Source organism: Strongylocentrotus purpuratus, unplaced genomic scaffold (assembly GCF_000002235.5).
Source record: "Strongylocentrotus purpuratus isolate Spur 01 unplaced genomic scaffold, Spur_5.0 spur5_scaffold_3, whole genome shotgun sequence".
NCBI classification, from domain to species: domain Eukaryota; kingdom Metazoa; phylum Echinodermata; class Echinoidea; order Camarodonta; family Strongylocentrotidae; genus Strongylocentrotus; species Strongylocentrotus purpuratus.
The window spans coordinates 2106379-2178467 of record NW_022145609.1 but is presented as its reverse complement, the minus strand read 5'-3'; the positions used below and the strand labels follow the sequence as shown (position 1 = coordinate 2178467).

Below are 72089 nucleotides of genomic sequence, written 5' to 3'. Positions count from 1 at the left end.
ACAAATAATAAGTTCCGCCATAGACATCGACAAGAGTTATCGTCAAACAAAGTTGCATTTTCAACCACATTATTATTACAACTCCATACTCGTACATATATTACTACATTTATTACAACTACTCATTTATAACACATGAATCGTATAATTTTAGCATGGCTTTCACATAGCCAAGATACCTAACCAAACCGCCCCTTCAGTATGCCTTGCCAAACAGGTGAAGAAAGTAAAATGGTGTGCTTACATAAGCCTTACAATATCCTGTGGCTACTTTTGAGAAAGCAATATAATTTCAAAATTTGTTAATAACCCAAAGAATTATTCGACACCACATTTCGCCTTTGAAAGAAACTTAAAAATACAAGACTACACTTTGATTAAACTGATAATTGAACTGAACTAAGTCAAACATTTCTCAGTTGTGTCATTAATGTTTTAATGTAAAAATGATTCTTCTCTAAATCCCGAGGATTTTAGGGCTGCATGGGCAAAAGGCTTTGGTGTTCGTTTGTCTGTCTGTCTGTTTCCAAGGGAGTGTCAAATCTTTTGGATGAACTGGAGTGACCCTTTGAAGACGGGCTCCTGGCCAGCCTATAATTATTGATTCTTGCTCATACATTGTAGACAAATTATCTTTAAGATTGGAGAAAGTAATGCTTCCTCCAGTCAAGACCTTCCCTTGGTTTCTTACTGACTCGCATTAAAAGATTCTGGGAGAAATACCTAGGCTTTCTCGATACAATAGTGATTGCTTTATAAAGTGTCATGTATAAGTCCTTTACTACATACGACGCAAATCTGTACAGTTTTCTGGTTATACATGTACATGTATATGAAAACAATCGTATACTTCAAAATCCCCTATAGCGCCATCTCAGTTAAGTTGCAGCAGTATTATGAGCCCGTAATTCGCTGCTTCCCTAGCTACACTGTTTTCGCGTCGAGTCATGTGTCTGCGAATGGGAAATTAGGTATTGGGTTTCGCACTGTTGGCAAGTTGACCATGAGATGACGCTGTGCAATGAACAGTACCAGAGCCATCTATATACAAAGTTTAGCCAACTTGGTTTCCCTGGGTCACAACATGGCGTATATTCTTTTGTTTTGTGCTTGCCCAATAAAGCAGTAGTCGCCATATTGTGTACAACTCGAAAGGATTGGCCAAACTCTGTGTATAGATGGCTCTGAACAGTATGCTAGGGCAGAAAGTTCATCACTTCAGTCAAGTTCAGTGTCGCTTTAAGACGATCTTCCCTTGTGTATAGAATAACCAATGATGTCGAGAACCTCGCAGAGGGTAAGAATACTCCCTCCTATCCACATACCAAGAGAGCCACCGATGTCACCTAATTAGGGTCAGGTAAGGGATGGAAAGGGGGGCAAACAAAGATTTGGTAATCAAGCAAAAATAAAAGTGGAACAATTCAAACAAAGTTTGAAGGCATAACTGATCTGATAGCATACGCAACCACTGAACTCAGATTGAAAGTCGCTGCTCACGGTAACTTGAAAATCTTTTAACTCAAAGCTTTACTCGATTAGGAATGACATCTAAAATGCTTTGTATCTGATGGAGGGTTTAAAAAGCTTTAAAAAAAGGGAGACAGCGACCCTTATTTCAGAGGTAACAGTAAAACACTATTTGTCATGGATGTATGTACTTGCCCCTTACTCAGGAAGCAACGTTTGAGAAGTTTGTGTATAATTCATGCAGTCCTGAGTGAAATGAATATGTCCTTAATATATTATATCAAATGAAATTCAATATAATAGTGCAATTGATGCATTGATTACAGTATTTTCATTGTGAAATATACGTTTTGATTTAACCTATATCAAGTTTAAAGGGGGCCAAAATCTTCATACTCAGTTACTTTTATTGTCAAGTTTAAGATATTTGAATAAAAATCAGTGAAAATTGAACAAAATCGGGCAAGGAATAAGGAAGGTTAAAGCTTTTTGAAATGACTAGTCACTAAGAGGGCGAAATTCAACTTGATGACATCATTTGTGGACAACTCTCCATGGGTGGTATTCCGGTAGCGCGTACTAAGTTAGCGCATACTTAGTTAATTCACACTTGTATGGAGTGCCTGTTGCAAACTAATTTACCCTGTACAGATTATTTTAATCCTTCAATGAAGAGTTTTCAAAAAATTAATTTTGCGATGAAATGGGAAGAAAAAGATAATATGAGTATGAACTGAATTTCAACAAAGTTTTTGGTAGATTATCTTTGTCATGAATATTGAAGGAGAAAGATGAAACCTAGCATTCCATAGAAGTGTGAACTAAAATTCTTGTTTAGTCTGGACTTAGTCCCGGCTTAACTTATGAGAATACCACCCCATGCCTTTTGTACATCAAATTTCACAATTCCTTCGTTTTCTTCGTATTTATTTGTGTTCTTGATCCGACTTCATAACATGTGAAGTGGAATATCATTTTGCATTCTATACCTTGCTTTTAGGGGAGTAGATTATCTCAATCACAAGAAAGAAGTAAAACATGAAATTTGAAGTACAAAAGGCATGGAGAGTTGTCCACAAAATGATGTCATCAAATTGAATATCGCCCTCTAGTGACTACTGACTAGTCATTTCAAAATGCTTTAACTTCCTTATTCCTTGCCCGATTTTGTTCAAATTTTCAATGATTTTATTCAAATATCTTAAACTTTATAATAAAAGTAACTTAATATGAAGGTTTTGGTTCCCTTTAATAGCAGAATTTATTATAAAAATAATAATAAACAAATCAAACAACCTGATTATATCTTTAAAAGCTATTTTAAGCTGAGTGTTACAGACTAACAAAGAAGACTATAAAACCCATAAGCTTCTTGTTGAGTGTTTGTTTGCCGACTCAGTTCATTAAAGAATATGTTGATGAGACACATACTGTTGCTGTAATAAAGAATAGAGGTAATACAAAACGGAAAGATTTTAATTCGTAATAATAAAAACAAACGGTTATTGTATAGTGCATTACCTTTCAGTCGCGATGCACTATGGAGAATAAGGAAGAGGTAGAATTAGGCAATAATTTCAAGATACCATTCAAATGAGATACCAACTAAATTTAGATCTAAGGAAAACTGCTGGTGAACGGATGAGTCATCAGTCTTATTCAGTCTGTATTTGAATTGATCAACTGTGACTGCCTCACCACAATACCAGGTATTCTGTTCCATAATTCAGCTGCTGCTACCTAGAATGAACGAGCTCCATATTACTTAAACATATAAGGCCATGTAAAAAAAATATTCATGTTTGGCGTCCCCGCCCGCTTCCTTTTTTTGGGGTCGCCTTCTTTTTTTTCTTCTTTTTTAAGAAAAAAAACATGACCTGCTAAAATGATCTATTTCTGATTTTTTTTTTTAAATGCCGGCGGCCATCTTGAAAAATAGCCAACTGTCAGGGAAAATGTACCGAGCGGCCATTTTGAGAAAAAAAAGGGCCTCCTCCTTCCTATTTTTTAAAAAGGCAGGACGCTAAACATTTTTTTTTAAATTTTAACTCTGAGCGTAGATTTCTGGTTGGGGTAAACTTTCTATTGCTCGATTTCCGGAAGAGGCCGAGTTTCGTAAACAATTGCTAGATACAAATGTTTTTTCTAGTAGTCATTAGTCTGCCGGTTGGGGTAAGAGGATAAAATGTTACGTTAGAATAGAAGAATACATTTAAAAACATGATTATAGACCTATATATTTGTTATCAAACTATTAATGGATCTCCTTCCTATAGGACTTCATTGTTTGGATAAATATTAAGAATAAAGATAGAAATAAGATATTCATAATAATAATAATAATACCAATAATTATAATAATAATAATAATTACAATAAGTATAACAAATTATTGTTATAGTAACAATAATAATAATAATAATGCTACTAAAAGTAGCAGTAGTGGTAGTAGTAGTAGCAGTAGAAGTGATATATGAATGTTTTTATAACAACAATGCGAAATTTATGGGCTTCATGGCAGTTAACGTAAGGTTCTCGAGAGAAGAAAAGTGTGAACAAATTAGATAAAACACATTTTCCTGAATCTTCAAAATATGTCAAAACTTCGGTCCAGTGGGCATTTCCTCAACTAGGACGTCTGGAATAGACCATTTTCGTAATGTAACCTAATACATACGTCTGTGTGAAGCGCCTCGATAGGAATCATTTCATTCACCTGTTACGAATAACTGCATTTCAATAGTCAACATGCGAACTGCTTACTTTACTAGTAGTTGGTGCCAGGTAGGTGCCAGGAGGCACCTCACAAAGACATATGCATTGAAATACGAAAACGGTCTATTGGATATCGATCTTCTTTTTTGTTTGTTGCATTATTTTGTGTGTTTCACAGACGAAAAATTGGTCCTATAAGTACTGACTCCGGTCTCAAACTACAAGCAGTAGCAATCCTTACCTGAAATAGGCAGCATTAAGAGATCTATTCCGCCGTTCAGTCAGTGTTTCTGCAAGAAATTTACTGTAAAAGTCTGACGGAAACTTGGCTTGTGATACCGTGGTAGCATACGTAACAACGTCACATGGTCGGGGGCATGGGCAAGCAGCAGTGGCCTTCGAATTGAAGTCCTCTATAGCACAGAAACAAAAATGACAGGTTTTGGAGAAAGAATGAGCTGTGAATAGAATATGGTTTCTTTCAGGTCATTACGTCATCAATGCTCATTTAGATGATCTTCATATTTCGTTCTGTCCTCTGCACCCCAACAGTGGAATGATCCTGTCACGACATTTTCGTCATTCTTCTTCATTGGGTGCCTTTGATCTCAAAGTGTTCTTTAAACAAATCTTTGTTTTTGTCTTCTTTGAAATGCTTTCAAAATTCTTCTTAGATCATTGATTGTTATGCCTATAATAACACTATAATAACACTAATAATATGCTAATTAGTTTGAACACTTCAAAGTACTGTGAGACCTTACATGTAAAAGGGCTTTACAAAATAATGATTATATTATAAATAAGTGTATTTATATAAATGGATATGCTTAATATTTTTTTTTTCTTAATCTCCTCTTGGTTTGGGTCTGGGTTTTTTCCGTATAAAAATATATAATTACATACAAAACGTGTATGAACATAAACACTTATGATAGTTACTTGAACAATAGCATGGATTGATCGCTCTATTCAGATATTCAGAGCCATTGAATAGGTGAGGGGTGGTCATTTCATCCCATCATAATATTTCCCGGGGACTATTTCGAGATCATGCAACAGTCATGCATTACATCTTCGATAAACAGAATATACATCCGGGGTTTTATTTTTTTTTTAAATTGCCGCCATCACATCCCCAGCATAGGCATGAAGAATTCGGTTTATACAAGAATGGCTCATTTACTATAATTTCAAAATAACGTTTGTATAGTATAAGGGTATTCAAGTAAAGCTTCGTGGCTGAATCGCAAATTTATTTCATTAAACACAGCTAGTGGTCAGACCACTGTCTTTAAGGAAATACATTTGCTTTTTTTATTGGAACTTGTAAGATATCCGTTACTATATTTTCTGCAATTTTCAGCATTTGTATACCTGGATCCTCTTTTTATAGATCGTTATTAATTACATGGCAATTAAGCATGTTGAGCAACCTGTTCATATGATGATACCCTTTAAAAAAAATCACCATTACAGCTCGGTGGGAGGAGGGAAGTTGAACACGCCAGGATGTACTTACCCATTGCATTATTCATGCACACTATCTCTAGTGGATTGCATTCTCTGTCAGGACCTGGGTAATATTCAAATAGATTACAGCTGTTATTTCTATGTATGCTAATGCCATAAGTTGTCTTCATAAACAAAGCTTTTTATACTATAAACTGTATATATATTGTGTAACTTAATCAAGCATTCTTAATTCCGTCGTCAATACGTTATATGATTATGATAACCTTTGACATTCGTACCGTGTCCCAAGGGGCGGATTCAGCCGACGACAAGAGGGGGAATATTACTACCCTCCTCCAATCTTTGTATTTGGTATGACTCGGCCGGGGTTCGAACCCACGACCTCCCGTTCATGAGACGGGCGCTCTAACCACTGAGTCACCACACCCGCTACTGGGTTCTTTTACAACGGTTCTAACCCTATTTGACAATAGCGCATCATAAGTAGAAGGACAAATGATTTTTTATTAAGCCTTTACACAAGTAATAAGCCCCAAAGCTGAACAATAATACGAGTATGTATTCACTGTTGTTGTACCATCAGTTATATAGGGTTCAGAATATTTCATACATCCCATAATGTGTTCAGTTCCTCACTTGTTCAGTACTTGTATAAGCAAGCGTAGCCGGACACCTACCCCCTGATCATTCAACCTCCCGGATAACCCCTAGTCAACTATCCCCTAGGACAACTACCCCTAGGACAACCACCATCTAAGACGACTACCCCCAGGACAACCCCCCGGACAACTATCCCCCAGACAACTATACCCCGGACAACTACCCACCAGACAACTACCCCATAGGATAGTTGTCCGGTGTATTTGTCCTAAAGGATCGTCGGGGTAGTTGACTAGGGGTGGTTATCCGGGGGTGGACGTCCAGGGGTTAGGTGTCCTAGAATCATCAGCAAGGTACTATACATCTTTGTTTAATTACAATCGGATTGTGCGATGACTATCGGTACCAGACAAATCCGTACCAGGGGATTAGTAGTCCTGTGCAATATCCATTAGAATCTAGACTAAATACCACTCTTCTGTACATAATTTATATAGAAACGTCGCATCGGATGATTATCCATTCAGTTTGTATACCTCTGTCCAATCCCTCTTGAACATGTTCAATAATATCGTAAAAGATGACGATGTATCACGTAGAACCATAACATTTGGTGTTTTTGTTATTAAACTCAAAACGTTTAAATAAACTAAAGGCTTCATCTCTGGTGATGATTTTCATGTCTTTTCATGAAATTCGAATCAATTTTGGTCCGCTTTTATAAAGAAAAGCTACCTGTAAGCATTGTAGTTGCAGAGAACGACTGATGGACAGTCTAGCAGATCAACATATTCCACATCCAAAAGGGTGTTAACAGGTTTCTTTGAATACCTGACGCATTGGTTTCCTATTTGAGATACCATCACAAAAAATATATGGCACGTAAAAAGCATGTATGAAGATACACAGTAAATAATTTAAATCAACACTGTAATAAATATCAAACATCTGTTTATCATCAATTTCATTTTTAAATCGTTTCATCGACATATTTTTAGTTAGGATTCTTCTGATGGAAAAGATATTTTCCATTTGATAAAGTGGGTACGTGCTTTACCAGTATTACAGGATACCATGAACATACATGAATAACAATAATAATGAAAATATAAATCAATAATAATGATATAGATGATGATAATTATGACAGTAATAATGATAATGATAATAATAATAACATTAATAATAATAATAATAATGATATTAAAAATGATAACAATAATAATATTAATAATAATGATAATGATAATAATAAATAAAACAATAAATGAAAAATATATCTGAATTCAAACACGAAACTTCTGTATTCATTTCAAAATCTAAACTAATAATGATCATGGATAGTATCCCTTAGCATAAATTAGAATTCATGTTTTTTCGACTTGTCATTTGCATCTAAGTTTGGACATGTGTCCTTTATTGACTAAACTATAGCAACATTATACTGCATTCTTCTAGGTACTAGTTCAAAAATGTTGGGGTACCCCCTACCTCATTCCTAGTTCCGTGTAAATCACACCACACTTTTAATGTGAGAACAATGCCTTTAGTTATTTGAGGACTGTTTAGGGGGATTATATGTTAAATAATTGTTACAAGGTCTAAATTAGTGCGACTTACCTCCTTATTTTTATTTTATCGCCATTGAATATAAACTTGATCCCTGCCACCCCTATGGCATGATGTAACGATGAAGATAGCAGGTACCATCTGGACTTCTTGATCTCAGGTGATTCCACCTGGTGAGCATTCTCAGCCAATGAAGCACCTGCCAAGCCAAAATCAACTGACTGCGCAACCGATGCGCCGATGTTCGGTGGAAACGGTTTATTTAATCCTTCCGCCATCACCTTTGAAGATCGAGTTCATTTAAATATGGCAATACTATTTTTGGCGTTTGGCTCTTGCTCTTTACGTTTTTATATGCATTCTATCCAATCCAATCCAAAAGATATTTGATGTAGCGCCTTTTCCTTGCAGTTACAAAGCGCTGCTTACACGCTCCACAATAGTTGGGCCACTTAAAAAAAACAAAAGTTAGACACTTCGCAGAGATCAGTCAAGTATATATAGGCTGGTAATAAAGTAATTTTTATCAACCTGAATTTCCCAGTTTCACTTTTCGAAGGCTTTCCGATGCTCTTTGAGTTCATATACGTGAATAAAGAGGAAGAGTAACTCCTATGTAGATGCGTATTATCGGAAAAGAGTTATGTGACACCTTCAAAATTATTTACCTATGTGACAGTTTCGATGTCTAAATCTAGACACCTCTCTCAGATGTGTTCATTAATTTGAATGAAACATACGTAGATTCTAACAAAAATTCCATAGATTTGAAAACTAGAAAAGGGAATATAAACCAGAGATATACCTGACTGCACTAAAACCGTCGAATTTGAACGCAAGACAAATTAATTTGAATGTCAAACTCGCGAATTTGGCCGGGAAATCCTATAATTTTATTAAATCTGCGTTTTCATGAAAAGAAAATTAAATGCCAGACATTCAACCAACCATTTGACAATGATAAACTGAGTTTCTTATTCATGGTTTTAAATCTATCAGTGCGCGACATTTTTTCAGTTCACGGTTAAGTGGTTTAAAAGAGGGATATCGCCAATGGATGCCTTGTTTTCGTTCAAGTACACCCCTTTATTTCTCTAGATGTTCTGTTCCTCATACCTGGGAGTCCCTCTTCACAGGATACATTGCATCGGATTCCGTATCCCGAGCTATTTGGGACCTGCTATGGCAAACCTAACACTTTAAGGGGTAATGGAAAACCAAAGTTTTATTATCACTGGATAAAGTAAGAAATCACCTTCAGTATGATACCTTATAGAAAGGAAGTGATTGCAATTATTGCGTTTTTCGTGCTTTTAATCACCGACAGTTAATTACGAGGTATTAAAGTTTAAAGTTAAGAATTCGGTTTCATTTTCACACCAAAACCCATGTACACGTTCACTACATTTTTATTTAAGACCGCCATATATAGCCATATTTGACATCTTCGTGCTTTTCTCTTTTTTTCGGTACCAATACCAAATATGCCAGGGATCAACAAATAATTGGTAAAATTAAGCGGGAAAACAAAAGGAAACTTTATTTCTTTTTGACCGCATTATTTCAACTAATTTCGTCCAACGAGGGGGTGTATTCATAGATTTAAATTATGAGACCATTAATAAATCTTATGTTGGTCCCTGAAGTAAAAAAATCCCTGTTCGGAGACTCCTACAGCACAATGATTTTTGCAGTAGCGGATCACAATAGGGACTTTTAGATTTGCACGTCGACATAGTGGACTGCTACGTATGACGTCCTTATACGGCAGTCCCTTTTAGTGTACATCGTGAAACCATTATCGTTTCATCTAGCTTGGGGTTGCCAGTCATGCCAGTTGCCAGGAGTCATGAGCAAACGAAAGCAAGAAAATATTTTCCCCCCCCCCAAAAAAAAAAAAAAAAAAAAAAAATTGACAAAAGATCTGGAGACCTAGACAACGATCAAGTAAATAAACATAGCTGTGACTAGCAGGATTATCAGTTTGTGCTCCATTTCTCAAAAGAATTATGATGAATGATATACAAAAGATATCACGCATGATAAACATGTATAACAATAGGCATTAAAATCGAGATTTTAAAGAAATTATTTGTACAAGAATTCCGCAATATACCCACTGATTTCACGGGCACGTAGGACACGCAGTAATATGCATTATTCTGTTTACCTTAAGGCTTCCCGTGCAGTGAAGATTTTTTTCTTCTTCTATGTATAGTGAAAGCATCGATTTGTTAAATGTACGCTTATAAATTATTAACAACCTCACAATAATCGCGGGCGCAAGATGGACGCCCCTTCCCTTTCTCCTCCGGGAACTATTGGCTACTAGCTCGCGGTTGCATGTCATTTTTTCGCGACTTTACCCATCTTTTAACATCCAAAAATGATTTGTGGCATTTTATGTCACATGACCCTTTATGACATTTGTCTTCCTGAAAAAGTAGAATTAGTGGATTTTACGGAATATATATAGTTTCTGCCTAGATCAATTGCATACGTAAGGAATACGAAAATGATTTCAGTCGTAGTATCCAAAAAGTAACTTACGAGATTTTTGCCCCAAAACTGCTTTTCATTCGTTTCCTTTCTTCTATCTCTTAGAAATATGTTATATTTTCCATTGCGATCTACATTTTTTACCATTTTGACATTAAATCCGAATTTGTTGCATATTAGTCGCCAGAATGCCGTATATGCTGAATGAATGAACATACATTACACAAGTACAACTTACTATAGGCATGATAGGGAATCTTTTGCCATAGCTCTGATTACGGTTGAAAGGTTGAACATTTTGAAAGGTTGACAAAGTTTAAAGGTTTATTTTATCTCGTAAACGGCCCAACATGGGGCATAGAAGTTATACAGATAAACTATACGAGAATATTTTACAACTGAGACAGGGAAGAAAAACAAAAACATATATGTCTCTTACTAAAGAGAGGTTCTTTGGTAGCAAACTAAACGCATAATAAATTGAAGGCAAGGTTTCAACGAATGAACAACGACCCCAAAAATAGACTTAAGTAAAACTATAAACCTTATATAACACATATTGTCAGCGCTAACAGCACGTATACTAATGCTATAACAAATTTAAAATATATACAACCTATTATATATATATATATATAGAGAGAGAGAGAGAGAGAGAGAGAGAGAGAGAAAGAGATATACATGTGCATATAGAAACCAAGGGTCTAATGCTTTGGAATTTTTTTTTTTTTTAATTCTAAAATTCGACGTATTGATTTTACAAGAATTTAAAAAGATTCTTTAACTGTTTAACACAAGTTATATTGAACAACTGGTGAAATTTGATGTTAGGTCTACTGTGATAATATTTCTTAACATAAATGTACTACTTATTACGAATGTTATCAAATGCTGGATAAAAGAGAAAATAATGGAATTCATCACCTTATACGTAACTTCGGGATCACATAAGGAACACAATTCTAGAGGCTGACTGACTAGGCAAATAACGACATTGAGTGATGGGCAGCTTACTATTACAACATCGATTTTTACAAAAATAGATGTTCTATCACTAAAATCCAACTTTAACAGATATTTTTCCATACCAAATTCCTGTTTAAAAATCCTGTAACTGAAACATAAACATTTTATACTAACTTCTTCATTCCTGTTTTGCAAATCAATGTCATTTAATCTACGATCCATAGATGATTTAACACACTCTATGTTTAAGGAGGTATTTCTACCCATAAATTAGAGATTCTGCTCACTTTTAATTTTATAATTCGATTCAAAATCACAATTATCGTATAGTTTGCGTAACAAATTGTAAATAGTACACGAGAGTTTAGATTTTCCATGAGTAACTCGTGCCGAAAGATTTATCATACGCCTCTCCACTTTATAAGCCAAAGCAAATCTATCAACTTCGTCATATACATATACAACTTTCAGTGCCACGGCTCAATTTATGAAGGGTTTTGAGCAATTTCCTACAAAATACTTCAATACCGTTTACAGAAAGTAATTTCCAAAGCTCATAGTTCTGATGATATGCAGCAGCTAAGGCAGACTACAACTCTTCAGCGGATTCAGCCATTATCATGATGTCATCAGCGGTCAGTGACACATAGGGCCTGAGCAGGCGCGGATACAGGATTTCTTAGGGGAGGGGGCCCAACTTTTTTTTTTTTTTGCTCCCGAAAATTAGAAAATCGTGCCGGCCAAAAAGTCGCTCTGTGGGGGTGGGGGGGGGTGTGGGTAGTGAGCACAATAAAAAAAAATTAGTCCTCGAAAATTTATAAATTTGCCCCACTTGAGCGCCAGGGGGGGGGGGGGCAACCCCCCGAAAAAGGTTAAGTTCACGTGTTTTTACATGATTTTTTTTTCTCAAGGGGGGGGGGGGGGGGCCGGGCCCCCCGGCCCCCCGGCCCCCCTCCCCCCCCCCCCCCCTGGATCCGCCACTGGGTCAGAGAAACACTTCAATATCATCGTCACTTATCTCATAATATGTCATTAAAAAGCATTTCCTATAAACGATACTTTCAGGCTCTTATTCCTTGACAGTTTTTGTGTTTTCCTTAGAATGACCATCATTACATTCCCTGCCATACTTTTTCTTTCATAACAAAAGCCAATAATTCCCATGGGCTAATTAAATTGATTCCTACGACAATCCGATGTTTGTTTTAATAAGGAGGAGGGATTCATTTTTCCTTTACATACACATGTCGTTGGGCCGATTTTGCACACATTTTGTTCCTTCATTCTCATTTTCTTTTGCACTAATGTACGCAGGAACAAAACAAGGTAAAATTGCAATTTATACATATATCTTTTTTTCTTCAGAATCTCATTGTCTAGGTATCAGATTCTTAATCATTTCATTTCAAATTCCATATCAAATTCCATATCAAATAATAAGAAAAATAGTAATAATAGATTGATGCGGACCGAACGAGGGGAGGCTGGAGAGACGAGAAACTAGAAATTAAGTTGATTTGGCCTAGCCTTACCCTAAACCCCCATCCCTCACATTGCCATATGTTGTACCAAACTTCCAAACTTCCACAAATAACATATATATATATATATATAATGGACACCTAGAACAGTCAAACACGCATGCCCAACATGCCTTGCATGGGAAGTATATTATTGATACAAATTGAAATGCACGAAAATATTAGCATACAATGCTTATACACCGTCCTGCTTAACTCATACCCATATGACCTTTCAAACCAATATACTTCCGGTATGCTATCATTTATGACAAGTTACACTATATATGAATAAAAACTATGGTTGACTGTAGTGGAACCATGAACTTTAGGAGAATGTACTGAATGAGAAATAACAAGAATTAAAACATAATGAATAGTACAAATGGGTAATCATATTTGAAATCTCCCCAATTAGCAATTCGGCCATATAGGCCTTTAAGTAACCTACATAATTTATGTCTGCAAATATAGCGCCGTGGCTAGGATTCGGATTTTAGACCTTAATTATCCTAGCCGGTAACTTTTCCACAAGACCACGATACTTCCTAACAAGAACAGTCGCATGATCACTGATGATTAGACTTCAAGAGGACACAAAATGTTACATAACGTTTGCTTAAATTCCCCAATAAATTGGAAATGGCAAGTAGCGATTCCACATAGCCTTTCAAACGCAATACTATAATATTTTGACAAAAAACAAGTTGTCAAAGACTTTGGAGAAATCATCTCAAAGGTAATTTCGATACGTTTTCTTTTTTTCCAATGAATTACATGGTGGGAATATGTAATTCGTAGTTGTAATGTTTGTGCATTGTGATAGGTGATGGGCAAGGCTTTTGAAATCACTTAATTTTGTTTTCTCGAAAGTCTTTGCTATCGTGTTTTACTAAGATTCTTGTATACATGAAATAATTGTTTAGTGATACAAAGATAAAATGGATTAGTCGATGGTCATATATAAAATTATGACTCTTCCCATGGAGGAAATAGATTGAAAACATGCTCATGTCATATCGGACATATTTCTTTTGATAATAGTGTTCGCATGGTTATAATATGGTAAATATTCATTGTCTGATTTACCTTATTTTCCTTCTTTAATATTCTTCTTTTCTTTCTTTGTATCCCTTTCTTACCTTTTCTCCCTTTCTTCTTTCAAACCTTGTATTTGTGTTTGTTTTTCATTTTGTTTGACTATAATTTTTTCAATTTCGCGTTAATTGTATGTATACATCTTCTATTTGGAGCGGCAAAGGCGCGACATGGAACTAATGCCCTTGTGACCCGAAACAGACGTCATGCTAAACGTGTTCGTTAATATATTTTCACGTATTCCATCATGAATAATATGAAGTATTAGCCCTGTATTGTTAATAATAAAACATGACCTTGTATTTCCACTAATCTACTTTTATATACTTATTTGTAATTAATACACAATTTCCTATACTCCTATTTCCTTTATTAATAATCGTGATTGTTAATAAAGTTATATTGAAACTAGTTTTCTGTGATTGTTGATCAATGTTGATACAGGGCATCTTGGTCGAGCTGTTTGTTTAGCCTTACAATTAGATTTAATTTTGAATAACAAAAACGTACTATGGCACATACAAAATTATCGACCTGTGTGATAGTTTCGCTGTCTAAGTCTAAAGTTGTGTGTAGCTGACTAAAGTTTGCAGCCAGTTCTTCGATCGCCAAAAATGACGTTTTGGCGATAGCCAATGGGTAGGCCTATCATAATATGCATGCCCCCTGGTAGCTTATTACAGTCTACAAGTACTCGTGTGAGAAAGGTGTCTGAACTTAAACATCGAAATTGTCAAACAAATAGATAATTTCGGATGTGACATAAGATCATTTCTAAACCATCCCCATTAATATTTGCAGAAAAAACGTGGGGTAAACAGATGACAGTCACAGTGACTTCACACCAGAAAGACAGCCAGGAGTGCAGGGATGAGAAGCAGAGTGTCATGAAGAGTAGATGAGACGGCATTCCCTGTATCGTCACCTACAAAACGGAGATAAAAATATATAATAACTCGTGTGAGTATTTTTTATATACTTCAGGTAAATAACACATATTTTTTAAGTCAAAGATATGATAATAATAAGACATTATAATGCAAACATTGTATTGGAAAATGAACCTAAATTTACATGTCAGTTTTGTTATTATTATTATTTGTTATTATTGTTGTGTTTTCTTTGCATCCTTGAATGTATATATTGTTTATGCTGCTTGTCAGTGGCGTAATTAGCAAATCTGCATCCACCACTCTTACATGCAGGCCCCGCTGAACGTTTTTCAAAGTGGGGACAGGGGGCGGAGCCCCCGAAGCTCAAGGTGCATTTTCAGCAACAGATGGCAGTATACGTAAATCTGAAGTATCGTCAGGGGCGGCGATCCCGGAAAAATCAGTCTATTGGTACTTACTGGCTCTATAGCTCTTAAGTCAATTCGACAACTAATAAACGTTATTTTCCCACTTTAAGACATTTTCAAGCCGCCCTTTTTTTAGGGAAGTTCTAAATTAGTATTATCTTTGAAATGCCGTTGGAATTTGACCTTTTCATTTTTGTTGGCCTACAAATAGGACATAGTACCTTTAAAGCTAATTTTAAGAGGAGGTTCCTTATGCAACTGACAAGCCGGGAGTGACATCACCACTCTGAATAGTGGGAGAATCAACGTTTTTAAAAGCTCCTTAAATTATATAGGTGGGATGCATTTTCACTAAAATAAGAATACATCTCTGGTGCGGTTCGCTCGAAACCTCGTTAATTCGTGTAGGTCAATTTTCAAATTTGCTTACCAGTTCGACCGTACACTGTCGGGTTATCATCTTGACCACTCCTCTGCAATCCGAAGGAATCCATGGCGTTCATTACAGATCCAACTCCAAATGAATAGTTGGTAGCAGGAGAGAGACCAGTCAACGTCACCTCGTTATCACTGACGTCACCACGCTGTTTAGTTGTAGTGGGTAATCTCTCATTGGTTGAATTATTAATGACGTAGAACTCGTATGCGTCATGTGGGCTGGTCGGAGGGGTCCAGGAGAGGGTCGCTTCAGTCGTACCAGTTTGTTTAAGAGAAACGTTAACTGGACTCTCGGGTGCTACAAAACGAAAATAAATTCATTTGAAAATCGTAGAGTGAGATTTGCTTCGGTCGTATTCGTTACTTTAAAGTTGGGGTGAAATCCAAATAGAAAAATGATTTCTGTTGATGTGCAGGGCTGTATTACAACTCATATTTTGTTATTCAAACATTTAAATATATTTCATAGAGACGTTGGAACGTAGCTTCGCCCCCCCCCCCCCCCCCCCTCGACCCCACTCAGTGTTATTCAGGGTACGCATAATGCATGTGTCCCTCCTTTTGAAAACGGAGCTTAGCAGGTCTGAGAAAATTATTTTCTATGAAATATATTTAGATGTTTGAATAACAAAATATGAGTTGTATGCAGCCCTGCACATCAACAGGAACCAATTTATATTTGGATTTCACCCGACCATTAAGCATAATACTCACTGGACTCACGGGTGTTGAACCAAAATAAAATTATTTTTTTGTAATGAGATAACGGGTGGTGGCCTGTGGGTAACCATACAATTTGACGAGTAATGTTACTTATAATACGACATAAAATGGTTTTGTTCAAAACTGCGGATGAGAATGAGGATGGACAATTCTAAACAATTGATAAATGCTTTGAAAGGAAATGATAAATACTATATGTAAAAAAGAATTGTTGGCAATTCTCATATATCTAGGAGAAAAAAAGTTTAACCCGGCGTTTATGTTTCAACTCACTTTTAAAAATTGATTTTATAATTGAATGTTAATGTTAAGATAAAAACGTGTCAAGTTATTGTCGTTTACCGCTTCTTATTTGCGTTGATGCCACGTCCATGACTGGACTACCACCTCTTATAGTCGCATTAAACACTGTTCCTGGAAGTAGAATGGTCAGTCCGACCTCAGCTTCAAAGATACCCCCTGTATTCTCAATGGCATCACTTGGTTCAGCCTCGATGTCATAGAAGAAGACTCCAGCGACAGGTTTCCATTGGATAAAAGCCGATGATGACGTAACATCTGACACAAATATGTCTCCTTCAGCAATGGCCTCTGGGGAGTAACCAAGAATATACAGCATGTATACTAACTGACTATCTTTTTACATACTGTACATATATCTAACATTTTGCTGTTACACATTGTGTGTTCGGATAAGATTGTAAACACGATTTCACTACGAACATGATGAATGGCAGAAGGGGAAAAATACGAAGGACATTGACATGAAGAAATAAAAACAACAGGATTCTTATCAAATTATGAAGTAAATATATATAAATATTTATTAAAGGTAAAGACCAGTATTGGAAACGCCCCAATTTCAAAAAATGAAATGGAAGCTCTCATTACCAATCATGTGAAAGAATATGTTTTGACTAATACATGATGATAAAAAATTTGCCTGGAAACCGCCTACTAATTCATATATTTGGTAAATTTATTTCTCTCATGGTCTGTGAGAGATATAGGATAGTCCCATATACATCTTTCTGTGTATAGTGCTTGTAACTTTACGAAGAATGGGCCAAATTTCTTATCATTTTGATGATTCCAGAACCTTGCAGATGCTAGATGCTAGATGATCAACCTTTTCTGATCGATTCCACAACGTTTCTTTCACAATGCAATCGTATGACCATAACTGGTCTTTACCTTTAATGTTTTAGTTTTAGTGTTTTTTTGTTTGGTTTTGGGTCTTTGTGCGGGGTTTGGGACTTTCCTTCGGGGGGACCGGATGTTATCTTATTAAAATTACTTGCTTCAAAAGTGCACAATTGTGTTACCTGTAGTAACGGTTTTATTCAATGAACGTCCAGCGCCCTCAGTAGTCCATGGTATGACAACTATTGTGTATTGTTCTTCAGGTCTGAGTCCGGTTATCAGATGTGTCGTGTCGATGGTGTTGGTTGGATATCCACCCACGCTTCTTTGGGATGATTTGATAACATCCACGGTGTAGTAGTCCCATGATGACCCTGCTGCTGTCGCCCAAGAAATGTTGATGTAGGACGGACTATTCTGAACAGTGATAGATTCTATTCCTGATCCATGCTGTGAAATTATGATAATCAGTTGAAGAAAAGAAAATTAATTACATTAATACCCCCCCCCCCCCCACTCAGTGTTATTTAGGGTACGCATATGTGTGTTCCCTCCTCATGATTATAACGTATCATTTTTCCATGTCGAATGGATATCCACGCTCAAACATGAACATAGTAGGGATATCCTCTCAAAATAGTAATACAGATAACTCGTTTAGAATGATTTCACTATAGTTTAAAATGAATTCCACTCCAAAACATTTGGATCCGCTCCTAATAGAGTGGATTTCCACTATTCTACATTAGGAAAGTGCTCGTTTTCAAAGAAGATGGTTTGGCAAATAAAACTTAGTTTTGCTGGAAATAAAGAGTACTGTAAGTCTGGGTTTTTCTGTGTACTTTTACTTTCCATTAGCTAGAACTGAAAGCATGTAACCTATATTCAAATTAAAGTTTTATCTTCGTTTGCTGTCCAACATGGCTGCCTTAGATAAAGACAGGCCAATTAGTCCCCGACAGTGTAAAACAATTATTGATGTACAATAAATTAACAAATGGGCATTACAGTCAGCAACTTAATTATTCATACCTCTTATACATTTCTTTTTTATGTGTGTGTGTGTTTCGTAACTTAGGAATGAAAGGTGGGCTAGTTAAATTAGGGTTTTTCTTGAATACTTGAATGTAAGCTTTTATATGTCACATTCTCAAGAAACAAAATCAAGAAAACTCTATTTTTCACACGCTTTAAAAATAACAAACTTGGTAAGGGTGTGAAGTGAATTTTAACCCCTGGCAGTACTTTGGATTCAGCAGCCCCCGCCGCTTCATATTCTTGTGTGCGCTCTAACTGCCACATTCCTTCACGGATTTCTTTCAAATTTGTATGGAGGTGTATCTTGGTATAATTTTCACATCTTTAACTGTTGGTGATGCCGCCCCCATAGTCCGGGAGCCAGGGGGGTCAACCTAGCTGGAAAGGAAACCAATTTTCATGTGCACGGATGTAAAGATCGCATAGCCCCATAACGAATTGACCGTATGGCATGTCCTAAATGGTGGGTGTGGCCAGAGGGAGGCCCCAAAGGGAGCAAAAAACCTTACCTGACGTAAGTGTATCAAATTAGTTTGGCGAGTATGAATTGAAGAATTAAAAACAAAGATATCGCTATTAAAATGTATAATAATAATAATAATAATAGCTAGTTCTTATATAGCGCTTTTCAGGACCGAAGGTCCTCTCAAAGCGCCTTACAGATATTATTACCCCGGTCATCGGATTCAGGCTTACCCGCACACAATGTAGGCACATTCTCCACTCCCTGGGGAGCATTCCAGTCAGGCGTCATTTTTGCAAGCGCATACTTGCTAATCTAAGCAAGGGAACTCAAGGTTATCAAGTCCTTTAATGGTAATATATTTGACTGTGAAAATAGAGGATTTGCATGACTATTGAAGGGAGCATTAAAGATAATTCATATTGCTTTCTTTTGTCAAATGCATGATTTATCTAAATGAGTTTTAAAGGTGTGACGCCAAACAATATTACAGTAATTGAAATGGGGGAGTATAATGCTATTGTAGATAGTGGTCAGAATGGACTGTGGTACAAAAAGTCTTAATTTGGAGAGAACAACAATAGATCTTGATATGTTTGATGTGGCTTCCAAGAAAGATACTCATTTAAAATTATACCTAAAAACTGCATATTATCACCCTTTGCTATGACATTTCCAACAATAATGAGATTTGAGAGAAATATATTAACACATTTAGTAATTAGAACGGAGAATATTCAAGGTAAAATTTCTGTAATATCATAATATCATCTCTTCTTTCATTCGAATCATTATCATTATCATCATCATCATCATCATCATCTTCATCATCTTCATCATCATCTGCATTGTCAATATCACCGTCATTAAAATTCGTATATTCAACTACATATCCGTTCTGCTTTTAATATGTTTCATGACTTTTGTCTCGGGCTGTCGTATTATCAAGCAATCTGCTTAAAATGAGAGTCCTTCTTCCGCAAATAGTGATATAATGTTTGAGGAAATTTAGCAGTCATGACAGCTTATTATATCATTTTTGAAAATAACAATTGTTATATATATTTGCTTATTTATGATTCGTTGTCAGAAAAATACTAGTGGCGATCTATACGTCATCATTTTCTTTCAGGGAGGGGAGAAGGGATCTTTGTCCCACCTTCGAACTTAAAGGGAAAGTCCACCCCCAAAATAAGTTTGTTTCAATAGAGGCAGAATAATAAGAAAATCAGGTGAGTGAAAGTTTGAGCAAATTCTGAATGAAAATAAGAAAGTTATGAATTATTGAAGTTGTGATCAATCAAATACAAATTGGCAACTCTGTGACTTATTATACGAGCTCTCCTCATTTGCTTTGTGCATAATATTCCATAAAACCATGTTTTCTTCGTTATTGATGACGGAATATATATTTGTTCCTTGCAGGGGGAGTATAGAAACATATTTGCAATTATTATATTTAGGGTGCATGTATGATTGAAATTTTTCTTGAGGGAAAAAGAAAATTTTATATTTTTTTAGTACTGAGCAAATGGAAGTTGAGCTCGCATGATACGTCATAGAGTTGCCAATTTGTGTTTGCTTGATCACAACTTAAAAAATCCTAACTTCCTTATTTTTAATCGGAATTTGCTCAAACTTTCACTGACTTGTTTCTCTCATTTTTCTACTCCTATTAAAACTAACTTAATTTCAGGGTGGACTTCCCCTTTAAGGATGACACAAAAATCGCTGTCACTCCCGGGGGATACGTTCGCCTTGCACGGCAATGCATTTTGCGATATTTCTAGTTTAATGTATTTTCACCGGCCAACTTTGGGTAATTTTCAAGTTCAAGTTTATTTGTTTCACATTTTACAAAACAGAACTTCAAATAAATGACAAAATTAGAACATAATATGAAATATACTCAAAGTATGACATTATATAATCAAGTCTCTGTAAAGACGTCGAAATTAATCGTATTAAAGTCACACTGTCCTACTTGTAGCTACTTGCTCCCTCTATACAACAAAAATCCCTAATCGGTGACCATTGGTCCTCCATGATCCTCTTTGTCTTATGTTAATTGAGAGCTGAGTTGATAAAGCATTAGGTCCATGGATAAAGTAACCACCTGTCCAGTGACCTTGCAGTATATTCTTATCCCTCATATAAACTAGTACAGATATGCTTTAAATGGTAGGTTATACAGGGTGAAATTTGAGAAACCTATTAAAGACCGTCAGTACTACTGGGCCAGAGGGGATAAGACCACACAGCGAGGTCACTGACAGGTGGCTATCCCAATAACTCAGCTCTAAACTAACATAAGAAAAAGAGGATCATGGGAGACCAACAGGCACCGATTGGGGAGGCTTTCTATATAGAGGGAGCAAGTAGCTACAAGTAGGACAGTGGGGCTATAAAAAGCTTAGCTTGCAGATTATAGGATCCCCTTAATAAAAACTAATATTTGATTGAAGTTGTTAATTAGGATAAAATTCATGTGTTTTCTTTGTAAACAGTATAATTATGTTTTTCTTATGTACGTATTATTCAATTAATAAGTGAAGGGGAAAGAATAAAAACAGAAGAAAAAAAACTATGTGAAAATGTAAAAAAAAAAAAAACAAACAAAAAAAAACACCTTTTTAATAATTGTTGTTGTACTTACCGAGGGAGAACAGAAGATGAGAAGCGAAGTAATGACACTAATTATGTAACGAAGATTCATAACTTTCGAAATCAAAGCCATGGCAAATAATAGCATTCATGAAGCCTTTACTCCTCGGTACCAAAATGTCAAAGTGGGTGTTTTCTTTATTACTGGTCCTAGTTATTGAATTCTACAACCAATCAAAATAGCGCAAGTAAAATACGCATCTGGCGGAAGCATCAACCGTAGACAAACTCGGGTATGATTAATACATTGATATCAATGTACGTTTGGTATCATGTTAGGTACGGTTAAGTAAGTCTGAGTTCAAAGTACGAATTATAACCGCTGGCAATTGAGTTGCCGCATGTGTAAGTTTATGCAAAGGAATGTATTTCCGGGCAATAAAGTGATAAATCTTCGACAATGAGACAATGAGTTACATTGCGGGGTACTCTAAACCTCAGGAATCCAATTTAAAAATAGTACTACGACAATAACATATTTCTTCCATGCAAATACCAAAGGAAATCAGAGCGGTGATACATGTGTTTATGTTGTGTGATGCCATGGCAATAATGAAAACACTATTCGACGGTACGATACCACATTGCTCATAATAATAGTCCTACAAAAGAAAATAAGAGGTTTTAATCGACCATCAATGACCATGAACTCTGAGGTATAACCACTGGCAATAGAGTTACGACATTTGAAAACGTTAAGGATTTCTTTTTATATTTCATGACATTAGAGTTGAAATCTTCGATAATGAGACAATTAGTCATATTACGGAGTACTTCAGACCTCATAATATCAATTTAAAATAGCGGCCTTAATTTTCATATAATCCTCTGATTGAATCACTTCATTATTATCAAACTTCCTTAATTTTCCTTGAAGGAGAGATTTAAGAAAATCAAGATCGACAAACAAGAATAAACAAAATAGAAAAGAAATATTGAAGATCGAATGAAGTACTCATGAGTCGACAATACTTGGTGTCAGGTTATTATGACGGGGAATGTGTATTGTTGACTATTACCCTCTTCTTTTAGGAAAAGATCATGAATGAGATTTCCAGTGTTCAAATTTTAGTAACAACAAAAAATTATGAATAATAAACTACGTCTGCCACTTATTAGTTGAGTATAAAACGCATTCCATAGGACCAGACTCACAACGAAAGTACCCATCGATTTATAGCCTGGGAAGAAACATAAAGTTGTTCCATTTATTTCCTTAAAGTTCGATTCAATATTTAGTCGTGTATTTTTTGATGAGCGAGTTCCGTTTCGATGTTTATCAATTTTCACTGGTTCGATTGAACTATGGTACGAGATATAAACGGGAAGCAGCAATACAAAAATTGAAATTATCAACAATGTCGCATTCATAAAACTTGTTTACATTTCAAACTAACAAGATAGAAACTATTAAAAGACACGATGAACAAAAACGGAATTGTTACAAATGCGACCCCAACAAGCCAAGCGAACTTTCTGACATGCTAGCTGCAATGCGATTCTTATTTACACAACAATGTAAATGGTATGAACAAAAATTGGGACAATCTACCAACAATGTTATAATTATAGTCATTTCATTGATTCGGATAGAAAGATCTTGACAGATACTAACTATATATTACTTACATAAAATCTTATTGCAGCAATTCATCCAAGAAGTTGTTTCATAGGAGACATTAAAATACTAATCAAGATTCTCCTTTCATCAAACGATAATAAAATTAACGTTTGATTGAATAGATTATCGCAAAAACATATATATAATACATTGTTTTGTTATGATACTTTTTTTGTATCTGACCGCATATTTCACGCCTCATTGTCTGTACCCCTATTATCTTGATATAACAAGATATGCGTCTAGTTCCTGATTACGATTGAATTCAAGATCAATCACCACGATATTTAGCGTTCAATGAGGCAAAGAATAATGTATATTGCCACAAATTACACAGGCAACTTTCAGAAAGCTATAAAGCTCAGGAGGTATAATATTGCAACAACAAAAAATTGTAAAATTATTTACTTTTCCTGTATCAAAGAGAACTGTTGCTGAGCTAGCGCCATGAGCGTCCCTTGACGGTGTGTGCGCTCTATAAGTTTACACTATTATTATTATTATTATTATACTGTCTAACATAGGCGTCATCTATATATAAATCTCCTGCAGGTAATTCCTACAAATTGTGGTTAGAATCCAACCATGGGTTTTCAAGAAGAAGAAGAGAATGTGCAATTTCTGCCACTCATGAACTTTAGGGATACGTACCCCATTTGATCAACTTCGAAAAGAAATATTGAAGATCGAATGAAGTACTCATGAGTCGACAATACTTGGTGTCAGGTTATCATGATGGGGAATGTGTATTGTTGACTATTACCCTCTTCTTTTAGGAAAAGATCATGAATGAGATTTTCAGAGTTCAAATTTTAGTAACAACAAAAAATTATGAATAATAAACTACGTCTGCCACTTATTAGTTGAGTATAAAACGCATTCCATAGGACCAGACTCACAACGAAAGTACCCATCGATTTATAGCCTGGGAAGAAACATAAAGTTGTTCCATTTATTTCCTTAAAGTTCGATTCAATATTTAGTCGTGTATTTTTTGATGAGCGAGTTCCGTTTCGATGTTTATCAATTTTCACTGGTTCGATTGAACTATGGTACGAGATATAAACGGGAAGCAGCAATACAAAAATTGAAATTATCAACAATGTCGCATTCATAAAACTTGTTTACATTTCAAACTAACAAGATAGACACGATGAACAAAAACGGAATTGTTACAAATGCGACCCAAACAATGGAGGGATCCACTAAAAAGCAGACCTTCTAGCTTGTGAACCCCTCAGATAATAATAATTGAGAAAAGGTAAACGTTAACATTATTTTCATCTAATTTCAATTTTTTTCAGTTTCACGGTCAAGTGGTTTAAAACGGATATAAAAGACAGCATTTATTTATTTCTTATTTTTGACCGCATTGTTTATATGTTCACCTCTTTATTTCAGAAATAAAGGGAATCTCTTATGCTTCCCATGCCTAGGAGCCCCTCCTCTCAGGCTACATTGCATTGGCTTCCGTATCCCGAACTATTTGTGACCTTCTATGGCAAACCTACCACTTAAAGGGGTAATGGAAAGCCACTGTCGTATTATCACTGGATAGAGTAAGAAATTACCTTTAATATGATACCTTATTTAGAGGAATTGATTGAAATTATTGCTTTTTTCGTGCTTTTAATCACCGAAAGTTAATTTCAAGGTATTAAAGTTAAAAGTTTAAGAATTTGGTTCCATTGTCACACTAAAACCCATGTACACGTTCACTCCATTTTTATTTAAGACCGCCATATATAGCCATATTTGACATCTTCGTGCTTTTCTCTTTCTTTCGTTTCCAAAAATGCCAGGGATCAACAAATAAGTGGTATATTGAGCGGGAAAACAGAAGGAAACTTTTTTTTTTTTTTTACCGCATTATTTCATCTAATTTCGTCCAACGAGGGGGTGTATTCATAGATTTAAATTATGAGACCATTAATAAATCTAATGTTGGTCCCTGAAGTAAAAAAATCCCTGTTCGGAGACTCCTACAGCAAAATGATTTTTGCAGTAGCGGATCACGATAGGGACTTTTAGATTTGCACGTCGACATAGTGGACTGCTACGTGTGACGTCCTTATACGGCAATCCCTACTAGTGTACATCGTGAAACCATTGTCGTTTCATTTAGCTTGGGGTTACCAGTCATGCCAGTTGCCAGGAGTCATGATCAAACGTAAGCAAGAAAATATTTCGCCCCCCAAAAAATAACAAAAGATCTGGAGACCTAGACAACGATTAAGTAAATAAACATAGCTGTGACTAGCAGGATGATCAGTTTGTGCTCCATTTCTCAAAAGAATTATGATGAATAACGTACAAAAGATATCACGCATGATAAAAATGTATAACAATAGGCATTCAAATCGGGAAGAAACAAAATATTTGTACAAGAATTCAGCAATGTAGCCACTGATTTCACGGGCACGTAGGACACGCAGTAATATGCATTTCCATTTAACCTAAGGATTCCTGTGCAGTGAAGATTTGTTTTCTTCTATGTCGTGAAAGCATCGATTTGTTAAATGTATTCTTATAAATTATTAATGTATGTCTATAAAGAATTAACAACCTCACAACACTCGCGGGCGCTAGACGGACGCCCCTCCCTTTCCCCCGGAAACTGTTGGCTACTAGGATAGCGGTTTTATGTCATTTTTCCCGCGACTTTACCCATTATTTAACATCCCAAAATGAAGTGTGGCATTATTATGTCACATGACCCTTTGTGAAATATTTCGTCTTCCTGAAAAAGGAAAATTTATGGATTTTACGGAATAGATAATTGTAGTTTCTGCCTAGATCATTTGCATACGTAAGGAAACGAACATTATTTAAGTCTAAGTATCCAAAAAGTAAATTATGAGATGTTTGTCCAAAAGCTGGTCTCTATTTGTTTTCTTTCTTCTTTCTTTAAGAAATATGTTAAATTTTTCATCGCGATCTACATTTTTTACCATTTTTACATTATGACATTATGAATTTGTTGCATATCTAAGTCGCCAGAATTCCGTATATTACTGAATGAATGAACATAGGGGCAACGTATTATAGGCATGATAGGAGAATATTTTGCTAGCTCTGAATACGGTTGAAAGGTTAAACAAGTTTGAAAGGTTTTTTTTATTTCGTAAACGACCCAACCTGGGGCATGGAAGAAATACAGATAAATGGTACAAAGATCTTTTACAATTCAGACACTTAAAAAAAAAAGAAGCATATATGTATCTTACTAAAGAGGGGTTCTTTGGTAGCAAACTAAACACATAATAAAGTGAAGGCAAGATTTCAACAAATGAACAACGACCCCCAAAAATAGACTTAAACTATAAATCTTATATTACAAATATTGTCAGCACGTATACTATGCTATAACAAATTTAAAATGTATACAATCTATTATATATATATATATATACATGTGCATGAAGAAACCGAGGGTCACTAATGCTTTGGGGAAAATAATTTTTTTTTTTTTATTCCAAAATTCGACGTATTGATTTTACAAGAATGTAGAAAGATTCTTTAACTGTTTAACACAAGTTATATTGAACAACTGGTGAATTTTGATGTTAGGTCTACTGTGATAATATTTCTTAACATACATGTAGTACTTATTACGAATGTTATCAAAAGCTGGATAAAAGATAAAATAATGGAATTCACCACCTTGTACATAACTTCGGGATGACGTAAGGAACACAATTCTAGAGGCTGACTAGAGGCTGACTTGGCAAATAACGACATTGAGTGACGGGCAGCTTACTATTACCACATCGATATTTACTAAAAGAGATGTTCTATCACTAAAATCCAACTGTAACAGATATTGTTCCATACCAAATTCCTGTTTCAAAATCCCGTAATTGAAACATAAACATTTTATACTAACTTCTTCATTCCAGTTTAGCAAATCAGTGTCATTTAATCTACGATCAATAGATGATTTCACCCATTCTATGGTTAAGGGGTATTTCTACCAATAAATTTGAGATTCCGCTCAGGTCTAAAATACTTTTCATTTTGTAATCCAATTCGATTCAAAATAACAATTATCATATATTTTGCGTAACAAATTGTAAATAGTACACGACAGTTTAAATTTCTTTCAATGAGTAACTTTCGCCCAAAAATTTATCATACGCCTCTCCACTTTACTAGCTAAAACAAATCTATCAACTTCGCCATATACATATATAACTTGCAGTACCACGGTTCAATTTAAGCAGGGTTTGAGAAACTTCCTAAAAAACACTTCAATACAGTCTTCGAACCCCCACAATTCACACCCATAAAATAAAATTGGAACAACTATTATTGATCGAAGAGCTCATATTGAATGTCAATTGGTAACCACAATTTCTTAGCTTTACAAGAAAGATGAAACATGGCTCTCCTGGCTTGAGTAAAACCTACTTATTTATAACATTACAAAAGGTACCATTATAGTTAAAGGTAGTACCAAGATAAGTATATTCATCAACACAATCAATCTTATAACTATCACCAAAGTAGATGCAGGGTATTAACGAACTTTCCCTCGCGAGAAATTTTTTAAAAATGTAGTCTTACTGGCATTAAAGGTAAAGACCAGTATTGGAAACGCCCCAATTTTAAAAAATGAAATGGAAGCTCTCATTACCAATCATGTGAAAGAATATGTTTTGACTAATACATGATGATAACAAATTTGCCGGGAAACCGCCTACTAATTCATATATTTGGTAAATTTGTTTCTCTCATGGTCTGTGAGAGATATAGGGTAGTCCCATATACATCTTTCTGTGTATAGTGCTTGTAACTTTACGAAGAATGGGCCAAATTTCTTATCATTTTCATGATTCCAAAACCTTGCAGATGCTAGATGCTAGATGATCAACCTTTTCTGATCGATTCCACAACGTTTCTTTCACAATGCAATCGCATGACCATTACTGGTCTTTACCTTTAACAAACAATTTCCAAAGCTCACAGTACTAATATGCAGCAGATAAGGCAGACTGCAATTCTTCAGCAGATCCAGCCATTATTATGATGCAATCAGCATAAAGTAACACATGGGGTCGGAGAAACACTTCAATATCATCGTCACTTATCTCTTAATATTATGTCAGTAAAAGCATATCCTAAAAACGATACTATTTGGCTCTTATTCGTTGACACATGTTTTCCTTAGATTGATCATCATTATGATCCTTGCCATACACACAAACTGAAGAATGGTATAAGCATTGTTTCCCGACAATTGTGGAGTTGTACTTACCGATATAGCAGCATAGAGTATCAACACTGTTGCCAAAGGGCAAAGGAAGAGACGGCTGATAGTCGAACAAAACATGATGTCCTAGAAGAATCACCTGTATAATATGGCTGCAGTAGAGTATGAAGAACACGCTATATAAAGCAGATGTGCAGTGATACTGCCTTTCCGGTATCTAACATGAATGTTATTGGTATGGTTCGGCCTTGAACGTTATGAAGACTGGGTTGGGCGGTTAGCATACTTCCCCTATTGAATTCCATACAGAGCGTGAACTTGAGACACGCATATGTGAGGGTATGTTTAGGTAGACAACATTATGTACGACATGTGAATGCCTGTATGGTGCCCTGTCTGTATTACACGGTTGTTACACATAATAATAATAATAATAATAAAAACGGTGCTTATAAAGCACTTACCACCGAAGTATCTAAGCGCTATAACAAAGAAAATACAATGATCAACACATATTAAACAAAACAAAAATTACAAATAAACCTTAATTACAATATATATGAAATATTACAATACATATGAAATATAAATCAATGTGAACAGAGTGAGTTAATCATCAAAAGAAATTTTGAATAAATGTGTCTTCAGACAAGTTATGAATGGTTCCAAGATTTTAACGAGGTACCTATTTAGCAGAAAATGTTCAAATAAGTCCCTTACTAAGGCGAAAAAGTTAAAATGTATTTAGAGTGAAACGCCCCTCTTTTACCATTTTATTTAAAACCTACCCTCTCTTCTAAAAAGTATGAGAGGTTTCGAAATGCCAACCGATAATTTTGTATCTCAAATACTATACACGAGTATCTTGGATCTAGAAATGAAAATGCACACCTATGGTGGCCCTGAAGGGACATCGCGAATAGACTAAATCGTGAAAAATATGCGATAAAATTCACGATATCGTCAATTTTATCGCATATTTTTCACGAAGAAATTCACGAAATTGACGATATCGTGAACTTTATCGTGAACTTTTCACGATGAAATTGACGATATCGTGAATTTTATCGTGAAAAGTTCACGATATAAAGTTCACGATATCGTCAATTTTATCGTGTACTCTATCGTGTACTCTATCGTGTACTCTCCTGACGGGCGCTTCGTAAACAAAACCAGCCCTAGCTGGGGGAGACAGAGAGAAGGAAAAAAGGGAAAGGGAAAGAGAAGATAAAAGGAAAGAAAGAATAATAAGAAGAAAAGAGGGAAACGGGGGAAGGGCGAAAGGCTCTTACCTCCCCCCCCCCCCCGCCAAAAAAATAAATAAGAGAGAGAGAGAGAGAGAGAGAAGGGAAAGGGAAAGAAAGAAGAGGAATAAGAGGGAAACAGGGGAAGGACGAAGGGCTCTTGCCTCCTCCCCCCCCCCCCGCCAAAAATAAATAAGAGAGAGAAGGGAAAGGGAAAGAAAATATAAAAGGAAAGAAAGAAGAGGAATAAGAAGGAAAGAGGGAAACGGGGGAAGGGCGAAGGGCTCTTGCCTCCTCCCTCCCCACCCCCCGCCAAAAAAATAAATAAGAGATAGAGAGAGAAGGGAAAGGGAAAGGGAAAGAGAAGATAAAAGGAAAGAAAGAAGAGGAAGAAGAAGAAGAAAAGAGGGAAACAGGGGCGAAGGGCTCTTGCCTCCTTTCTTTTCTTTCTTTTCCTTTCTTTCTTATTCTCCCTCTTTTTCGTTTTTCTCTTTCTTTCTTCTCTTTCCCTTTCCTTCTCTCTCTCTCTCTTATTTATTTTTTGGCGGGGGGCGGGGGGACGAGGCAAAAGCCCTTTGCCCCCGTTTCCCTCTTTTCTTCTTCTTCCTCTTCTTTCTTTCCTTTTATCTTCTCTTTCCCTTTCCCTTTCCCTTCTCTCTCTCTCTCTGATTTATTTTTTGGCGGGGAGGGGGGGGGGAATGAGGAGGAGGCAAGAGCCCTTCGCCCCCCCCCCCCCGTTTCCCTCTTTTCTTCTTATTATTCTTTCTTTCCTTTTATCTTCTCTTTCCCTTTCCCTTTTTTCCTTCTCTCTGTCTCCCCCAGCTAGGGCTGGTTTTGTTTACGAAGCGCCCGTCAGGAGAGTACACGATAGAGTACACGATAGAGTACACGATAAAATTGACGATATCGTGAACTTTATATCGTGAACTTTTCACGATAAAATTCACGATATCGTCAATTTCATCGTGAAAAGTTCACGATAAAGTTCACGATATCGTCAATTTCGTGAATTTCTTCGTGAAAAATATGCGATAAAATTGACGATATCGTGAATTTTATCGCATATTTTTCACGATTTGGTCTATTCGCGATGTCCCTTCAGGGCCACCATACACACCACATCGCCGATCTACTACACTAAAATATCCTTCTGTCTTTTTTTCCTCCTTCTTTCTTTTGTTTGCTGATAGTGTAACAAGATCACCCTTTAAAAACACCCGCACGGAGTTTTGCAGTTTGCACGATATACTATCTGACGTCCCTATACAATATTCTAAATTGTAGGTGTCGGGTTATATTTGCTGACAATCACAAGGGAAAAAATATAATATTATTTATATGTACACATGTATTAAATATGTATGTTAAAGCTCTAAAATGAAGAAATTTGTCGACATAAAATTTCGTTCGGGGGTTCTACATCAATCATCCCCCAACCCCCTTCAAGCGACCCCTTGTTTAAAGAGGTGTCGTGGTCCAGTAAATAATTATCTGGACTTTGAACCACAAAGTGGTAGGTTCGAATCCCTATCGCAGTACTTTGGCAAGATATTAATCTACAGTTGCCACACTCCACCCAGGTGAGGTAAACGGGTACCTTCCAGGATTTAAATACTTAAAATGCTCAAGTGCTGTAAAGGCAGTCGTGCTAAAGCCATGATAATGGAGCGCCAGGAGTGGCAATGTGCAAACACTAGCGCCATACAAGACTTTATTACTATTATTATTATTATTATTATTATGATTATTTCTATTACTATCATTACAGGATGGTGGTTCATATTATTTTCATTCGAAGAGGGAAAGATAGAGGAATGGCATGACCCAGTGGAGGTCGATAAAGAGGACATATGAACTTTGGTACATAGGCTGACCAACATGTGGAGAAAAAAGGTTGGTAGTCTCCCCCCCCCCCCCCCCCCCCTCCCTAAACAAAAACACAGCACAAACACAATGGCCCGAATTCACAAAGCAAGGTTTGAGCTCAAACCTCCTTTTGTTTCGCCAAACCTCCTTTTGTTCTTTACAAACCAGGTTTGTAAAAAACGCGTAAAACGCGTCATATGACGTACGAAAACCAAGGTTTGTCGACAAACCTCCTTTGTGAATTCGAGCCACCAACAACAGCCAAGCCCCCACGGGGAATCATGAACTTTCGCGGATTCCAGCTATTCGCCAGACCCTACCGGGCCATTCCATTTCTCATGTAGGGATCATGTTGGTCATAGACTGATCCTAAAACATAGAGTCATCTGGTATCTGGAGCTCGGCATCTTCTCTCTCTCTCTCTCTCTCTCTCCATCAGTCTCTGTCTCTGTCTCTGTCTCTCTCTCTCTCTACCCTTCTCTTTCCATCTCTCTCTCTCTCTCCATCAGTCCCTCTCTCTCCTTCTCTTCCTCTCTCTCTCTCTATCCATCTCCCTCTCTCTTTCACATAAGACCCATTCCTCTCTCAAATAAACAGCACAGTTCATCAGTTCCATTCAGTTCAGCTCAGTCACTTTGAACAAACAACTCGATAACACAAAATTTTGTTAGAATAAATTTGCGTTAAAGTTATAATAATTTGTGTTTAAGTAAACAATATTGTACAAGTGTTTTCGTAGGTGAAGTACCGAAACCAGAAGTTATACCTTACACCTAATTAGGAGGTTACAAGTTAAGAAACCTGAAAGGAAAAGATAATGGTCTCACCGCCACTGCGAAGGCAAGGTAGGGCTCGCAGAGGTTTTGAGGGATATAACAGTTATGAAAAAAAGAATCTGAAACCCTTTCTTGTTTTCATATTATAAACTTTTATTTTCTTACTTCAGGGGACCAGCTTCGATTATCAAATCATTTTTCTTTAATATAAAATTACTGTGGGGTCGCCCTTCCCCCTCACATGACAATCCATAGTCCGCCCCAACTATGTCGATATGCGTCTTTCCCAAATTGTCTGCTTTTATTGAAAACGCCTTGATATGAGAGTGGGCTTCCCCTTCAAAATTAGTTTCTAAACATGTTCTGATGACGTTAACAATTTGGAATACATAAATAAAACGGCGGTACAAAATTGTTCGCATAGACTTCCTCATTTCACCTTTACAGAATGATGTGAAAAGTCTAAGCTTTATACACTTTTCTATTCAATTCTTTTCAAAAAAAATTGACAATCGTCTCATAACAGAATGTAGGGGCCATGGGTTCAAGGATAAGACCTAAGCTAATATTGACACATTGATAGGTCCCTGGATGTGATACAGTTGTTGCCCATTACGTTGGAATAATTTGTTCATGTCTCTGTTTTTTTGGCCAAATATGGCTGGTGATCTGTCTCTATAACATCCCCCCCCCAAAAAAAAGGAAAACAACTAATAAAGTATCGTGGAGTGCCAAATTTATGACGTTGATAGTCTAGCTGGTTCCAACGAAGCTCAGAGAGACCTGTGAATTGTATGCTCCCACGAATGTAGCTGTTACTTTTACATATATAATATGGACAATTACACTCACATTCAAAGGGTAATGCAAAAATGATTGTAATAGGACTGGTTTATTGATTAAAATACATCTTAAATTGCAGCCACAGAGCAGAAACAAATTGCCATTCCAAAAGATGAAAATGAATTTTTCGAAAATTTCCACTATCCCTATAATCTCTCTTGTTCTCTATTCTCTCTATCTCTCTCTCACACTCTCTTTCCCCCACTCTCTCTTCCTCTCTCTCTCTCTCTCTCTCTCTCCCTCTTCTTTCTCATCCAGATGTCGGGGTTGTTTTCGCCAATACGTTTGCGGGGAAATGATCCCTTACATGTTGGGTGAAAATGTTGCAATAGTTCCCGTCATATATGGAAAGAAAACCTCTCTCGATGACGATGATTATGTAGTTGGCGCCATATACTTTTATGATGATTGTAGAATTGCATTAGTTGAGTGGTACTTAGCTTCTGTGTTGCCTGCACATACATCGCCAAATAGGCCTAGTACTTGTTTCAATTGGTGTGTTTAATACGTACGATATTGAAGAATAGATTTCCTAACAAAAGTTGCTTAAATTGACAGATTAGATTCATTTCTTTATTCAGCTAAACTAGAATACAATATACAAAGTTGACCATTTACCTGGTAGGATCCATGATTAAACTAAGGAGTTAATTTATAACTCCTTGTTTTATAATCTTAGCACACTACCATATCACCATCTAACATGGTTACAGAGACACGTAAATGTCGTGGTGAGTTTTTTATACCAGTGCATTACAGCTCATGTTTAGTTATGACTATAGAATTCTTAGGTATAGGCAGAAAGAAGTAGCATTATATAATTGCCTGATTGTTTTACGCCTCTTATTACAATCACCAAATGGTAACTAATTGGCTTTTAAGTAATCTTGGCTGCATATGAATCGATAAGTCACTGAACAAATCAGAATAGATACTGCATTGTATAAATGCAGAGCTTATTAAAAATAATAAGTTCCGCCATAGACATCGACAGGAGTTATGGTCAAACAAAGTTGCATTTTCAACCACACTATTATTACAACTCACTTACTAGTACATCTATTACTACATTTATTACAACTACTTCTTTATGACACATGAATCGTATAATTTCAACATGGCTTTCACATAGCCAAGATACCTAACCAAACCGCTCCTTCAGTTTGCCTTGCCAACCAGGTGAAGAAAGTAAAATGATGTGCTTACATAATCCTTACAATATCCTGTGGCTACTTTTTAGAAAGTAATATAATTTCAAAATTTGTTAATAACCCAAAGAATTATTCGACACCACATTTCGCCTCTGCAAGAAACTTAAAAATACAAGACTACACTTTGATTAAACTGATAATTGAACTGAACTAAGTCAAACATTTTTCAGTTGTGTGATTAATGTTTTAATGTGAAAATGATTCTTCTCTAAATCTCGAGGATTTTAGGGCTGCAAAGCTTGGGCAAAAGGCTTTGGTGTTCGTTTGTCTGTCTGTCTGTCTGTTTCCAAGGAAGTGTCAAATTAGTTTCGGATGAACTGGAGTGGCTTTGAAGACTAGCTCCTGGCCAGCCTATAATGATTGATTCTTGCTCATACATTGTAGACAAATAATCTTTAAGAACTAATGCTTCCTCCAGTCAAGACGTTCCCTTGGTTTTTTACTCACTCGCATGAAAAGATTCTGGGAGAAATACCTAGGCTTTCTCGATACAATATTGATTGCTTTATAAAGTGTCATGTATAATTCCTTTACTACATACGACGCAAATCTGTACAGTTTTCTGGTTATACATGTACACGTATATGAAAACAATCGTACTACTGCAAAATCCCCAATAGCGCCATCTCAGTTAAGTTGCAGCAGTATTATGAGCCCGTAACTCGCTGCTTCCCTAGCTACACTGTTTTCGCATCGAGCCATGTATCTGCGAATTAGAAATTAGGTATTGGGTTTCGCACTGTTGGCAAGTTGATCATGAGATGACGCTGTGCAATGAACAGTACCAGAGCCATCTATATACAAAGCTTAGCCAACTTGGTTTCCCTGGGTCACAACATGGCGTATATTCTTTTGTTTTGTGCTTGCCCAATAAAGCAGTAGTCGCCATATTGTGTACAATTCGAACCGGGTTGGCCAAACTCTGTGTTTAGATGGCTCTGAACAGTATGCTAGGGCAGAAAGTTCATCACTTCAGTCAAGTTCAGTGTCGCTTTAAGACGATCTTCCCTTGTATATAGAATAACCAATAATGTCAAGAACTTCACAGAGGGTTAGAATACTCCCTCCTATCCACATACCAAGAGATCCACCGATGTCACCTAATTAGGGTCAGGTAAGGGATGGAAAGGGGGGCAAACAAAGATTTGGTAATCAAGCAAAACTAAAAGTGGAACAATTCAAACAAAGTTTGAAGGCATAACTGACCTGATAGCATACGCAACCACTGAACTCAGACTGAAAGTCGCTGCTCACGGTAACTTCCAAATCTTTTAACTCAAAACTTTACTCGATTAGGAATGACATCTAAAATGCTTTGTATCTGATGGAGGGTTTAAAAAGCTTTAAAAAAAGTGAGACAGCGACCCTTATTCCAGAGGTAACAGTAAAACACTATTTTTCATGGATGTATGTACTTGCCCCTTACTCAGGAAGCAACGTTTGAGAAGTTTGTGTATAATTCATGCAGTCCTGAGTGAAATGAATATGTCCTTAATATATTATATCAAATGAAATTCAATATAATAGTGCAATTGATGCATTGATTACAGTATTTTCATTGTGAAATATACGTTTTGATTTAACCTATATCAACTTTAAAGGGAACCAAAATCTTCATACTCAGTTACTTTTATTGTCAAGTTTAAGATATTTGAATAAAAATCAGTGAAAAATTGAACAAAATCGGGCAAGGGATAAGGAAGGTTAAAGCTTTTTGAAATGACTAGTCACTAAGAGGGCGATATTCAACTTGATGACATCATTTGTGGACAACTCTCCATGCCTTTTGTACATCAAATTTCACAATTCTTTCGTTTTCTTCGTATTTATTTGTGTTCTTGGTCCGACTTCATAACATGTGAAGTAGAATATCATTATGCATTCTATACCTTGCTTTTAGGGGAGTAGATTATCTCAATCACAAGAAAGAAGGAAAAGCATGAAATTTGATGTACAAAAGGCATGGAGAGTTGTCCACAAATGATGTCATCAAATTGAATATCGCCCTATAGTGACTACTAACTAGTCATTTCAAAATGCTTTAACTTCCTTATTTCTTGCCCGATTTTGTTCAAATTTTCAATGATTTTATTCAAATATCTTAAACTTTACAATAAAAGTAACTTAGTATGAAGGTTTTGGTTCCCTTTAATAACAGAATTTATTATAAAAATAATAATAAACAAATCAAACAACCTGATTATATCTTTAAAAGCTATTTTAAGCTAACTGTTACAGACTTACAAAGAAGACTATAGAACCCATAAGCTTCTTGTTGAGTGTTTGTTTGCCGACTCAGTTCATTAAAGAATATGTTGATGAGACACATACTGTTGCTGTAATAAAGAATAGATGTAATACAAAACGGAAAATTTGTATTCGTAATAATAATAACAAATGGCTTTAGTATAGTGCATATTACTTTTCAGGCCCATGCCATATGTAGGATAAGGAAGAGGTAGAATTAGGCTATAATTTAACAAGATACCATTCAAATGAGATACCGACTAAATTTAAATTCAAGGAAAACTGCTGGTGAACGGATGAGTCTTCAGTCTCATTCAGTCTGTATTTGAATTGATCAACTGTGACTGCCTCACTACAATACCAGGTACTCCGTTCCATAATTCAGCTGCTGCTACCTAGAATGAGCGAGTTCCATATAAGTAAAACATATGGGCCCGGATTCACAAAGGAGGTTTGTCGACAAACCTAGTGCGTCATATGACGCGTTTTGACGCGTTTCAAAGCAAGGCTGAGACATACCTTGGTTTGAAACGCGTCAAAATGCGGCATTATGACGCACATTAACCTAGGTTTGTCGATAAACGTCCTTTGTGAATTCGGGCCATAGGGTGGTATTCTCTTAAGTTAAGCCGGGACTAAGTCCAGACCAAACAAGAATTTTAGTTCGCACTTCTATGGAATGCTAGGTTTCATCTTCCTCCTTCAATATTCATGACAAAGATAATCTACCAAGGACTTTGTTGAAATTTAGTGTATACTCATATTATCTTTTTCTTCCTATTTCAGTGCAAAATTAATTTTTTGGACACTTTTCATTGAAGGATTAAAATAATCTGTTCAGGGTAAATTAGTTCACAACAGGCACATCATAAAAGTGTGAACTAACTAAGCACGCGCTAACTTAGTACGCGCTACCGGAAAACCACCCATAATGTTTAAGGAACATATATGGGAAGGGTTCGTAGTAGGTCAATGCTCTGAGCGTAGATTTCTGGTTGGGGGGGGGGTATACTTTCTAATGCTCGATTTCCGGAAGAGGCCGAGTTTCGTAAATAAATGTTTTTTTCTAGTAGTCATTAGTCTGCCAGTTGGGGTAAAAGGATAACATGCTACGTTTGAATAGAAGAATACATTTCAAAACAGGATTAAAGGCCTATATATTTGTTATCAAACTATTAATGGATCTCCTTCCTATAGGACTTCATTGTTTGGATAAACATTAAGAATAAAGATAAAAAATTAAAATATTAATAATAATAATTATACCAATAATTATAACAAAAATAAATAATAGTAACACTAATAAAAGTAACAATAATAATAATAACAATAATAATAATAATAATAATTATACTAATAGTAGCAGTAGTAGTAGTAGCAGTTATGGGCTTCATGACAGTTAACTTAAGGTCCTCGAGAGAAGAAAAGTGTGAATAAATTAGATAAAACACATTTTCCTGAATCTTCAAAATATATGTTAAAACTTCGGTCCAGTAATCCTTTCATCAACTAGGACGTCTGGAATAGACCATTTTCGTAATGTAAATTAATGCAAACGTCTATGTGAAGTGCCTCGATAGGATTTATTTCATTCACCTTTTACGAATAACTGCATTTCAATAGTCAACATGCGAACTGCTTACTTTAGTTGGTGCCAGGTAGGACAAACAATATGGCTTGCCCTACCTGACAACACGTAGTATATGAATTTTGTATTCTGACTATTGAAATTCAATTATACATTGCAGGTGAATAAAATATTTATACCAAGGAGTTACTACACTGAGGCGCTTCACAGAGACGTACATGCATTAAATTACGAAAATGGTCTATTGGATATGTCCTAAACAAAAATGTAAGGTATCCCATTTGGATTCCACTATAGAGCTTCTCTTTTGCTTGTTACACTTGTGTGTTTCACACGGGGTTTCACAGACGGACAATCGGTCCAATAAGTACTGACTCTGGTCTCAAACTGCACTTACAAGCAGTTGCAATCCTTACCTGAAATAGGCAGCAGTAAGAGATATATTCCGCCGTTCAGTCAGTGTTTCTGCAAGAAATTTACTGTAAAAGTCTGACGGAAACTTGGCTTGTGATACCGTGGTGGCATACGTAACAACGTCACATGGCCGGGGGCATGGGCAAGCAGCAGTGGCCTTCGAATTGAAGTCCTCTAGCACAGAAACAATAATAGGTTTTGGAGAAAGAATGAGCTGTGAATAGAATATGGTTTGTTTCAGATCATTACGTCATCAATGCTCATTTAGATGATCTTCATTTGTTCTGTCCTCTGAACCACGACAGTGGAATGATCCTGATCCTGATCCTTCATTGGGTGCCTTTGATCTCAAAAGTGTTCTTTAAACCATCTTTGTTTTTTGTCTTCTTTGGAATGCTCTCAAAATTCTTCTTACATTATTGATTGTTATGCCTATAATAACACTCATAATATGCAAATTTGTTTGAACACTTCAAAGTACTGTGAACTTACATGTAAAAGGGCTTTACAAAATAATGATCGTGTTTAAAATGAATTGTATTTATATTTATGGATATGCTTAACATCTTCTTCTTTTTTTTCTTAATCTCCTCTTCGTTTGGGTCTGTTTTTTTTTCTCGTATAAAAACATATACATACATACATAATTTTTATGAACATAAACAATTATGATAGTTACTTGAACAATAGCATGGATTGATCACTCTATTCAGAGATTCAGAGCCATTGAATGGGTGAGGGGTGGTCATTTCATCACATCATCATATTTCCCGGGGAATTTGCATCCGGGGTTTTATTTTAAAAAATTGCCGCCATCACCTCTCCAGCATAGGCATGCAGAATTCGGTTTATAAAAGAATGGTCCATTTACTATAATTTTACAATAACATTTGTATAGTATAAGGGTATTCAAGTAAAGCTTCGTGGCTGAATCGCAAATTTATTGGAACTTGTAAGATATCCGTTACTATATTTTCTGCAATTTTCAGCACTTCAGCTTATTGAGCAACCTGTTCATATGATGATAGCCTTTAAAAAAAATCACTATTGCAACTCGGTGGGAGGAGGGAAGTTGAACACGCCGGTATGTACTTACCCATTGCGTTATTCATGCACACTATCTCCAGTGGATTGCATTCTCTATCAGGACCTGGGTAATATTCAAATAAATTACGGCTGTTATTTCTATGCATGCTAATGCCATACGTTGTCTCCATGAACCAAGCGATATACCGCATATATAATATAAAGCTAATTTCAATATCAAGCATTCTGAATTCCATCGTCAATACAGTAAATGATATGATAACGTTAGAACATTCTATTCAGATTCAGATCATACATGTTACGATTTTCGTACCATTTCCAATACTGTTAGACATAACTGCCATTTCTTAACAACTTCATTACTTAAAATACATCATAATCCTTTGCTTATTTGTTTGCTTGTATTCCTAAACGAATTTCAACATAAATCAAACTATCTATATACCAATAAAATAAACTAATAGAGCGTAGGAGGTTTCGATTATCATACCATCCTTCCAGACTACTCTCTCACAGACTCACTGGTGATGTCCACATTAATGGAAATCATCATAATGGATTCCATGTCCAAAGCAGTTGAATCCATTCTCAAAGAGTTCATTCAACTAATTCTTACTGGAAGGATTCAGCTCTAAAGGTATTGATCCCTGACATGCCGTCTAAAACTAGTGGATGTCATCACGATATGTACCATTTAGGGTTATATATAGATGTCCTGTTAATGTACCATGTAAGGTTTTACATAATTATATATTCTTTTTTTTTTAAACTAAATTTTCGGTCAGAACCCCCCCCCCCTCCCCCCCCCCACACACAGAATCCTGGATCCTCCATTGCTATGGAGCGCAGTATCTATAGTCTCAAAGTTAAGGCCCTCTCATATGCGTTATACGATTAAGAAAGTTGGTACCTACGAACTAAGAACCAATGGGGCAATCTTTCAACAATCTTGTCATATATGAATGATGGTTGCCATGACATAAAAAATGATTTAGATAATACAAGTAATGAACTAGAAAAGGAAATAAGACATAATATCTCACCAGCCATATAGGGAGCTCGGCAATTACATGCAGCGACCAAGAAGTCGGTTTTGCATTCTAATTGGCACAGACTAACCTTGTAACCATCATGATACTTCAGCTTTTTCGTACCACATTTCCCGTGTGGAGGTGGTATGTTATGTGTCTACAAATAAAAATTCACATAATTCATTATTTTTTGCCCTCTGCACACGACATACCCATTCATGATTTCAATAGGTATTTCAATGAGTAGGACCATTGAAATTGTCAAGAACAAAATAAAAACTGCCCGAAATAAAACCATGTCAGAGGAATTTTTTCTCCATCAGGCAAGGCAATAAAACCTCAGATTAATCGTTTTAAGAATAGCTCTGAAATTCGACTCTTGAACAATGAAATTCGCGATAATAGTAATTTATCAAAATGGTAGAAGGATTGTCGTCGCCATTTCATAATAATCCAGGATAATAATACACATTATGTTCGGGCATTGATATTAATATGATACATCAATGAGGGCGTTATTATCGATGGTCCTCCCTCGATTATTACCTTCGAAAACGTCCAATATCTGACGGATTGTTCCAAAGGTACAGCTGGTGTGGATAATTATTGCCGCCCCCACTCATGTATTTTATTCATAAATTGAACACTATAGCAAAGACTCTCGATAAAGAGCTACCTAAGGAAATTTCCCTAGCTTTGTCCATCACGTCTTGCTATGTGCAAACATGAAAATAGTGTATTTATTACACGATCCGAACATGAATTCTATGGGGCATACAATACGTTATATATTGAGTCTTTCCAATCGTGCTGTAGATATCCTAATTAATTTATCAAGGAGTACTGTAGATACCTCATGGACTGTGACACCAACACGAGTCTTAGTTCCAGGTCCAACAGCGATCCCATAGTCATTGACTTGGGGGGTACTTGTTTTACTGTCGAATGCCTGGAGCTGAAATCCTGCTGAGATTCTTGAAGGGAGACTATCCTGATGATAATAGTTCCACTGCTCAACATCTAAAATCACTTCTAGACCGTGGGTTGCTCCTGTTCCATGTCATTCATAATTATAGGAAATAATACAAATGTGATTGCAGTTTCGAAGATACGTTGAATTTTTTTGGGGAGAAAAACTAAAAAGTCTTAGTATCAGATCAGAAAGCAAAAAAATTATATCTAGTGATGGATTTTCTTATCTTTAAATGTATATTTTCCCTACATTCTTTTTCGCAATTTTAAAACATTGGCCTTGATATGCTGATTCTTCCTAGCTATCCTAAATGTATCAACTGTAGAATTAATCTAATATTGTAATGCATATTTCGTTAATAATTGGGCTTACTTCGAATCATCGGGTCATCGCGTCGGGTCCGGTCATCGCGTTACCCGACCTCTTGTAAAAACATGCCCCTTTATTCACGAATCGTCAGGGGTTATGTGTGTAAAATAAACCCTCTTATCTACAAAATGGTCTGGTCCAATTTACCAGACACTTTGTGAAAACCCTGTGTACGGCAAATCTACAAAAAGTCGCGTTATCTTCCGCTTTTGTTTCACAAAAGGTTGTGTAACGCTACCTACCGAACGGACGCGATGACCCGATGATTCGAACTTCGCCAAAAATTCGATGGTCATGTTTATCAGTTTATGAAACTCGCATAACATTTGTTCTATTAGTGGTTGTTTTTCGTTTCTTTCTAAAAAGTTCTTCAAGATATTGAAAGACATACTAAGATTCTGCTTTGATCAGCAGTGTGCTCTTAGAGTAACACATGTAAAAGCATACTGTCGTAGGTGACGTAACATATTCATCAACAACAAAAAGTCAGTTTTCCGGAGTGAAGGCTCAATGGCATTATATTGAGGTAAAACAGTGTTGCCCATAAAGTTGGAATAAATTTTCCGTACCTCTTTTCATGAGAAGATTATTATAATACGATTTATTCTTGATTTATAAGAAATGTATAAGAAATCACATCTTCTACTTTACTTATCAAATGAAGATTGATCGTTTGATAAAATGTTCTTGTAACTATGGTATCATTTAAAGAGGTAAGAAAATGTATTCCAAATGTATGGCAACAGTGTAGGCCTATACTACCAAATGTCAGGACAATAGTATACGCATCCACCTTACAAAAGAGAAGGGTACGTGACAGGAATTAATTCCTTGAAATGCTGGAGTGCTGTAATGGCAGCTAGGCTAAAGCCAGGGTAATAATTAATGCTATAGAAATGCCTATAATTATTTTTAATTAAGGGATATCATTTACCTGGGCTTCGTACTTGTAACCGATGAGTACCGTCGAGGTTAAAGGTAAAACACACCCCGAACTCGAAGAGAGCGAGAGAGAAATTATCAACTGTAAGTTTTTCATTGCCGAAGGTTGCACTGAAAAGAGACAATACGTGTAAAGTGAATTTACCCAACAAGAAGTGAGGTTTATGTTCATGGTCTAGAGAACTCATAACACTTTCTAAGATTTACAAACAGGAAAATGACAAAAGGGGGCCAAAAAAAGAGGAAAATAAAATGTTGTGTTTAAACCAATTCCTTTGAAAAGATATTATTAATAACTGAAAAGCCATCATTACGTTATATATTAATTGCTCTAATGAACGCTACCATAAAGTATAAGTAGACCTAGACTAAAAAAACTTTAAAAAACATGCAATGTAGACCTATGTTCTTAATTTGTAATCAAGTCAAATTTCCTATTGCATTTCAATTCCTAGATAATTATGTAAAGCATCTTCATATTGCATAGTGCTCAAAGGTTTTAATGTGCTTTTGCTCAGAATCTGTTGATGACACATTAGGCGGTGTCACACAGAGGCCAAAAATCCGGATTTTAGTTATCCAGATTTTAGTCATCCTCTTAATTGCTATCTGTCATCAATTATCCCATTAAAAATCCTCTAACGAAGCAAGAAAATTCTCCCTTGAAAGGAGTTTTCAAGGGATTTTTTTAAAGAGATTTTTCTGTGAGACACCGCCAGCCCTATAATGATACAAAATGCACTTTACTAAACGATAGTGTCGAGTTGATGGGCAGCGTTGAGTCTCAGTTCTGTGAGATTGGTGTACTTCAGGTTTCCATCATAAAATGTGGCATCGATATCCTGATGTCTACGTGATGTTCGATTAGTGAGATGCTTTAGGAGTATAGCAAACTCTGCTTCGTTATCTTCTATGTAGGATTTCCTGTTTGATAAAAGATTACCGTTTACATATTATCTGTATTAATAATGAACATGCAAAGCATGATAACATATTATAGCTCAGCTGAAGGTATTAAATTCAGTGCCTCTATTAATTGATATTAATTGATAATAATAATAACGTTTTATTTACCCAGGGTAGCCACTTTAGTTATGAAACTGCTCTTCCAGCGGGAACTGCATAACATAAAATGGTTCTGCGTCGGTGCATAAAATGAATAGGACACAAGGTAGATAAATAAAAACACCGGAGAAGTGAATATTCCACTGACGTTTCGGGCATAGCCCTTTATCGAAGTGATTCAAGCATGAACAACAATATACAAAATCAAAAATATATAGGCGACGCTTGGTAGTCAAGATGCAAAGGCGCGTGAGAGTACGCGAAAGAAGAGAAAAAGAGATAGAGAAACGTCACAAAGCTCAAAAGTTGGACCATTGTGACGTGAGAAAATAGGAGAAAATTAGAAATATAGGGAGCGTTAGAAGAGCGTATCTCCAGGGGAGATACGCGGAAAGCAAAAGAAAAGGAAAAGAAGAGGCGCACAGAAAGAAAAATAAGCAATTGAAAAAGCATTATGACGTAATAAAGATATTAAAGTTCAACAAAGTTCAGTGTGAGTTAGGGAAAGATCTGAAAGTGGCGTTCATCCCGTCCGGGTGGAGAGTGCCAAGTTTGAAGATTATCCTCTCCTCCATCAGCTTCCTTTCTTTCTCATCTCGGCAAGATTTCAGCACACATACTTGAAGGTCATCAGCATTATGATCTCCGATGTTGAAGTGGTGAGCTACAGGTAGTCCGGCTGTCTTCAGGCGTATGGAACGCAGATGCTCCGTGATTCTATCGGCTAGGCGTCTCTTTGTCTCCCCGATGTACACCATGGAACAGCGGGTACATGTCAATCCGTAAATGACATTAGTGGTGGTACATGTGAATTCTCCTCTGATATGCCAAGTTCCTCTGGGGCCCACCACATCATGGGATGAGACATGGGCGCAGGTCTTGCAACGAGGACGCTTACAACGAGTGGTACCAGGATTAGTGATGCTGTGGGGTATCTGACTGGGAAGTCTTGAGCAGACAAGTTCTTTTTTTATGTTCTTCCCCCTCCGGTACGCCGTGATGAATGGGTTGGCCCCAAATACACTAAGAGTCGTCTCGTCAGCCCGGAGGATGTTGATGTTTTCACGTACGGCCTTAGCAATTCGCTGAGATGTATGGTTGTACGTGAGTACAAGAGGGGTGCGGGAATTAGAATCCTTACCTCTCTTAGTCAGAGCGTCATGTTGTGTGATTCGGCTAGCCTTCATCATTCCCCCTTCGACGATCTTGTCGGGATAGCCTCTGTCAGAGAAGAAAGTTCTCATCTCCTTCGCTCTTGACTTGAAATTAGTGTCGTCGCTGCAAATTCGTCTTAGTTTTTTAAACGAATTTGTCTGCTCAAGACTTCCCAGTCAGATATCCCACAGCATCACTAATCCTGGTACCACTCGTTGTAAGCGTCCTCGTTGCAAGACCTGCGCCCATGTCTCATCCCATGATGTGGTGGGCCCCAGAGGAACTTGGCATATCAGAGGAGAATTCACATGTACCACCACTAATGTCATTTACGGATTGACATGTACCCGCTGTTCCATGGTGTACATCGGGGAGACAAAGAGACGCCTAGCCGATAGAATCACGGAGCATCTGCGTTCCATACGCCTGAAGACAGCCGGACTACCTGTAGCTCACCACTTCAACATCGGAGATCATAATGCTGATGACCTTCAAGTATGTGTGCTGAAATCTTGCCGAGATGAGAAAGAAAGGAAGCTGATGGAGGAGAGGATAATCTTCAAACTTGGCACTCTCCACGCGGACGGGATGAACGCCACTTTCAGATCTTTCCCTAACTCACACTGAACTTTGTTGAACTTTAATATCTTTATTACGTCATAATGCTTTTTCAATTGCTTATTTTTCTTTCTGTGCGCCTCTTCTTTTCCTTTTCTTTTGCTTTCCGCGTATCTCCCCTGGAGATACGCTCTTCTAACGCTCCCTATATTTCTAATTTTCTCCTATTTTCTCACGTCACAATGGTCCAACTTTTGAGCTTTGTGACGTTTCTCTATCTCTTTTTCTCTTCTTTCGCGTACTCTCACGCGCCTTTGCATCTTGACTACCAAGCGTCGCCTATATATTTTTGATTTTGTTGTTCATGCTTGAATCACTTCGATAAAGGGCTATGCCCGAAACGTCAGTGGAATATTCACTTCTCCGGTGTTTTTATTTATTTATCTACCTTGTGTCCTATATATATATATATATATATATGTAATGTAATGTAACATAATATAATATGCTATGATTACTACCCTTCTCCAATCTTTGTCTTTGGTATGACTCGGCCGGGGTTCGAACCCACGACCTCCCGTTCATGAGACGGGCGCTCTAACCACCGAGCCACCAGCACACCGGCTATTGGGTACTATTACAACGGTTCCAAACGCATCATAAGTAGAAGGATAAATAATTTTTTATTAGGCCTTTACACAAGCAATAAGCCCCAGCGCTCAACAATAATACGAGTATGTATTCACTGTTGTTGTACCATTAGCTAAAGGCTTCAGAATATTTCATACATCCCATAACGTGTTCAGCTCCATGACTATAGGAGATAAATCTATTACCAGGTGATTAGTAGTCCTGTGCAATATCCATTAGAATCTAGACTAAAGTCCACTCTTCTCTTGCACATTCTGTACATAATTCATATAGAAACGTCGCATCGGATGATTATCCATTCAGTATGTATTAAGACCCCTGTCCAATCCCTCTTGAACATGTGAATAATATCGTAAAAGATGACGATGTATTACGTAGAACTAGTAGATCATGAACGTTTGGTGTTTCTGTGAGTTATCCCCCCGAACCACCAAATGCTTCATCTTTGGTGATGGATTTGTATGTCTCTTCATGAAATTCTAACCAATTTTGGTCCGTTTACATAAAGAAAAGCTACCTGTAAGCATTGTAGTTGCAGAGAACGACTGATGGAAAGTCTAGCAGATCAACATACTCCACATCCAAAAGGGTGTTAACAGGTTTCATTGCATACCTGACGCATTGGTTTCCTGTTTGATATACCATCGCAGATAGGCATATCAGGAGAAGGATGCCCCAGACACATCTGTAAGATAAACAAAATGTTATCTGACCTCCTTTTGTATCACGTCTGAGAAAGACTAAAAAGTACTCAGAGACGCAGAACATTTAGATGGATGAAAAGTTATATTTGCCTCGTTCAAGTTATTTGGAAAATGGTAATGGTAGATATTGCCTTTTGCATTATCGACGACATTTTCAGACAGGAAAAACCAGGTCAACAGATACTATGGTTTTTTTTAAAGGTAAAGACTACTTTTGGAAACGCCCTCCTCTCAAAAAATGAAATGGAAGCTATTATTACCAATCATGTGAAAGAATGTGTTTTGACTGATACGTGATTATAAAAAAATTGCCGAGAAACCGCCTACTAATTGATATTTTTGGTAAATTATTATATCTATTTGGACCTGATAGATATAAGGCACGTGTCGCGTAGTCCCATATACATCTTTCTGTGTTCAGTGCTTGTAACTTTACCAAGACTGGTCCAAATTCCTTATCATGTTGATGATTCCAGAACCTTGCAGTACACACCAACACTTACATGTATATGCTAGATTATCAACCTTTTCTGAACGATTCCACAACGTTTCTTTCACAATGCAACCGCATGACCATAACTGGTCTACTTTTTATACATTCATTCATTTCTTCATCATTCGCCATAACATACGAATATAAGAATATACATGTAACAATATAATACATATATGTAAGAATTATATGGCACGTACAAAGCACGTAAACAATGAAGATACACAGAAAAGATTAAAGATCAACATCAAATAGATATCAAACATCTATTTATTATTAATTTCATTTTTAAATCGTTTCATTGATAGAGTTTTAGTTTGGATTCTTCCGATGGAAAAGACAGTTTCCATTTATTAATTGATGGGTACATGCTTTACCAGTATTACAGGATACCATGAGCACCTAGTTCCGTGTAAATCACATCACACTTTTAATGTGAGAACAATGCCTATAACTATTTGAAGACTGTTTAGGGGGAAATATATTTGTTTAAATTGTTACAAGGTCTAAATTAGTGCGACTTACCTCCTTATTTTCATTTCATCGCCATTGAATATAAACTTGATCCCTGCTACTCCTATGGCATGAGGAAACGATGAAGATAGCAGGTACCATCTGGACTTCTTGATCTCAGGTGGTTCCACTTGGTCAGCATTCTCAGTCAATGAAGCACCTGCCAAGCCAAAATCAACAGACTGCGCAACCGATGTGCCGATTTTTGGTGGAAACGATTTATCTAATCCTTCCGCCATTACCTCCGGCATTACCTTTGAAGATCAGGTTCATGTAAGTATGTCAATACTCTTTCTAGCTCTGGGCGCTTGCTCTTTACGTTTTGATATGTTTTCTATCAACCTGAATTTCCCAGTTTCACTTTTCGAAGGCTTTTCGATGCTCTTTCAGTTCATATACGGGAATAAAGAGGAAGAGTAACTCCTATGTAGATGCGTATTATCGGAAAAGAATTATGTGACACCTTCAAAATTATTTACCTATGTGACAGTTTCGATGTCGAAATCCAGACACCTCTCTCAGACGTGTACTGGTAGACTTAAGTTAGATGTCAGTAAATCTTGATGCGTATTTATTTCCTCAAAAGATGTCCCTACTATAGAAGATTAGATTGCTCTTTTCCAATCAGACTGTCTTGAGAGAATTTGTACCTGTGACATACGCGAAATGGCATGTTTCCGTAACTACTAGAAGTTGAAGTCCAAGTCGCTCTAACATATGATGAAAATCACCATCTCGCGAAGCTTATTATCTTTCCTCGACATACCAACACATCCAGAAGAATGTCTAATATAATAGATCGTACTTCTACGAGGCAAATATACGATCACTCGAAATGTACAAGCTAAACAAATAATATTCCATTCATAATCATTCGTTCGCCTTCCACAACACGTCGAAATGGATTTCATTTTACGTTGAAGTAATTGGTTTGGAAGGCCCACAATGTCTGTATTTATCTCCTTTGTTATACCGCGTAATTACATGATTGGATGCAAAAACCATGGATGTGTTTATATGGGATTCCACAAACTAATTCTAAACCCGTTCCGCGGTCTTTACAGTTCGACGTCCCCGGCTATCACCCAACTTACGGCGAATTGGTGTCAATAAATGTCCTGTACACTGTTATATAAAATGTTTCGATGGGGGAACTCTACATAAAATCACCACCACGAGGAACATGGTTATGATTTAACCTGATCATCGATTAGATTTATGCGTGTATGAAGACAGCCAAGTTTATTAAATAGAGTCAACAACCCCATCAGAGGCAATACATCATTGTAGTACCGCCAAATCAACTCCAACTCGACCATGTTTTAGTCTTTTGTTTGGGGGGGGGGGGGGATAATTGTTTAATTGTTCGGGCTCTTGACGGTCTCGTGTTGGGCTCGTTGGTGCGATTGAAGTATAAATTGTGATGTGTATGTATAAGTGTTTAATCATTGTACATATTAGAAAATATGTCATACAATACAAACAATACAATATAAACATATAGGCCTAATGAGTGTTAATAGTAAAGAAAACATACATTTTAAAAAAGGTACTGAGAGGACATGAGAAAATGACGTACAATTTCGTTTATACAATATATTTCTGAATCATATCATCAGTCTCGCAATTCTTACAACATAGGCCCTAACTTTTGTGTTCGGTCTGTTTTTTGTCTCGTGTATTACTCATTGGTGTGATTGGGGTATTAGGTGTCCAGAATAACGCAAGCCGTCAACATCAGTCTTTGGCAACAAGTCTCATGTACATGTAGATCTCAGGTAAGAGCTATTTATTTTTGTTATACGAAAATTAGAAAATTGCATTTAATCTTGTAAGTGTTTTCATTTAGTTACCCAGTGGAGCCTATAAAGTAATCATACTGTCGTCATAGCAAGAAGCACAACGGTTAAGTAATTAAATTGAATCCTGCTTTATTGATCCTAGTCAATGGAACATACAGGTAGTACATAAGCGTTACATGCAATGTGATGGATCGCTACTCTGTAATATACAGAACCAGTTTGATTCCATGCGCACTTAATCATCGAGAATACCGCCAGTCTAGCTTCGCATCGCCAGGGAGGTGATGGTTGAATTGAAAGGTTGTAGATCGTAAGCAGTGGGGTAGAGAGGATCCACTTACGAAGAGGGGTGGGCGCCTCGGTCAAACCGAAGCAACAAGTGAATCAGAGGGTTTTTTCAGGGTATCAATCCTTATAATGATAATGAAAATAATAACAATTACAATAATAACAATAATGATACGAATACTAATGATGACGATGATAAACAAAACAAATTAATAATAATGATAATGATAATAGTTATAATAATAATAATAATAACGATAATAATAATGATGATAATGATGATGATAATGATGATAACATTAAAAACAATGATAATAATACTAATAATGATAATAATAATAGCAATATAAGCTACATTTAAAAATCAAATTGGCTTGTGTAGAGAAGCGTGCATTTCAAGAAGAGGACTAGCACCATAACAACAGAAAATGTGAAACTCATTACACACAGTTCTATATTCCTTTTTCAATTGTGTGTCTTTTGCTTTTTTTTTTTTTTTGAATTACTTTCTAAATATTTATTTGTGCTGTTGTGCTTATAATGAGCAGCTCGTATAGGATACTTCGATAAGAGGGCATTGATATTAATGCAATTTAAGAGAATGAACAAAACAGAATTCTAAAGACAATGACTCTTATCACTGCAGCGATGTTCGTGACGGACAAGGAGATAATGACATGAGTTGACAATTTGTTTAAATTAAGAGTTTTCTGATTTCTTCATAGAAAATAACAGTCACCAGTGAATAAGTATTTATTGGTAATGGGACGGAAATTTGATAGGACACTGATTTTCAATGTTCAGTGTGGGTGGGTGTCAACGTATGGTTCACGTGGGTGTGCGCGGGTGTGCGTGTGTGTGTACATGTATTTGGGGTAGTGAATAAGACTATGGGAATGAGTCTTAGAAGTGAATACATACATTTTCAACAAAATTATTTTTGCATGTGTTTCATTAAAGAAAACCTTAGAAGACAAACAGGAGGTGAGGTACACTGGAAGAACTGCTAATAAGATACCAGGATTTATATTACAAGAAAACATAAGCATCGTTGCACCCCTCTTATATCTAGTTTTTGCTTATTAGTCATTGAGCATGTAAACTTTATATCTCATACATACATCTATATAGAGTTGTATGTTTTTATATAACTCAAAATCCGATTTAAAAATTCCACATAACGTTACGCTAAACAAAAGAATAAAAAAAAAGAAAAGGAAAGGACATAAATAAACACTCAGTCGAAGAGGTGTGTCTTAAGGTTCCTCGTTCAAGAGCAAACAGAAGTGGAAGTACGGACAAAAGACAAGAGGATGTTTCATTGACTGTCTGCTCATGAACTGTACCAGAAAACATTATCAAATTCACATTCATGCACATGGAAATGTCGTATGTTTGAAGATAAAGAATGTTGAAGCTATATTCAAATTCGAATGTAATCGGGTAATAAGTAAACATATTCATAAACCTTTGGTAACCGATAGATCAATCAAAGATGTTACAAAGAGTCACTAGTCAATATTGTATTATATGCTGAATGGGTAGGACTCGAGGGTTATAAATTAATATTTTTCAGTCTATTATGATGGGTACTTGCAATTTTCGAAGAGTCTTCGTTTAATTCGCCCACATAATTTGACCGCTTCGAGTCGGAATTGGCGGTTAGTGGCGTAACACAACAAAGCATTCCAAGCTGAATTAAGCAATGTCGTGAAACCCGAAAGCAACCGAATCTGTGACGGCTGCTGTAAGTATCCCCCAGATTCTAAGATACTTAAGATGTAGGGGATCCATGAGATACAGTAAGTAAAAGTGATCAACAGTGTTGTCCGAAGGCCTTTAAAGCTGTCGAGAGGGCGCTTTCCTTGACGGAATTTCCCTAAAGGATCGATTCTGGCCACTTGGTTGTGGATAGCATTAATTCTTTTCGATTGTTTGAAAGATATCAGCATAATATGAATGCTTGTAACCAATAACACCACAAACCCTGCGATTATAGGAAGAACAAAAAGAACCATAACACGAGGGCTGAAATACTTTGGGAGTGTCAAGATGTATAGTAACCCAAAGTTATACGTCACTGAAACAATGCAGATAATCGCCTGGCTGACCACAACCTTTCTTTTCGTGATCCATCGGAGGTACTGCAATGGCTTCACGATGAGCAGATAACGACACAAATTTATTGTTAGAAGGGTACCAAAGATCTGATACAAGATGGCCGATGAGGAGATGAGTCTTAATGATGACCATCTGTGACAGATGTCATGTACACAATTAGTGGTATCTTTTCTTATTAGATACTGAATAGAAAGGCCAGTAATGAAGAAAACCATGTCCTCTACTGCCAAAACCTGATACAGAATGGAGTCAATTTCATTGAACGCGTCGCTGTTTCTCATTAACAATATTATAAATGAATTGAGAATCAAGGAAAAGACCATAAAAATTCAGGTGGTATAAATAATGATATCCAAATTAAAAAGTGGAACCTGGTCGGGATCGAATCCAGCGGAAGAATTGCCCTCCATTGTACATGTATCTTCGTCTCTACGCCTTCCCTGAAATTATTAGTTTTCTTTAAAACGGGAAATTAATCTGCACTCGACAACTACTGTATGGCACAGAAGTATCTTCTGTCATCTAACAAGGATGTTTCTTTGATGGTGTTTAGCAAGCATACAATAGACGTCCCTTAATTTCAATCAGACAAGCAATGAACTCAACAGTTATCCAAGGAATATAATCCAGATATCACAGTAAATTTGCAGATTGACTATTTCGTTCTAGTTATTTAGGATTTGTGCTAAATGTTTCAAACAAACCGACATTCTATATATTTCTATGACTCTGCAAGCAGTGTTATCCAAAAACTAATGATCAGTCAACACTTTGAAAAACAATAATCTCACTAGTGAATTGTAAATAGGGCCTACAGTTATGACAACCCTTCTTGGCAATAATTAGATAATTTCCATCAGGTAATAGTCCGCGCGTATTAGCCTCATCAGTCTCGATAATAATTATCGGGTCCATTAGGGCCCCACTCATTGTAATGTAACATCCGCTCTTAAGTGGGCTTATATCTTGTTAATGCCAAGATGATAATGCCATAGAAAGGACATCTGATTTAAGAGTATCATATTATTAAAGAGGATGAATGTTTGCAAGACATTTTTATAGATTATTATAAAGCTTTCGCTTAATTACAACTTTTCATCTATAACTTTAAAAAAAAATGTTGCGTTGACTAAAATAGTATGAACACTTTACATGGCACCATTTAACAATAGCGGGTAACATTTAAACAAGAATTGTTTTGAATTAAGTGCTTACTTATATACTGTGTATTCTGGAGTAGCGGAATAGATACGGGGGCGTGGGGGACATTTCCCCCTCAATTAATCGATGGGAGAGGAAGAGAGAGTGAAAATAAGGGACAAGAGGGACGGAAATATGGGAAGGAAGAGGATGGTACATGGCATCCCAGCTACATAACCCACCCCATCCCTCGGTCGCTTTGCCGTTCTCTCATATTTCATCTCCCAGAGCCCACTTAATTGTCTACATTTATGCTACGCCTGTGCCCTAGAATAAAGTGGTAATTATGAACTCTCTCAAGAGTTTTAATCTTGAAAGCAATTAAGCAATTTCCCTGCGGCTTGTGCACACATTGAAATTAGTCATGTATCACGTATTCTTGGGTACAAAGGTAATTGTTTTGATTTGGTTAACGATTCAGAATGTATAAACTCATGAACGACTCAATAATAGTCCAGCTTAAAACAAAAGGGGGAGAAACAAACGCACATTAATTTTAAAAGATTAATATGTACATTTACTAGTACAAATATGTACTTTTGCCCAGGGCACCATTCATGGTAACTTTGCCATCAATAGCAACTACCATGGCAACATCACTCAACAGCAAATCAAATCAAGGTTTCCATGGAAGTCACCATTTTGGGTAAGTTTTATGCAATGGGGCCCAGTGTCATTGATGAAGAGTTTGACCAACCCGGTTCGAGTTGGACACAGAATCGCGACAACTGCATGGCTGGGCAAGCACAAAACAAAAGAATATACGCCCCAAAATTAAATTACTCTAGTGGTTTTGTGAACACGAATAAGTGGGAACGCTTTACACCATATAACCTTTACTCAAATTGCCACTTATGAATCGATAGTAACATTGAAGAAGAAAAAAAGACGTTATTTTGAGTTAATTCAAAGGTAATACAAAGTTTTGGTATGCATGAATTTGGTTCAAATGAACATATTGGAAGCATATGCGACCCTACAATATTCAGTGATCGTTGTTGCGGTTGAAATCGAGTCTAAAAGTTGTGAAATTGTAAATAATTAACTCTTCCCGTTTGAAAATTATATATCTCAACTAAATATTCTGAGATTTTCATGGTCGCAGCTACCATTGTACGGCCGTCGGCGCAATTTGAAATTTATCAAAATTTACCGGGAGCACCGGTAAATTTTATATTCAATTTTTCTTGAAAGCAGAAGGGTTTTAGGGGCTAAAATTTCTTGTGCTTATAATACATCCACAGGGGCATCCAAGTATATCAAAATTGAAAGAATCACTATCCACCCAATTTTCAAAATGTCCCAAAACTTTGTATTACCTTTAAGTACCCATTTGTACATCTTCGACTCGGTATTACAGGTGCCGTCATTAATTATCAACAGTGATAGTATTGTGTGGAAGAGTAGGGAAATGTGAGTAGTCTTTAGTCGTGGGCTCTATGGTCTGTCCTCATAAACAACCTCCCACAAACACACACGCACTCTCTTTAGCAATGTGAATTCAATTTTGTATTTCCCTTTGATTACAGTTAGTCTATTCCTTGTGTTATTCCATTCCCGCCTTCTCTCCCTTTCTCTCACGCACACACACTTTCTCTCCCCTCCTCCTCTCTCTACTCTCCTCTCCCTCCTCTTTTTCTCTCCTATCCTTTCACCTACCTTTTCTCTCTTCCCCTCTCTCCCACTCTTCTTCTCGCTCCCCTCTCAATCTATTTCCTCTGCTTGATCTCTTTAGATTGGCCAGTCCAAGATATTTAGTACTATACATATTATCAAAGATTATGATGCACCAGCTTTAGTATAAAGCCGATAGCCCTACTTTGAACTTTTCATCAAACCAAATATCAAGGATAATTTCATTTGTATGTTGATCATGTTCATTGTTCCATGATAATAGACCCGTTTACTGAGGTATTTAAATGTATGCATGTTTCTCTCCCTAATCCCTAGTTACCAGCTATTTCAATCACCTGCTATGAATAATGGGATCTCTATATGGACGGAAACCACTTTGCATTCATTAGATGTTGCTATGTCAAGCACGCATCTGGCAAGCTTTTTACTAGAAGTTGCCAAGAGAAATAGTAAACAGGTCTATTGCTAATACTATGGGACACCAAATGGCCAAATACCTTGAGTTTTAGGAGTCACATTTTAATGAAAGCTAGTTTTATATCAAAACGAATGCAAGATTCATATGAAACACAACGGTCACACAATAAAATTAACTCTATAAAAAAATCTATTTATTCACAATTCATTTTAATAGCAGCAATTGGGAATGTAATTATTTATAGGAATTTCTCATAATAATAATAATAATAATAAGATATTTCTATACCGCAAATTGCATATTGCGCTATTCCATTTTACATGTTCACTGGATGAAAGAAATGGCAATTATGTTCTCATATAGTGGTCGAGCCCTGTAAAAATAATCTGTTCTTCAAGTGGGAAAAAAGATGATTCTAATTGGTATCTTGATACATGCATACCGTGCATTTTCATATAAAACAATTAATTATATAAATCTCATATTATGTAAAAAATATTATTTACAGCTTTCACACTTTTTACTATGAAAGACAAATTAAAGCTATTTCTACTTCATCCATAAAATCAAACTAAAAACATATGCATGTATGTGATCATTAACAGAATCTTTTCTTAGGTTTAACCATATATGTGTAATCATCTCAGCACCAGTACTGATATAAGATATGTTCAATAAATCGTCAATCTGCATAATATACTTAGAACTACATATACTTTCATAAAATATCATAATACATTATTACTGCATCAATGTCCCCACTGCATTCAAATATCAATATTTGATAACGAATTAAACATAAAATTATTAAAATATAAAACTATAGGAATGAAAGCAGAATTGTAAAAGAGAATAAGAAATTCTGGAAAGACATAAAAACAAACATATCTAACAAAACATTTCCCCTAAGGGTCATTATTACATAGTATGATGTACATGTAAATATATTATTAAGTACGGTACCATAGGATACAACACATGTATAAAAGTGATATTTCATTTCGATGAAGATGTACTTCAATGATTCAGCTTGTTCAAGCTTATGGCAGGTTAACAATCTATATTACAACTTTAAAATAAAATGGGTTTACAAATCAACATGAATTTGATTTTGTCCCAGAAATAGAAAGAAAATGTTTTAATAATCATTACTAGAATCTTTGTGAAAATTGTGGTAACAATGTTAGATGTTAAATAAAAAGAATCAAAATGTTATGTTTAAAACAAGATTCTAAATACTTACCTACTTTTATTTCTTAAATGGAACAACAAATTATCTCTTTTTTTTCATGCACTTTGATTTGGGTTGCTAACAAAATAGTCAACTATTGTAAGTTTGCGATGCATGTTCAAATTCTATGAGAAGTATTTTGAAAACCTAAAATATGAATTAAATAAGCTCCTGTAGTCTCTTTACAATAATAGGGGGAAAACACTTATGAGGTAAAATACAATGATACATGAAAAAAGTAATATTAACTATATTTGAACATATAAGTAATAAACACAAGATAAATATTCTTTAAGTAAAGGAGAAAATCGAATATATACTGGATAAGTCTAAAGAAGCATCTCCAAGACTCTTCAAGAGTGAAGGAGGGGGAGTCGATAGAAGAAGAAGATTTGTATAAATCAAATTGTAAAATGTATATAAGTCATAAAAAAGGGTTCTATTTTGAAGTCCTTTGTAGGTTTAGGCCTCTTTTTAGGTAAATTGGCAAAGGCATTTTCCCCATAATTTTTTTATAATTATTAATGTACTTTGAAAGAGTGAATTTGAATGAGAAGAATATATAAAAGACTTGTTTGCATAGTTACTTTTTGATAGCGTACTATTCATGTCATATAAAAGAGTGTTATTACATTAAAACATTTGAGAATGAGCTAGACATGCATTTGACTTACCAGTACAGTAAAAAAAAAAAAAAAAAAAATTCTTTTCTTTAAAGTACATATATATTTCATGATAACCACAGATTCTTTATTTCATGTAATTATAAATAACATAAGATACCACATACATGAACATGTATAAACAGACAGAAATAGTAAAAAGTGAAGGCTTATCTTTATTGAACATTAGGTTGTTTGTAAGTCATATTTTACTTCATATTTCAACGTGTTCAAAAATCCTTTCAAGCGTTGCTAAATTCCACATTATACATGGATTTTAATACACAGTCACTTTCCGTATTTACCGGGTCTACAATACTACATGTATATATTTAGGTACACGCTTTTTTAGAAACACCATTATCCACTAATTAATGCAATTACCGGTAGTGCTTTTAATGTTTGTATAATCAAAAGCGTGTAGTGAATTGCCAGGCAAGTCATAGTATCACATCATGAATACATCAAGAATGGCAATGGTCAGATTAGAATCCAGTAAAAAAAAAAAACTTGTACGCGGGCTAAAATATGGTAAACTATTCTTTCACGAGCATCTCATGTACATGCAGCAAAATGGTATTGTAAATATTGCCAGAAAAGTTATAGACATCACTCAAGCACTAACCACCTTACAAATAATGTGAGAAGGTCTACATTACAGGTAACAGATTTGGACTCCTAGGACCAGTTTCACAAAGCCTTTTTTTCAATGACAAATTACAAAAATCAGTGACAAATCTGCTAATAACCAATCAGAAGCAAGGATTTCAGTAGTTTATAACAAACACTGTCAATTGTCTCTGATGACAAGTTTTGTGAAACGCCCCCCGGTAGAAACGACATACTGTAAGCATATTAAATCAATCTCTTTACATGTCTAGGTTAGCATACTCATCAAACTTCTTCATGTACTCTGCCATGCCTTCATAACAGATGCTGTATTGATCCTGTAAAAGAGAAGGGGGAAAGGTGAAGAAATATAAATAAGTAAAAAATTTGTATAGCAAAATTTTGGTCACAAAAGTTGAATGCACATAACTGACACAGAGTGTATTACTTGTGTTACACATAATCACGACATCAACATTAAAACCACTTATTCATTAAGGTTTTACAGTATAGATTTTGAAGAACAGGTCACTGTCTTTTAAGGAGTTGTAATTGACTGGGATAGATCACAATTCCCAGATCACTCGCAAACTTACAAGCTTTAGTATAGAGTTGTAAGTGATCATAAGTTGCGACATATTTTAATTAATCACAACTGTTTTAATATAAGCCCTGATTTACTTCTAAGACAAAAATTGATAATTAACACATGATCTACTTGACTAACAATATCTCTACCTCCTCTGTTCAAAAAAAAGTTTACATACATCATCTCTAAATAATAACCCCTGATTCAATCATGCTAGGACTGTTTACCGTTTGGAAGATGACAGAACAAATATTTCAAGAGAATTTCTGTCACAACATCATCTCACGATGAGTACTCTGCTTTATTTTTAAAGTATTACAAGCCCAGACTTACCACTGACTCAATCATGCTGGGACGGTTTGCTCGTAACCTCTTCACGGATTGGAAGATGTCGACAGAGCTGTCAGTTATCATCTTCTCAGCTGCTGAATAGATGGCTGCAAACACACCACTCCTACCAATTCCATTTCTGCAATCGTGAAACAAAGAATTTCATGGTCTTAGGTTGTAGGTGGAAACTTTTAAACACAACTCCTACCAATCCTATTGCTGTGATGATCAAACAAATAACCCATGCCTTAAACATTACAGGTAGACATTTTTGACCATTTCGGAAGAACAGATTTCATGGAAATATAAGGGTGAGGAAAGAAAGGAGTAAGGTTGGTCTAATTGAAGAGGATGCTTGATACAAGAAGAAATGGAAGGCGGGAGTGCCATCATGGCGGAAAAGTCTGTAACCCCTCGTAAGAGGGAAACTGCTGACTTTAATAAATGATGATGATGATGATTTAAAAGTAAGTAGAGATGAAATAAATAAAGGTATTTCCGTGTTTGCTTCATCAATCTGATCATTATCACTACTATTATATACTATAATTAAAAAATGCATCATACAAACTTTTTGACCTGTAAACAACCAGGTAATGAAAGTCTATCTGACAAACATATCATTATCAAATTTGATCTTGAGCCAGAACTATTTCCCCTGATTTCTAGATTGTATCCATCACTCAATCTCATTAGAGGTTCCTTCAAGTAATCAAATGATTTCACAAATCTTTCTTTATGTAATGAATTTATTCAAAATTACACACATACCACATGTACTTAACAAGTAAAATAGGATTTTACTGAACTATTTGTATCTTTGTACATATATAAATGTATATATATATATATATATATATAATGATTTTGACAGCTGTGAATTAAACATGGGCCCTTTTTCATGAAGCTTCTTATCAATAACAAGTTACAATAACTGTTATAAGCCATTACAATTGTGGAGTTTGATTGACTGAGAGCAAATTTTTCATTGAATTTAGAGTGGCTCATGGATAACGAGTTTTATCATACAGGCCCCTGAACTTGAACATGAGTTGTACATAGATGCATAGATTAGAAGACTATACTCACATGCAGTGTAACACGATTGGACCTGATGCTTGTGATGTCCTTACACACTCACTAACAGCATCAACCAGATGGAGGATGGGAGCTAAGGAGGCGGGTCTCTTCTGGTTACCATCCCAACCCATCAACTGAAACTGCTTCACTGTCAGAGTCTGTTAGAAATAAACAACAGGTTTATCCTTGTCAATATCCTTGTGATTATCTTTAAATCAAAACTTAAAACACATCTTTTCAATTAACTGTAAGTCTAAGCATATCAGGAGTTTTTGTAGCGCAGTAGAATATATACTTAATGTTGGATAGTTTCTGTGCTCTATAAATGTATTATTATTATTATTATTATTAATACAGTGTGATTGTTGTGATACATCACATTTCCCAGAGACCCAAGCTTGAGATGGTTTATTACCATTTGGTCTACAACTGGTTCGTCTACTAACAGGAAATACTTACCAATGTTAACAAGAGGAAGTATGTTGAGCGTATCTCAATCTTCTTATGTTTCTCTATCGACCTTTCCTTCTTACTCTTTCTCACAGCGCATACAAACATATTGTGATATGCGCTATATAGGTACGGTATATTATTATTATTATTGACCGGACCACGAATAATGTCATGATGATTAGACAGCTGCATGGAGAAACTTGTGAGTGTAGAGGCAGTATTTTCAGCTGTTTGAATAAAATTAATTTCAATTCATGTCATGGATTTATTTGTGCAACGATTTTAAAAACATGGAAGATTTATCAAACAAAGTTTTCCGAGGGAACATTTAACAATTCCCCTAGCAAAGATATCTCATGAAAGCTAGATAGTCTGTGGGTTAAGACATAATGAAAACTTACTCCCTTCTTAGGTCCCTTGATCTCAAACTTCCTCATGACGTAGTCACTGCGGATGGTTTCAGCCGAGATGATAGATACCTTGAGGGGACCAAACTGGACCGAGTCTTTATTGGGCCAGTACTGGGCACAGGACTAGCATATGAGTTGGAGGAGAAGGATTTCAATGTGATAAACATAAAGCACTTAAAGCTTTGGTATGAGTTATGTGTTTGTTTACTTAACATGAAATTTATTATTCCAATTACAACCAAATAATCTTATAACATTCAAATTATATAGCATAGCCCTTTCCATACATGTAAATTCATATTTTGAGCAATAAACCTTGCATAGGTAGCTGGGACTCTTTTAACCCTATCAGCCCTGCATTTTTATTTGCATTGATCCTTTCTATCTATATCCTAGTACTTGTTCAATGCTTGTTCGGTTATTCTGTATTATTTTATTCAAATTATGGAATATCAAACTGAAGCTGCAATTTACCAAAACATGGAACAATATGTTGATCTTTAATTAGAAAAGTTAACAGCATCAGCAAAATTTGATGTGAATTCCTTACAGAATGGGAAGACAGTGAAAGTTTCTCCATTCAGACAGGGATTAAGTCAAATCAGTCATTCTGACCATATTGCCTACTATGTGATTGGATAATTCCTACAGTAAGCCTAGAGAATAAGGCAATGCAGTGATCACCGTGTAAAACATTCTTGATATTTCAATGCTGATTATCTCTTGTGGAAGTATCTTGTTATCTAGTTTTGCCTTTTATCCATCATGTAAACTGCTAAAATATCATCATCAAATGTCAAATATCTTCAAATATCTCTCTTCAATAATCATTAGACCTGTACGTACGTCATACCATGTACTTCTACATGTATATAACTGCATATAATGTTTTTATAGTATACATGTAAAATTCTAGCGTAATTTCTTTTTATCATAAGCCAATTTGTAAATAGCTTTGGAATGGATGACCTCAAAATATCCACAGATCTTTTACACGTTGGATACGTCCCACTTGTGCATTTTAGAATAATTACTGCCAAAGTGATGGAGGTGCTTCATGTTTGCCTCTTGAGAAGAATACTTCCACCTGTGTATCAGATATATGTACTGTCGGTGCATAAATGAATACTGATTACATGACTTTCATGAGCACAATACCAGCATGCATCTCGATGGGTTTTAAAATTTGGGAACGAATGACCTTTATCTGCCCATGCGCAGATACCATTTACGAACTGGATTATTTCATCGATAAAAATCTGTAATGTTGTTCTTTTTTGGTAAACTTTGTGTGTACTCCACTGACCTTGTCTTGAAGATCTAGTTCATTTAGCATGACAATGACAGGACTTCTCCAGTCACACACCATTCTCCAGATATCACCGGTGGTATGAGGGAGGGGCATCTGGGTTGCTAGGAACACATCCTTCTTAATGAATGTCTGAAAAAGATACATCATTATTATCCAATCAGTACAAACTATACATATTTTGGGGGGAATAATTTTAAATGTATTCAATGTTTAAAGGAACTGGTGTCGCCCAAAACATAGCTTTTAGAGATGTTGATGAATGTATATTTTGAATATTTTTCTCAAAGAATAAATGACATCATCTGTTCATTTATTACTAATAATAATTAATAACAATAATAATTACTTATTATTAATATATTTATATTTGAAATAAATTGTCTTGGAGAGGAGATTGCATTTCAACACTCCAATCACATCTTTCCATACCATATACTGCATACCCAGCCCAAAAGTTTTGTGTTAAACGATGTATTTTGACCAAAGACAGGGATACACTCTTCTTTCATAATCGAACTTAGGTGCCTCCATTTGAAATTTTAATGCCATGAAAATATTTTCACTCTATAAATCCAACAAATAACCATGGAAAAAACCCAAACTGTCGATATACATGAATGTGTCAGGAAAAGGACACTACCAGGCCAATTAACAGCAACCCCTTCGGATAAATATCACCTCCATCTCCATCCAAAACAACTCAAGAGCTTCTAAGCCCTTGTGTGTGGGAACATTTCTCTAGGAGTAGTTGTCATAGGGGTTTGGTGGTACATGTAGTTCAGGACCTTCTTCATGGAGAATCGCATAAAAACATTATAGCACTCAAACATTGAGTATAAATTAATGAAAAGGGTGCATTGTGTAAGTCAAGAGGATTAATTTGAAAGATTTTAAAGGTATAACCAGTTTTGAAAACGCCCCCCTCTCAAAAAATAAAATGGAAGCTCTTATTACCAATCATGTGAAAGAATATGTTTTGAAAACCGCCTACTAATTGATATATTTGGTAAATTATTATATCTATCCGGACTGGATAAATATCGGGTAGTTCCATATATACATCTCTCTGTATTCTAAATATGAGGACCACATTTTTACGCCTCATATGTTTGTGTATAGTTCCATATACATCTTTCTGTGTACAGTGCTTGTAACTTTACCAAGACTGAGCCAAATTTCTTATCATTTTGATGATTCAAGAACCTTGCAGTACACACCAATTCTTAAATGCTAGATGATCAACCTTTTCGATTCCATAACGTTTCTTTCACAATGCAATCGCATGACCAGAACTGGTCTATACCTTTAACCTCATACTTACATTGAGAAAAGAGGCATTGATATAGTCTGTGCTTCCTGCTTCTCCCTTTGTCACTAGGCATGGTCTGTTCTTCTCCACTGAAAAAAAGATATGGTACCATTTAATTTGTCATAAATATATGCTGAGGCAAACGTAAAAGGAAATAATTTTGCTGTGCAAGGCTGGTATCCAATGCATTGCTTCATGAAACCGTCATAAGTACAAGTTTGCCGACATCCCATCGAACATTTAACAAACTTTTTGATGGGATGTCAGTGAACTTATGACAGTTTCGAAAAACGATGTTCTGTACTCCACATATCAGCTGTATGCTCTTTAATCATGTACAATTAGTAAGGAAAGAATGTTGCCAAATCATGGCAACTGATAGTAATAACATTTTAAAAATGATACTGCTCAGAATAGAAGAGCCTGGTAACTGCAAAAAATACATAAATCATAACTCTGTTATTCACTTCACACAGATGCTGACCTTAAACAAACAAAAAAGTAGTCATGTTTTAATAAAATTTTAAATAAATTTCATTGAGATTGTGCGGGCAGGTATTGAATCCGATAACCGGGGTAATAGTATATCTGTAAAGCGCTTAGAGACATTGTAGATGTACTAAGCGCTATATAAAAGTGGAATATTATTGTTATTGATACATTCAAGCCTACTATTAAACTGCCTGTGATAAATAATGTTTATCATTATCTGACATTTTCTTGCTTGGAAGAGTCGATATATGGTCTTCAAAACAAATAAGAGATTAAAGTGGCATGCTGTAAAGAAGGAAGACTCACTGGGTAGAACGTTCGGGAATCTGTTCTTGTCAATGTTGGCAGGTAGACCAGCAGCCTTGAAAGCTTGTGGACCGACGGGAGGGGTGAGCTGGTTCAAGATCTACCAACAAACAAAGGCAACACTACTACATAAACACAACACATGCATCAAAACAATCACATAGACAGTGGGAGTGTAGAAAAAAGACAAAAAAACTTTCAAGATAATGAGTTAACCCAGAGGTGATACACAGCAGCCAATTAACCACATAGGGGTGAAGGAAAGATGCAATGAACCCCAATTCGGGGGAAAATGCCATTTAATGCTGGTTTAAAGTTGTGTTAACCAAGTCATGCAAACATTCTATTTATAATAGAAATCATGGATTCAAAACAAAACATAGTAAGAAAAGATATTAACCCATTTCAAATGGGAACCAGGTGGCCCTGTATAAAGCCTATGGGAATGAAAGAATTCAGTACCGGTACTCAACAGGTTAAAGCCTAAATTATTGGAAGCCTCAAATTTGCAAAGCATTTGATTGCAAAATTTCACTTAAATTGTATCGTAATGCGAAAGAGGATGTTATTTAAGACAAACCTCTGCAAAGATCCCCACCCCCCCCCCCAAAAAAAAAATTAAAAAAAATACAATTTCAAAATGTTCAAGAGTATCTCTACAAGAAAGGAACAGATTACAATGCTGATTGGACTATTGCTCATCAGTTTTACCTCAAATTCCTGTTCAATGTTGAGTTTCTGGGTAAGTGGATTCCTCTCTTGGAGTGAGGAAAGCTTGGCTTCAAAACTGCTGACAGGAACATCAGTGTTACCACTCATGTAGGCCTCAACTAGGGCAGTATGGATGAGAATATACTGGTCCTGATAGTGGAAAATACATAAAGAACAGATATATGAATCACATAGAAATAAAAGCACAAACTACTATCATAATAGTAGTAGTAATACATTGTAGTAGTAGCAGTTGAAGTAAAAGTAGTAGTAGTAGTAGCAGTAGTAGTATTAGTAGTAGTAGTAGTAGTAGTAGTAGTAGTAGTAGCAGTAGTAGTATTAGTAGTAGTAGTAGTAGTAGTAGTAGTAGTAGTAGTAGTAGTAGTAGTAGTAGTAGTAGTAGTAGTAGTAGTATCGTTATAATGCTGTAAGGGTTTAAACTTGTAAATGTAACAACACTGGGCTGTGGGCAAGATCTTCATCATGAAACAGTTGGCAATCTTACACTCATGAAGTTCTTACATCTGTTGCCTTGTATCCTGTATCCTGTAGGAAGTATCCTGTAGGAAGTAATTAAGTCAAATCTATTTGTAATACAGGCCATCATGGTACAGGCCATCATATAAAGCTGAGCAGAATAAATGATAGATACTTACAGCAGTTTGGACCATATTAGGTCTGTCTTTTCTCATCTTCTGAATGAAACCAAAGATGTCGACCCTGCTCTCTTCTATGACCTGTGCTAGCATGCAGTAGAGTGAGATGAACGTTCCTGTCCTCCCAACACCAGCACTATTTAGAAAATAATAATTGAAGATTGAATGATGTGTCAAGAAAAACTAATTTATTGTGGAAATCATATTTATGAAGGATCCAGATAGAACCAAGTCATTGTAACAAGGAGCTGGTTAGTATCTCTAATGACCCGATTGGGATTAATATTACCAAAACTGCATGTGATTCAGATATGTCAAATTACAGCATTTGATTCACCAATATTACTGTCTTTTACACTGCATATTTTTGTTCTCATTAATTAGCACATTATTTTGAGGTTTCAAAAAACTATTTTCTGGTCACATTCTTAATCATGATCTAACTCACCTGCAGTGAACAAGCATGGGTGTGGAGCCCTTGGTATTAGCAGTGATTCGTTCATGGACATGTTTGACAGTCTGTGTATAGCTGATGAGTGTGGTAGGGTACTGTGGAACACCCATATCAGGCCAGGACTGGTAGTGGAACTGGTGGACGGACCTCGTTTCACCTCCACTCACCTGAGAAAAGAACATAATCAAGAGCACAGTTTGATAAAAATTGTTCATAGGAATTGATTTTTGTTTTAACTACTGGAATCACTGAATTTAATTGGTTATTTTCTAATAATCAGTGCCTTTGATTAGGCATCTACATACTGACGCTCTACTAATTCTCTGATTGGACTAAGTTGGATGAAGAAACAGTCAAGGTAAAGTGGAAGTTTTCATTCATTCTTTCATTCAGATTATCACGATTAATTAAGGTACACAATATTTGTTATGAAAAGGAACATCATCTTTTAAAGCAGGTGGGACCAAAGTGCTATCATCACCTATCTTGCACTGTTTAGAGCCTGGGGGTGTTTCATAAAGCTGTTCATAAAGTTACGCATGACTTTACGAATGACTTATATATGAAAAACCAAATGGGATGCTCAATCCTTTTTTAACTGCATCAAATAAAGTTGAACTGTGCAGATGTAGATTAACATTCTTATGATAACAAACATTTTTAGTGCAAAGTATATTTTTTGCCATAATTTAATTAAGGTTTAGGAAATATAGTCACACTTTGTGAAAACATTAGGAAAAAATTTGGGCATCCTTTCTGGCACTTCATATTCAAGTCGTTAGTAAGGTCATGCGTAACTTTACAAACAGCTTTATGAAACACCCCCCAGAACATAATTCTTACCTGCTTAACATCCAGAACCCTGTGCACATGATCTGAGAACTCTTCAATGGTTCTCAGCTTGACCTCAATCCCACCAAACGTCTTGCTCTTACCCATCTCCTTCGGCCAGTAAACTGTGCAGCGATCCTGTCGTACAGAGCAGAGAAATGTTGAGTTGACATTTATAAATCATAGCGTACAGTGTTGTTTTTTAGTGAGATCTCATTTTTTTCGATCTAGCATACAAAGACGTGTCCGGAATGCAAAAGGCAAAATACTTGTTGTTTGTGAATTAAAGTTTTTTTATTTTTTATATGTGATGAAAGTTTAAGTAAACATTAAGCCTTATCAAGACAGTACACGTATTTACCAGCTAGTATCCTAACAATGTGCTTCTACCTCTATATGTTAACAAATATGATTTCAATCAATTATGTATTTTGCATTCTGGGTTTGTCTTTTCATGCCACTACGTCTAGCTAAGCTATCTTAATTGGTCTCATCATTACATTATAATCAAATAATATGTAGGTCTGATCTATAAGTATGGCATCATTGATTACTTACCTTGCCTCCCTCCATGGTGTTTGTAACCATGACAACCGAACATACATTCTCCTGCCAAATGAGTCGCCAGAAATCATTGATGCTTGCAGTGTTGGGGGCTGAGAGTAGACAGAAATACAAAGAGCATTATGAAATGAAGGATCATTAAGGAAATATTTCAATCAAAATGTTTAAACATGTAGGTGATGAATGCATATATTATTCCTGAACGAAAAGCTTTCTCCCATTAAATCTTCTGTGTCTTTCTAAAAAACATATTGATCTTATTTCAGATTAACATATATGTACATAGTAATAGGCACAAAAGATTTGTAATACCATTTTACCAATTTTGAATGAACCCAAATATTACAATCTTCAGTAAAGATAATCTTCATATTTTGAAGATGATGTCTTTAAACATACCTTGGGCAGCAATAAATGTCTTCTTCCCCTTGTCATCCTGTTGAAAATAAGAAAACATTATCAGATTCCAAGTTAGCCTCTAGTTTGATTCTCTACATTTCATATATTTCTACCTCTCACTTCTCATTCTCTTTGGTATTTGGTCTCTCTAACCTCCCCTCTCCCTCTCTCTACCCTTTCCTCCCTCTCTCTATCTCTCTCTCTCTCTCTCTCTCTCTCTCTTCCCTCCCTCTCTCTTTCTCTCTCTCTTCCCTCTCTCTCTCTCTCTCTCTCTCTCCCTCTCTCTCCCACTCTCTATCTCTATCTTTATCTCTCCCCCTCTCCCTCTCTCTCACTCTATATTTCTCGCTCTTTACAGTCCCCTTCTGTTTCTTCTTTTTCTCTTCTTATAATATTCTCTATAATGTGTCTACCCTTTCTTCACTCAAAAGGAACATTATGTAGTACCATGGTGGGCTTAATCTTGCACATCGCATAGTACTGGCAAAGGCAAAAGGTATGGGAAGTTTAATTTGTGTATATAAGTACCAAAATATTGATAAGGATTACCTATTTAGTCCTTTCAAACTATACTTTTGTGATAGGAAATGCGACTGACCCGTATGTAATTAGCATTGTAGTAGTCAGAGTGAGGATCATCTTTCAACGTCTCGAGGACGACTCTGGAATGATCAACTGGAAATCAAGAAAAGAAACAGTTCAATCATTTATTCAAATATTATCTCTCTTGCATTTTTAAAAGTGATTAATAATAATAGTATTCAGCTGTTCTGTCACAGACATACATTGTGAAATTATTTCTTGATGCAATTTAAAAGTGATTCCAATGTGATTTGTAAATTATCACCTCAGCTCTCGCTTTGTAATATAATTTTTTTTATTTTAAAGAATTATCGTGGAAGTAAGATAAAACATTAATAATTACATCTTGAGTTGAAATGATCATAAATTCTTACAAAATTTCACTGTCATATATAAAATACAACACATCGATATATTACATTTGAGGCAGTCGTCATTTTCCCTGTAGTGTTTTAAGAACAGGTATAAACCAAAGGGCTTCGCCATTGATTGCATTTAATTATTGTGAAAATACCAATGCCGTAAGAACAGCTAGGATTTATGGGAGTGGGAAATATCACAGTATTAGATTGATAGTTGATACATACATTTGTACATTTACATGTACATCTCATTAACACTCATAATTTTATATGTCAAAGCAAAAATAAACTCACATGCAACAATGTTTTTGAATCGATTCTTGGCTTTGTTTTCCGGTTTCATAGCAACTGTTTTGGCGATACCATCATCTGAAGGCAATAACTGAAATTCAAAAAAAGGATCATAAATTAATTTATAGAAAATAGTTTTAATCAAAATTTTGTAATGAATGCAAAATACAGCAAAAGAGAATTTTCTTTTTGAAATACATATTACAATAAATCTCACATTTTTGCTGGAGTGTATTAAAGAATTTAAAGAATATATCTAACAATGAAATTTAAAACAAATTACAGATTTTTAATGATTTTTGTACCAGAGTGCTAAGGAAGCATGTCTATGCTTGTGAGTAAGTAACTTGGGGGACTTGATCTTGAGGATTAATGCCTTGACAAAGGGCACATTGGCTTGGTTTTTTAGAGTCATATTGTGACTTTTAAAGTCAAATTGTTGGTATATTCAGTTGACAGATTCAATTGCAATATCACTCTATGGGGGGGGGGGTATACTTGAGGAAGCTTCAACTTATCATTTTTTTTTTTAATTTCACAGGACTTAGGCCCCTTTGGAAGAATTTAACACAACTTTTGAAGCAGGACTACAGTTATCACCCACTGTTCAAACACATGTAAGAGTCAAGGGCCTAATTCCTAAAACCATCTAGAGATAGATGTAGGTGAACAATGCATATATTATTCATGAACAAAAACTTGCCTCCCAATAAATCTTCTGTGTCTTTCTAAAACCAGATTGATCTAATTTTGGATTAAATATCATACAATATCATACAAAATATTAACATTAGCCTTTTAAATATGGATGAAGCATGAACCTTGTTCCTGACTTGAGGGTCATATCAAACACAGATAAGGCTCAATCAGATATGATGCTGCAAACCACCCAGTCATCTTGTGTGTGAAAGAATGGTAACTGCACTCAACAAAGATCAAATGCATATTCACTTAACTCTGTGTGATTGATACAGAAATGTGAAGTGTATACTTAAAGTGACTCGGTAACATTGTTGAAGGTTGATGAAAAAAATTGCTTAATTTTCGTATAAAATGTTACTTACTATATTCCTTCTACTATACTAACCCTCTGACATGCAAACAATCCTGAACAAATTCTCAAACCACAAAGATATCTATGGTTTTCTTTGAAGGCGTCGATGTGAGGCACCCTCTAACAGTGATTAACAGTAAATTCTCCCAACCATTTTTTGAATTTTCCCAACCGTTTTTCCATGAGAAAAATACATAAAACAGGCTATAAAAATCTGTCAACACTTAACTGTCTGGAGTGGAATGTTGAGCCATTTTAGTGCTTTGTGACGATTTACATTGACCTAAAATGTAATTTAATTGTCCTTGTCTTGATGCTGAACAGGCTTTGACAAGTAGCAGAATAGAAGTAGAATAATATAGTTGGGAGAATTAAGGAATCGATAAGATCAGTTTTTCCCAAATTGTACCATGAATAGAGATCCGTTTTCACTAAAATTTTCAGATTATCTTTAATTGTACATCCAGCATTGAAGTCATTACCTTAGCACCACTATCTCTCATCTGAACAATGTTACAAAGTCCCTTTAACGTCATCATTTAAAAACACAGTTTTTACAGTTGATATCTGAAAGAGGCTTAACGAGTCCTTCTAACATTCTGACCCTATGTAGAAAAGGGTCCTGCATACTGATAGTCATACTTACACCAAATTCATGAGCAAATCCATCTTGATCTTGGGCTTTCTTCTTCTCCACATGTTCCACAAGGTTGACCACGGCGATGGATCCAGGAAGGCTCACATTCTCGTAGATATCTCCTTCCGTTGTATCCGTCCCTGCTTCCTTCACCGTAGGGGCCAACAGACTGGGTACCGAGACCACATGAGATCGCTTCTCAGGTTTAGCATAGAGCGCATTGAGAGCGTCTAAAGTGATGTCTCCTGAAAGCAACGGCAGTGTCTGACTCTTCCCATTGGACGCAATCGGGGTCTCCAAAGCGACTTCGTACGTTGTGTCTTTTTTGATAGCCATGTCAAGGTTCAAGTCGTCGTTTAGAAGAGAGTTACTCTCATGGCTGATGTAGGCATACTCGGTCTCTGCTGGATCACGGACTATCGGCTTGTCGTTGATACGTGCTGGATTGCAGAAAAAAGTGATATAAAGGAATCTCTCATAGAATAATACAATATCAAATACTACAATACACCAACATCAAGGTGGTCTGTACTGCACTGAAAGAAGTATAAGTTTACAATTTATTTTGACCATACATCATCAAAGAGCATAAGACAACTTAATGACTTTGTGAAACATTTTATCACATAAATTATTGAAAATTACATATATTAATCATTCCATCCTCCCTCACATGCAGTGAAGGTAAAAACCAAATAATTGCTTTCAACCTACCAGCATTGTTGCTGTTCTGATGATCAAGTGGTAGATTGGACTCATAGAGAACATTGTCCACAAGCTCAGTTGAATTCATTCCCGCTATCTTCTTTTCTCTCTTTCTTTTGCTGTAGAATAAAACAAAAGAATCAAATGGAAAGTCACTTGTTGAAGAAATTATGTAGGCCCATATATATGTAAAACCAATAAATATATGAAATGCAACAAACATGTTAAAATATCTATAATTTACCAATGAACTTGTTAGGAATTGAATCTGAGAACACACTGCCCTCTGTCAATAGTTGTAGCGAATTGAATTACTTAGGCCACATTTGTAGACCGCATGATAATAGCATTAAAAAGATAATTATGCAAGGATTCACTGAAGGCCAATTAG

At 35.9% G+C, this 72089-nt stretch overlaps 6 protein-coding genes across 8 annotated transcripts in view; all 6 read right to left on the bottom strand.

Annotated features, from left to right (window-relative positions):
- Positions 1 to 1166: 1166 nt before the first annotated feature.
- On the bottom strand, positions 1167 to 8612 carry LOC115928457 (acid-sensing ion channel 4-B-like). 2 transcript variants are annotated; one of them, XM_030995653.1, is made up of 6 exons: positions 7882 to 8612; positions 6997 to 7108; positions 5708 to 5761; positions 4427 to 4598; positions 2815 to 2906; positions 1167 to 1346 (listed from the first exon to the last, which is right to left on the bottom strand). In XM_030995653.1, exons 2-6 carry the CDS (start codon positions 7004 to 7006, stop codon positions 1240 to 1242), a joined length of 435 nt encoding a protein of 144 aa, XP_030851513.1. In that variant the 5' UTR covers positions 7007 to 7108; positions 7882 to 8612; the 3' UTR covers positions 1167 to 1239. The 2 variants fall into 2 exon arrangements, with proteins under 2 accessions (XP_030851513.1, XP_030851514.1); XM_030995654.1 differs by lacking the exon at positions 2815 to 2906.
- Positions 8613 to 12933: 4321 nt separating this feature from the next.
- LOC100891520 (tenascin-R) lies at positions 12934 to 28791 on the bottom strand. Of its 2 annotated transcripts, none has more exons than XM_030996648.1 (5): positions 28561 to 28791; positions 17700 to 17967; positions 16717 to 16965; positions 15644 to 15949; positions 12934 to 14838 (listed from the first exon to the last, which is right to left on the bottom strand). In XM_030996648.1, the coding sequence occupies exons 1-5, from the start codon at positions 28633 to 28635 to the stop codon at positions 14753 to 14755; spliced, it is 984 nt and encodes a 327-aa protein (XP_030852508.1). In that variant the 5' UTR covers positions 28636 to 28791; the 3' UTR covers positions 12934 to 14752. The 2 variants fall into 2 exon arrangements, with proteins under 2 accessions (XP_030852508.1, XP_030852507.1); XM_030996647.1 differs by lacking the exon at positions 28561 to 28791 and adding an exon at positions 21675 to 21826.
- Positions 28792 to 35364: 6573 nt separating this feature from the next.
- LOC105439715 (acid-sensing ion channel 4-B-like) lies at positions 35365 to 43254 on the bottom strand. Its single transcript, XM_030996588.1, has 7 exons — positions 43059 to 43254; positions 41636 to 41832; positions 40795 to 40939; positions 39801 to 39854; positions 38707 to 38878; positions 36700 to 36791; positions 35365 to 35555 (listed from the first exon to the last, which is right to left on the bottom strand). The coding sequence occupies exons 1-7, from the start codon at positions 43252 to 43254 to the stop codon at positions 35449 to 35451; spliced, it is 963 nt and encodes a 320-aa protein (XP_030852448.1). The 3' UTR covers positions 35365 to 35448.
- A 351-nt stretch (positions 43255 to 43605) lies between these two features.
- LOC115928817 (acid-sensing ion channel 1B-like) lies at positions 43606 to 48956 on the bottom strand. The gene is made up of 3 exons (XM_030996772.1): positions 48218 to 48956; positions 47013 to 47180; positions 43606 to 43990 (listed from the first exon to the last, which is right to left on the bottom strand). Exons 1-3 carry the CDS (start codon positions 48454 to 48456, stop codon positions 43813 to 43815), a joined length of 585 nt encoding a protein of 194 aa, XP_030852632.1. The 5' UTR covers positions 48457 to 48956; the 3' UTR covers positions 43606 to 43812.
- A 6884-nt stretch (positions 48957 to 55840) lies between these two features.
- LOC115928705 (receptor-type tyrosine-protein phosphatase alpha-like) lies at positions 55841 to 61706 on the bottom strand. The gene is made up of 4 exons (XM_030996515.1): positions 61025 to 61706; positions 60180 to 60328; positions 59094 to 59229; positions 55841 to 58509 (listed from the first exon to the last, which is right to left on the bottom strand). Exons 1-4 carry the CDS (start codon positions 61058 to 61060, stop codon positions 58432 to 58434), a joined length of 399 nt encoding a protein of 132 aa, XP_030852375.1. The 5' UTR covers positions 61061 to 61706; the 3' UTR covers positions 55841 to 58431.
- LOC105439714 (receptor-type tyrosine-protein phosphatase kappa-like) overlaps positions 61476 to 72089 on the bottom strand; it is a 30571-nt gene continuing 19957 nt past the window's right edge. The window contains exons 15-28 of the mRNA XM_030996587.1: positions 71708 to 71817; positions 71003 to 71433; positions 69306 to 69393; positions 68666 to 68742; positions 68068 to 68104; positions 67663 to 67760; positions 67117 to 67242; positions 66268 to 66440; positions 65820 to 65955; positions 65164 to 65313; positions 64453 to 64552; positions 63667 to 63743; positions 62340 to 62474; positions 61476 to 61496 (exon numbers count right to left, since the gene is read on the bottom strand). Of these exons, the coding sequence (XP_030852447.1) occupies positions 61476 to 61496; positions 62340 to 62474; positions 63667 to 63743; positions 64453 to 64552; positions 65164 to 65313; positions 65820 to 65955; positions 66268 to 66440; positions 67117 to 67242; positions 67663 to 67760; positions 68068 to 68104; positions 68666 to 68742; positions 69306 to 69393; positions 71003 to 71433; positions 71708 to 71817 (1759 nt within the window). The remainder of the gene's footprint in view (positions 61497 to 62339; positions 62475 to 63666; positions 63744 to 64452; positions 64553 to 65163; positions 65314 to 65819; positions 65956 to 66267; positions 66441 to 67116; positions 67243 to 67662; positions 67761 to 68067; positions 68105 to 68665; positions 68743 to 69305; positions 69394 to 71002; positions 71434 to 71707; positions 71818 to 72089) is intronic.

Coding starts and splice junctions, on each gene's coding strand:
- LOC115928705 (XM_030996515.1), bottom strand. CDS start 61,060: ATGAGGAAGTTTGAGATCAAGGGACCTAAGAAGGGA. Junction 60,329..61,024: donor TCAAGGGACCTAAGAAGGGA/GTAAGTTTTCAT, acceptor TATTTCTAACAG/ACTCTGACAGTGAAGCAGTT. Junction 59,230..60,179: donor CCAATCGTGTTACACTGCAT/GTGAGTATAGTC, acceptor TCACGATTGCAG/AAATGGAATTGGTAGGAGTG.
- LOC115928817 (XM_030996772.1), bottom strand. CDS start 48,456: ATGCCGGAGGTAATGGCGGAAGGATTAGATAAATCGTTTCCACCAAAA. Junction 47,181..48,217: donor GATGAAATGAAAATAAGGAG/GTAAGTCGCACT, acceptor TTTATCTTACAG/ATGTGTCTGGGGCATCCTTC. Junction 43,991..47,012: donor TGCAACTACAATGCTTACAG/GTAGCTTTTCTT, acceptor TTTATCAAACAG/GAAATCCTACATAGAAGATA.
- LOC115928457 (XM_030995653.1), bottom strand. Junction 4,599..5,707: donor GTGCATGAATAATGCAATGG/GTAAGTACATCC, acceptor TCTGTGCTATAG/AGGACTTCAATTCGAAGGCC. Junction 2,907..4,426: donor CTTAATGCTGCCTATTTCAG/GTAAGGATTGCT, acceptor TCTTTATTACAG/CAACAGTATGTGTCTCATCA.
- LOC105439715 (XM_030996588.1), bottom strand. CDS start 43,254: ATGAGTTCTCTAGACCATGAACATAAACCTCACTTCTTGTTGGGTAAA. Junction 41,833..43,058: donor GTTACAAGTACGAAGCCCAG/GTAAATGATATC, acceptor GACATGGAACAG/GAGCAACCCACGGTCTAGAA. Junction 35,556..36,699: donor TGGGTTCTATAGTCTTCTTT/GTAAGTCTGTAA, acceptor GACCCTAATTAG/GTGACATCGGTGGATCTCTT.
- LOC100891520 (XM_030996647.1), bottom strand. CDS start 21,770: ATGCTATTATTTGCCATGGCTTTGATTTCGAAAGTTATGAATCTTCGT. Junction 16,966..17,699: donor GAATAAAACCGTTACTACAG/GTAACACAATTG, acceptor GTTACTCCCCAG/AGGCCATTGCTGAAGGAGAC. Junction 15,950..16,716: donor ATCAACGCAAATAAGAAGCG/GTAAACGACAAT, acceptor TTCGTTTTGTAG/CACCCGAGAGTCCAGTTAAC.